At 49.5% G+C, this 64,144-nt stretch overlaps 24 protein-coding genes across 24 annotated transcripts; 11 read left to right on the top strand and 13 right to left on the bottom strand.

The window, feature by feature from the left end:
- Positions 1-181: 181 nt before the first annotated feature.
- Positions 182-823, top strand: EJ05DRAFT_513143 (uncharacterized protein; the record flags this gene model as incomplete). Its single annotated transcript, XM_033748405.1, has 4 exons — positions 182-210; positions 272-375; positions 562-615; positions 667-823. The coding sequence occupies exons 1-4, from the start codon at positions 199-201 to the stop codon at positions 821-823; spliced, it is 327 nt and encodes a 108-aa protein (XP_033598111.1). The 5' UTR covers positions 182-198.
- A 100-nt stretch (positions 824-923) lies between these two features.
- On the bottom strand, positions 924-2,229 carry EJ05DRAFT_455522 (proteasome subunit alpha type-5). The gene is made up of 6 exons (XM_033742476.1): positions 2,139-2,229; positions 2,063-2,084; positions 1,994-2,006; positions 1,867-1,945; positions 1,468-1,811; positions 924-1,396 (listed from the first exon to the last, which is right to left on the bottom strand). The coding sequence occupies exons 1-6, from the start codon at positions 2,139-2,141 to the stop codon at positions 1,120-1,122; spliced, it is 738 nt and encodes a 245-aa protein (XP_033598110.1). The 5' UTR covers positions 2,142-2,229; the 3' UTR covers positions 924-1,119.
- A 3,564-nt stretch (positions 2,230-5,793) lies between these two features.
- EJ05DRAFT_503116 (uncharacterized protein) lies at positions 5,794-6,315 on the bottom strand (the record flags this gene model as incomplete). Its single annotated transcript, XM_033747370.1, has 1 exon — positions 5,794-6,315. One exon carries the CDS (start codon positions 6,313-6,315, stop codon positions 5,794-5,796), a length of 522 nt encoding a protein of 173 aa, XP_033598109.1.
- Positions 6,316-7,521: 1,206 nt separating this feature from the next.
- Positions 7,522-8,555, bottom strand: EJ05DRAFT_513140 (uncharacterized protein; the record flags this gene model as incomplete). Its single annotated transcript, XM_033748404.1, has 3 exons — positions 8,426-8,555; positions 7,771-8,369; positions 7,522-7,718 (listed from the first exon to the last, which is right to left on the bottom strand). The coding sequence occupies exons 1-3, from the start codon at positions 8,464-8,466 to the stop codon at positions 7,522-7,524; spliced, it is 837 nt and encodes a 278-aa protein (XP_033598108.1). The 5' UTR covers positions 8,467-8,555.
- A 156-nt stretch (positions 8,556-8,711) lies between these two features.
- Positions 8,712-9,621, top strand: EJ05DRAFT_110215 (uncharacterized protein). Its single transcript, XM_033738996.1, has one exon. It carries the CDS (start codon positions 8,846-8,848, stop codon positions 9,308-9,310), a length of 465 nt encoding a protein of 154 aa, XP_033598107.1. The 5' UTR covers positions 8,712-8,845; the 3' UTR covers positions 9,311-9,621.
- Positions 9,622-9,766: 145 nt separating this feature from the next.
- On the top strand, positions 9,767-10,891 carry EJ05DRAFT_109893 (uncharacterized protein). The gene has a single exon (XM_033738995.1). It carries the CDS (start codon positions 9,878-9,880, stop codon positions 10,751-10,753), a length of 876 nt encoding a protein of 291 aa, XP_033598106.1. The 5' UTR covers positions 9,767-9,877; the 3' UTR covers positions 10,754-10,891.
- Positions 10,892-11,638: 747 nt separating this feature from the next.
- On the bottom strand, positions 11,639-12,179 carry EJ05DRAFT_109798 (uncharacterized protein). The gene has a single exon (XM_033738993.1). It carries the CDS (start codon positions 12,079-12,081, stop codon positions 11,695-11,697), a length of 387 nt encoding a protein of 128 aa, XP_033598105.1. The 5' UTR covers positions 12,082-12,179; the 3' UTR covers positions 11,639-11,694.
- A 1,778-nt stretch (positions 12,180-13,957) lies between these two features.
- EJ05DRAFT_109762 (uncharacterized protein) lies at positions 13,958-15,535 on the top strand. Its single transcript, XM_033738992.1, has 3 exons — positions 13,958-14,300; positions 14,359-14,708; positions 14,774-15,535. The coding sequence occupies exons 1-3, from the start codon at positions 14,137-14,139 to the stop codon at positions 15,460-15,462; spliced, it is 1,203 nt and encodes a 400-aa protein (XP_033598104.1). The 5' UTR covers positions 13,958-14,136; the 3' UTR covers positions 15,463-15,535.
- Positions 15,536-15,966: 431 nt separating this feature from the next.
- On the bottom strand, positions 15,967-20,128 carry EJ05DRAFT_540332 (phospholipid-translocating P-type ATPase-like protein; the record flags this gene model as incomplete). The annotated part of the gene is made up of 2 exons (XM_033749596.1): positions 15,967-16,046; positions 16,195-20,128. The coding sequence occupies 2 exons, from the start codon at positions 20,126-20,128 to the stop codon at positions 15,967-15,969; spliced, it is 4,014 nt and encodes a 1,337-aa protein (XP_033598103.1).
- Positions 20,129-20,472: 344 nt separating this feature from the next.
- Positions 20,473-25,949, top strand: EJ05DRAFT_540331 (uncharacterized protein; the record flags this gene model as incomplete). Its single annotated transcript, XM_033749595.1, has 4 exons — positions 20,473-20,639; positions 20,696-20,740; positions 20,793-25,346; positions 25,396-25,949. The coding sequence occupies exons 2-4, from the start codon at positions 20,737-20,739 to the stop codon at positions 25,947-25,949; spliced, it is 5,112 nt and encodes a 1,703-aa protein (XP_033598102.1). The 5' UTR covers positions 20,473-20,639; positions 20,696-20,736.
- Positions 25,950-25,980: 31 nt separating this feature from the next.
- On the bottom strand, positions 25,981-27,150 carry EJ05DRAFT_478619 (uncharacterized protein). The gene has a single exon (XM_033744498.1). It carries the CDS (start codon positions 27,100-27,102, stop codon positions 26,248-26,250), a length of 855 nt encoding a protein of 284 aa, XP_033598101.1. The 5' UTR covers positions 27,103-27,150; the 3' UTR covers positions 25,981-26,247.
- Positions 27,151-29,025: 1,875 nt separating this feature from the next.
- On the top strand, positions 29,026-30,076 carry EJ05DRAFT_519370 (uncharacterized protein; the record flags this gene model as incomplete). The annotated part of the gene is made up of 3 exons (XM_033748723.1): positions 29,026-29,798; positions 29,837-29,898; positions 29,935-30,076. Exons 1-3 carry the CDS (start codon positions 29,367-29,369, stop codon positions 30,074-30,076), a joined length of 636 nt encoding a protein of 211 aa, XP_033598100.1. The 5' UTR covers positions 29,026-29,366.
- Positions 30,077-32,048: 1,972 nt separating this feature from the next.
- EJ05DRAFT_478617 (aminotriazole resistance protein) lies at positions 32,049-34,049 on the bottom strand. Its single transcript, XM_033744497.1, has 6 exons — positions 33,924-34,049; positions 33,581-33,870; positions 33,026-33,535; positions 32,823-32,979; positions 32,439-32,771; positions 32,049-32,380 (listed from the first exon to the last, which is right to left on the bottom strand). The coding sequence occupies exons 2-6, from the start codon at positions 33,823-33,825 to the stop codon at positions 32,120-32,122; spliced, it is 1,506 nt and encodes a 501-aa protein (XP_033598099.1). The 5' UTR covers positions 33,826-33,870; positions 33,924-34,049; the 3' UTR covers positions 32,049-32,119.
- Positions 34,050-34,318: 269 nt separating this feature from the next.
- EJ05DRAFT_503106 (uncharacterized protein) lies at positions 34,319-35,311 on the bottom strand (the record flags this gene model as incomplete). Its single annotated transcript, XM_033747369.1, has 1 exon — positions 34,319-35,311. One exon carries the CDS (start codon positions 35,309-35,311, stop codon positions 34,319-34,321), a length of 993 nt encoding a protein of 330 aa, XP_033598098.1.
- A 238-nt stretch (positions 35,312-35,549) lies between these two features.
- On the bottom strand, positions 35,550-36,719 carry EJ05DRAFT_513131 (uncharacterized protein). Its single transcript, XM_033748403.1, has 2 exons — positions 36,324-36,719; positions 35,550-36,262 (listed from the first exon to the last, which is right to left on the bottom strand). Exons 1-2 carry the CDS (start codon positions 36,663-36,665, stop codon positions 35,597-35,599), a joined length of 1,008 nt encoding a protein of 335 aa, XP_033598097.1. The 5' UTR covers positions 36,666-36,719; the 3' UTR covers positions 35,550-35,596.
- A 135-nt stretch (positions 36,720-36,854) lies between these two features.
- Positions 36,855-39,795, top strand: EJ05DRAFT_503104 (leucyl-tRNA synthetase; the record flags this gene model as incomplete). Its single annotated transcript, XM_033747368.1, has 2 exons — positions 36,855-37,334; positions 37,387-39,795. The coding sequence occupies 2 exons, from the start codon at positions 36,855-36,857 to the stop codon at positions 39,793-39,795; spliced, it is 2,889 nt and encodes a 962-aa protein (XP_033598096.1).
- Positions 39,796-40,556: 761 nt separating this feature from the next.
- On the top strand, positions 40,557-41,912 carry EJ05DRAFT_442105 (DHH family protein-like protein; the record flags this gene model as incomplete). Its single annotated transcript, XM_033742018.1, has 1 exon — positions 40,557-41,912. One exon carries the CDS (start codon positions 40,557-40,559, stop codon positions 41,910-41,912), a length of 1,356 nt encoding a protein of 451 aa, XP_033598095.1.
- EJ05DRAFT_513128 (ARM repeat-containing protein) lies at positions 41,901-45,668 on the bottom strand. Its single transcript, XM_033748402.1, has 2 exons — positions 43,445-45,668; positions 41,901-43,392 (listed from the first exon to the last, which is right to left on the bottom strand). The coding sequence occupies exons 1-2, from the start codon at positions 45,374-45,376 to the stop codon at positions 42,211-42,213; spliced, it is 3,114 nt and encodes a 1,037-aa protein (XP_033598094.1). The 5' UTR covers positions 45,377-45,668; the 3' UTR covers positions 41,901-42,210.
- A 391-nt stretch (positions 45,669-46,059) lies between these two features.
- On the bottom strand, positions 46,060-48,537 carry EJ05DRAFT_488375 (uncharacterized protein; the record flags this gene model as incomplete). The annotated part of the gene is made up of 4 exons (XM_033745704.1): positions 46,060-46,466; positions 46,517-47,678; positions 47,730-48,374; positions 48,433-48,537. The coding sequence occupies 4 exons, from the start codon at positions 48,535-48,537 to the stop codon at positions 46,060-46,062; spliced, it is 2,319 nt and encodes a 772-aa protein (XP_033598093.1).
- A 1,124-nt stretch (positions 48,538-49,661) lies between these two features.
- Positions 49,662-50,312, bottom strand: EJ05DRAFT_442018 (cyclin-domain-containing protein; the record flags this gene model as incomplete). Its single annotated transcript, XM_033742012.1, has 2 exons — positions 49,662-50,130; positions 50,182-50,312. 2 exons carry the CDS (start codon positions 50,310-50,312, stop codon positions 49,662-49,664), a joined length of 600 nt encoding a protein of 199 aa, XP_033598092.1.
- Positions 50,313-53,869: 3,557 nt separating this feature from the next.
- On the top strand, positions 53,870-54,693 carry EJ05DRAFT_503100 (uncharacterized protein; the record flags this gene model as incomplete). The annotated part of the gene is made up of 2 exons (XM_033747367.1): positions 53,870-54,073; positions 54,484-54,693. 2 exons carry the CDS (start codon positions 53,870-53,872, stop codon positions 54,691-54,693), a joined length of 414 nt encoding a protein of 137 aa, XP_033598091.1.
- A 256-nt stretch (positions 54,694-54,949) lies between these two features.
- On the bottom strand, positions 54,950-55,914 carry EJ05DRAFT_503099 (uncharacterized protein; the record flags this gene model as incomplete). The annotated part of the gene is made up of 3 exons (XM_033747366.1): positions 54,950-55,498; positions 55,556-55,846; positions 55,894-55,914. 3 exons carry the CDS (start codon positions 55,912-55,914, stop codon positions 54,950-54,952), a joined length of 861 nt encoding a protein of 286 aa, XP_033598090.1.
- Positions 55,915-56,777: 863 nt separating this feature from the next.
- On the top strand, positions 56,778-58,300 carry EJ05DRAFT_494050 (uncharacterized protein; the record flags this gene model as incomplete). Its single annotated transcript, XM_033746161.1, has 2 exons — positions 56,778-57,429; positions 57,516-58,300. The coding sequence occupies 2 exons, from the start codon at positions 56,778-56,780 to the stop codon at positions 58,298-58,300; spliced, it is 1,437 nt and encodes a 478-aa protein (XP_033598089.1).
- A 2,298-nt stretch (positions 58,301-60,598) lies between these two features.
- On the top strand, positions 60,599-62,455 carry EJ05DRAFT_513122 (uncharacterized protein; the record flags this gene model as incomplete). Its single annotated transcript, XM_033748401.1, has 3 exons — positions 60,599-61,435; positions 61,536-62,248; positions 62,323-62,455. The coding sequence occupies exons 1-3, from the start codon at positions 61,076-61,078 to the stop codon at positions 62,453-62,455; spliced, it is 1,206 nt and encodes a 401-aa protein (XP_033598088.1). The 5' UTR covers positions 60,599-61,075.
- Between the last annotated feature and the right edge of the window lie 1,689 nt (positions 62,456-64,144).

Genomic DNA, 64,144 nt, shown 5'->3' with positions numbered 1-64,144 from the left:
GGTCAATTCGAACCTGTGTAAGATATTGTGAAGTTGTATTCTTGAAGCCATGGAGATGTAAGTGCATCCGCCAACCAATCACACCCCTCCTGAAAGCCGCGCTCAGCCACTAGTCCGCATCCGCCATCTTTCTTCAAATCTCATCATACCCAAGCACGCCCAATTCCCTCTCCCCAATCCACACCCACAACCGTCACAATGCCTGTCAGCGTACGCTAATCCCTCCCCGGCTATCTCTACATCCTCAATTACATACTTACGATGGCTATAGGAATCCTCCGCCCGCCTTAGCACCGGCTTCACCGGCAAAGGCGGCCTGCAACCCTGGTCGGTGCGCGAGCCGTACACGGCGTACAAGAGTCCCTATGGACCACAGTGAGTGCTCTCCTCCGACTGGATATAACCCAGAGAGCAAGAAGGAAGAATCAGAATATCAGGGAAAGAGTGGGCATGAAGGAAGGACGCAAGGACGGAATGTAGCGCAGAAGAGAACAGTTTGACGCACGACCGAAGATGACATCCATCTGGGCGAGCATGAAGGCTAACGGACATGCGATACAGATACAAGGCTGTGAAGCAATTCCACGGCATCAGCTTCGGCCGCGCGGCGCGATTGTATGTCCCCGACTCCTCCAACTGTAAATGAAGCTAACGGAGTGTACACAGTGGCATTACCGCAGCCGGCTTCGGTGGTGTAGCAGGCTTCGCCGCGCTCTTCATGTTCGCCGAGCTCCCACGCGTAGCAAAGGATATTATGCAGCCGATTCCCATTCTTGGCTCTTTCTTCACCAAGGAGATTGCGCCTGAGGACAACCCTTTCTAAATGGCTCGAGAAGCTTATGGAGTAGACGGGAAGTGCGTCGGGAGGAGAGCACCATGGACGAACTGTACATTACCGGCCAAAAAGTCCGTTGGTTGTAGATCCGGGTGGTAATGCTTATAGATTGGCTGGCTTGTGAGATAACATGATCGAGCGTAGCGAAACTTTCATTTGTCGTTTCAATAACGCATACGTGATGCTGTTCGTAAATCTGCGTCATGTTTTCCTTTGGCCAATGCTACTATGCTTGCTGTAATGACCTGTCTATGATACATTCAACCGTCGCATTACCTGGCCGTCTAATTCGTCGGTAACCTGCCCACCACCTCGGCCATCTCGTCGTCCGTGTAAATCCTGAATCCTTTGTCCTTCGTCACGCTGGCCAGCTGCACGTTCTTCGAATCCAGCTTCTCCTCCATCACCTGCTTCAGGGTCTTGAGTGTCAGGATTTCGGCCTCCGACAATGTAAGGGACTTGTGAAATTCGTTCTGGAGCTCAGCTTGGGCACCCTCACTACCGGAGCCAATAGCTTTGGCGTCATAACGATAGAATGTGCCCGAAGGCTCAGCGTGGTACCTTTCAGCCCGATGTTAGTGTGTCGACTCTTCGGACATGGCGCGGCCATGTCGGTGGTTTTCAAGACTCACAGCGACGGCCCATCTTCATCGAACCCCGCAATCAACAGGGCCACTCCGAATGGTCTACTCATAATGCTCTCCTCGCCATCCGCACCCTCACCAAACCGTAAAGCCAAATCACATATCGCCTGTGTACAACTCTCAACTCGCAATGGCTCCGCGTAATGGAAGGCGTGGTTCTGAGATTCAACGCGTGCATGTTCGACCATGCTGCGCGCATCAGCTTGTAGTCCTGACATGGCGCATCCGATGTGACGGTCGATCTCGACTATCTTCTCCACTGAAGAGGTTTCGAGGAGGGTGGATGTTACGCGTTTTTCAACGCCGAGTATTACGCCTTCGCCAGTAGCAACCTGATCGTATGAGCATCTAGACCATAAGTATATTAGCAAGCCGGGTATAACGTACACCTATGGCGGTGGATCCAAGCTTTATGGCTTCAAGGGAGTATTCGACTTGGAAGAGACGGCCTTCGGGAGAGAAGGTGCTGTTGACTGTTAGCCCACGAACGATGCGTACCCTGTGCTCGACTTACTTGATCCCACGATCTAGAGAGGTAGGATGTGAGCATTGATGTTACATCCAAGTCTACTCCGTAGCTTACCATATTCGCTTCGCGAGATGAACTATGATGATTAGCATGGCACTTGTCGTGAGCGAGTGCAAGGCATACGACGTACCATCTTCAATCTTTGTGTGAGGGACGAGTTAATGGGAGAAGTGAGTCAAGGGAACTGGGAAGATTTGGACAAAGTGGGAGGCAGAGAGGTGTAGTCGGGAGCCTTGGTGGTTGTCTGGAGCTGTTGGAGCTCCAGGCAGTGGACTCGGAACCTTGCTGATGCGGCGAAGAGGCTTAGTCATCGGCCAAAACACCGTGTGCCAGGACACTTATCACTGGCAGACTGCCAAATACATATTTCTCGACCATATTTCCTGGTTCCCGTGTACTTCCTAAGACTAGTTCTGGGTCTCTTCTTGATACATGTGACATGATATAGTGAGGTTGAGCATGAGCTCAAAGCAGCACTCACTTCCCGGAGCTGCAATCTGAGTTCTAAGATCGGTCTGGATCCAGTTTACTGTCTATTTGTATTGTCTACTTATGCTAATAACGATAGATATATACGATGAGAAATCATTAGATGCACTTGCTTCAAAGTCCATCAGGTCGTGAGAGGTTCGCTACCCTACCGGCGAAGCAGCCCAGGACCCATTATCCGTACCTACGGGGTATCAACGCCAAAAAGGGGTCATGCAAATTCGTTCAAACAAAAGAAACTTTGGTACCTTCAATTTAGCAGCGCCTTGAATGCTGCAGAAATCACACAGATCGCTATATTCGCGCTACGCAACTCAAATTAATGGGCTCTTGCTCGAGGCAGACTCTCACCTGCGTTGACCAGAGTAGTCGTTCCTTGTGCTGTTGCTGTGCTCTTTTCCTCATCAGGTATCTTTTCTGTTTCGATTGCAACGCGCCAATCCTCGCCGTAGCATGCTGTGAGCCAGACACCGACCGTCGCAACGACTAGAAAAATAGCGGAAATGGTGGAGAACCAACCTACGCCAATCTTGCGCACTGCTGGGAGGACGACTGCCGTTCCGACTGCACCGAAGAGGTATCTCGCGGCATAGTTCCCGGCTGAAAAACGTGGTTAGTTCCAGTGTTGTCCTTATATAGGGGACAAGACACTCACCAATGACTTCCGCGGACCTCTTCCGGTTCACATCCAAGCAATACGTATTTATGCTAGGGAAACAGATAAGCTGAGCGACACCCTGCAAGAACATCACCACAACCGGCAGTGCGATTCCTCCTTTCTTCTTCTCGATGCTCCAGCCATACACCAGCATACACGCCGGTATCGCTACGCCCATGGCGATGAACGAACTCTTCAACCGATCTTCAGGCACCCGACGTTCACGCTTCGCAATCCATTTGTGCACAACCCGGTCGGCGTATTTCCCACCGAACAGCGTGCCGAGCATGTATCCGCATCCGGGAGCAACATAGAACAGGCCCGATTGCAGTGGCGAAGTGAGTCCAAAGCGGGGGTTGAGAACGTATCGGATTGGGGTGAGGAGCGAGTACATATTCCATACCAACGCGCCTGTCGCGATGGAACAGAAGAGCAGATTGGGATACCACCACAGTTTGACGACTCGGAAGGGGTTAAGCCACTCGCGTAGCCGCACTGTGTATTCCTTCCTTCCGAGCCCCTTGAGCTCAGCGCTCCGCTTATGATGCACCGTCTCCGGTAGCCAGAAATACACCAGTGTAACTGCTAATCCTGCGAGGCCTGCTTGCAACCAGAAAATGTCGCGCCAGGGCTTGTACGTTACAATGGCACCGCCCAGAAGGGGTCCGAGAGTTGGACCTACGAGAGTGCCGGTGAGGAACCAGCCGACGTATGTGGCACGCTCAGTGGGTTTGTAGATGTCGCCGATAACGGCGGTGCCAATAATGATAAGTGATGTGCCTTCAAAGGCGGTGAGGATGCGGAAGACAAAGAATGAGGCAAGATCAGGGGCGGCGGCGGAGCCAGCGGAGAACGCGAAGAAGAGGACGATGGCAATGACGGAGGACTGTGGCCTATTAGTAAGATGATATAATACATGATGTCTGCGTCATTACTCGAGACGCGAGAAAATGATGGCGGCAGTACAAGGATTATATCATTGATCAAGGAGACATGATGACAAGATACCGTAAAAAAGGGGGGAAACATACCCATCTTCTACCGTAGATCTGCGCAATAGGACCCCAAAACAGTGGACTTACTCCCATCGCCAGTAAGTACGCTGCATTCGACAAATTGATGATAGTTCCATCGGTCCCATATGTAGTCGCAACCTCTGGCACCGCAGCCATGATCGTCGTCGATGACATTGGCGCCAACGAAGCACAGTAGGACATGATGGCCACGATTACGGTCTTCCGGCCCGGAGAAAGTCGGTCGTAAATCGGGTCTTCGTTCTCAATGTCTTCATATGCTCCAGTAGTCGAGGCATTGTGAGCTACGACGAAATCATGCGTGCTGACATGACTGATGATGTGCTCCAGGGGCTCAAGGTCAGGGTCCAGTTGTGAAGTGTGTCTCCGGGTTTGGTCTTTGATAGGGTCGGGACGAGCCGAGTCGTGGGTGGCTTGGGCCATGGAATGCAGATTGTTACTTTGCGGGGCCATGATGTGTTGTGCCATTGGGGTATGCCCTTTTGAAGGAAAAGACTGTCTCAAGGTTGGCGAAATCTGAAGTCTTGTAGAACGCAGACTTGACTGAAATGATCTGAAAGTCTAATGGTAATTTCACTATTCAAGCTGTGACTGAAAAGGGACGTAATATGGAACGAACGAAAGTGACTTCACGTTATACGCTCGACAATCGGGAGTCACCTTCCGACTGCTTGAGAAGCAAGATATAAGTCAAGGCAGGACAGCAGTGAATATGAGTCAGTGATTAGTGCATACTGCATTCTGTTCAATTTTTGTCTTTAGGTGCTCATACCCACATTTAAGACAAGGATGAGAAAAGGATTTCAGGTTGACTGCCGTTGATCTCCCTCATGTCCTACATCAGTTGGCCGTATACGGGTCCCCCTTCCTGTGCATGAACGACCGTCTTAGCAATGAATGTTATGTGCTGTTTCCGTCGTCCACGTTGTTGAACATTGGCTGATATGCTTGACGACGTGGCCATTGTTCATGTATCCTGAGGGGGTGAATGACAAGCTGCCAACGATGGACTGCTGCACCAATTTCGATAGCATCGCTTGCCGATCTAACCGAGTATCAAATTGATGCAGAGCAGGAACCACAATTTGGGAACGTTATAGTTCCAGGATGCCGATTTCGGCGAATACTTCCACCGAGATTCAGCTCGCCGGGCCGACGTCGGAAGATAACTTTGTATCATAACATGCTGACTCAGGCTCGGCATCTGACCGACAGGCTCGGAGAATTTCGCAGGGAACTTGGCAAGGATGAAGTCTCGTGGTGCCTGGAGACGAGGCGAGTTTCATGTGCCTCGATGCGCGACATATGTACAATCACGTGTGTGTGGAGGGGCAGAATCAACCCACCATGGTAGGTTCCAACGAGGATGAGACTTGTTGGGCGATATGTGCATAGATGCTTCGAGTGTTCATTGTGATCTGCGACCTTCTGTGTACACCCATTTCGACACATTCCATATACAAAGGGAGTTCCCTTTAGTGCGAATGACTTCTTCAAGTCATCAATCATGCGAATCTCTGCGGCTGCGCAGGTAATATAATCGTATACATTCGTCCTTATGGTCCTTTGAGCGCCTTGATGTGTCATGTCTAATCCCAAAAATGTCATATGCTCAGCCTGTCAATGCTTAGCCGGTCTATGCTCCTGTTTTTCTTGACCATCCCCAAACGATAGAATTTCTCTTCTCCGTTGGCCGTTCGTCCACCTATGTACCATTTGTCTGCCCCCATCGTCTCCCGGAAACCCTCAGAGGAGCTATCCGATCCTCGCCGTGGTTTGTTTGCTGAGCTCTTGAGTGGGAAACCCGTAGATGCTGGCGAATTTGATGTTGGTGAATATGGAGAAGGGCCGTGTTCTCTTGTTGGTCGGAACTGACCTGCCGCTTGTACGGCTGCGGTTGTGGCGCCCGAACTTTGGTTACCATTCTTGCCATGTATCGGTCGTGGGTTTGAGGATGCGTTTGGAGAGGGAGAGTTCGATGACGTGTGTAGTGAGGCTGCGTGAGTGTATGTGGATGCTGAGACATTTGCAGAAGCGTTGGTACTGGACGTTGCCGTCTTTTGTATGACTGATTGTGCCCTGAAGGCGGCGAAGAAGTTGGCCATGAATGGCCTGTTGCTCGTCATTGGAGCGACGATTCGGAAATTCGTAAGGTATGATGTTGTCAGAGGTAGGAAGATCGTCTTGTTCCTACTTGAGCCTCGTCGGACCGCGACTTGATTCTTTCTCTCCTGGCAGAACTATGGCCCGGGACCAGCAAGGTAGACCTTCGGCCAGATAGTGAAGCTGTGACGAACTGTGAGGTGTCGGTGACGATGATTGTGCCGGATGCGCAGTATGATGTTGTGGTAGGTAAGTCGCTGTGTGGGGATGATGCTGGCGATTAGGAGGTTCCCACAAGATGTCAGTGACACAAGGATATTTTGTAGGTCTAGGCTGATGTTATAAGGCGCCGGGGTGTGTGAAGGTTTTCGCTCGAGTAACATGCAGCATGAGATGCAGGATGACGGGCAGATTCGGACGTGCAATGATTGGTCAGTCTAGTAGATCCGAAGCCCCGGCTATCACGAGTTGAGCATTGTGTGACGATTGCGGGGAACGGTTATGGTTCACCGTTCAAGAGAATGCACCATCCTCTTGCTCATGTTCACATGGTAAAATATCCTATCAAACGAGGTTGCTGACATCTTGATATATTCTGTACTGGTCTGTTGCGAATCCCAATAGAGTCTACTTCCTGATGAGACCGGCGCACGGCACGTAGTACTGTCCAATATCCTTGTCTTCTGTCAGCCGATGACAAGGTTGGTAGCACCGGAAGTAATACTCAGTCCTCGTTACTGTCTCATTGTAACGAGATAAGTCTCCTTACATTGCGCAGCTCATGTTGGTCTTTCCCCGCCATGCCATTGCACCGTCCTTAGCGCAACATGGCGGGGCTCAAGATACGCCTTGGCAATCAGATCGAGATCTTGCACAAGCTCGTAATTCTGACAAGCAAATTTGATAAAGACTCTTAACGCGACAGTTTGAAGCAGAAATCTATATTTCACCCGATACATCTGTACGATAATTGCGGGTTGTGCAGCATGGCATATCTACAAGATAATGGCGTATATACATAGTGTTGACTTCCACTAGTGGTATGAAAGCGTATGTTACAGTCGAGAATGTCTCCACGTACCTGAGGCAACCAGAACAGTCTATAATTCGTATCTAAATGATGAGTCGTGAGTTGTCGCCAGAGCTAACGTTAATAGTAATAACAATGGGGTCATAAACGGTTTTGGAGCGATGTAGGAGAGTCGGTATTCGTATCGGGTAGTGATAATTTATTCTGACTTGCCGGTCTCGCCTCTTTTTTGACTCTTGTCGCCATTCACGTTGCTATTGTCTGTCTCCTTCTCCGCATCTGACTTTTCGTCTTTCTTTCCCTTTCTGTCTTTTGATTTGGTGTCTTTCTCTGATTGCTTGGCCTTCTTCTGCTCTTCTCTTTCTTTCAGCCTCGCTTCTTCAGCCTCGACCATTTCTGTTAAAAAAAATTTAGCATAGCGCAAGAAATGGTGTTCATAACTGCTTACCCATCCATTGATCCTCGCCTTCATATCGTTCGTGATGTACCTTCTTCTCGATCATTCTCTTGTGAGTGGGATCTTCAGGATCAATGATCTTGACTGTTTCCCAGCGACCCTTGCCCTTATTTGCATCATTGGCCTCGACTGCAAAAGAGGCAAAGAGGACGGCGAGTGTGAGACCTTGGGCATACACACGCGCTTGTACAAGCTTCTGGGCACCAGAAAGATACGGATTTCTGCTGACAAGACCGAATGCCACCCCCATTGAAGCGACCCATGAGCCGAAGACAATCTGGTATCTGTTTTCGCGGCCCCAGTCTTTGATCTTTTGTTGTAATGTGTGTGTACGTTCGTACTCGACTTCTTGCTCTTGCAGTTCTTCCTGATACCGTCGTCTATCCGGGTTGTGTGCAATATCGAACGCAGTGGACGCCCGATCGGCTTCAATGATGGCAGCGAACGTACTGCTCGACATGGCGAGGAATGCTTTCAGCGGTAGAGTGGCTTGACGAAACATGGGGAATCGTCGTGACGCGGCCCAGACACCTCCGGCTCCTACTGCCAGACCCCATGTTGCTCCTTTGAGGCCTCCCGACACAACAGAGCTATCGTTGGGTCAGCGCCTGCAGGATGCCGGGCGTGCATAACGTGCAATACATACCGATAATGAGCCTGCTCCTCTTCCTTTGTAAGGACCTTCATAATTATGACAAAGGATCGACCGAAGCAAGTATTGGGGACGACGAGATCAGTTGTAGTGCATAACCTACAGTGGCGCACGCGAGCTAATATAAACACAAGAACCTCTATCGTCGTCGTGACGCCATTTGAACTTTCATAGCTCGGCAAAGACGGCTAGATTGGAAATTAGACAGGTGACTAAGCGCAGAAAATCAGCCCATACCTAGGAATTACCTAAGGTATTCCCAGGGCATTGTTGCGTCTCTTAAAGAGAGCGAAGGAATCCCAAGCTCGGAGCCATAACATACCTGTTGACAGGGCCGTGGTTTACCATTGTTCATTCATTGGAAGGAAGAATCCTTTCACTCCTTGACTCATATGACGCTCTCACGGCGGTGACATGCCTGTGCTTCTCACTCTGCGCCTTTGTCTCTGCTGTTGTCTTACAGGGTACATTATCTGCAGCCTGCGGGCTGACTTCATAGTTCATAGTTCCTACAGAGCGGTATATTCCAACATGTCTAACCTAGAGAATGGTCACTGTGAATCGTGTCACTCCGCATTCCAATCGGCTGCCACTAGTCACTCCCAACGGTCATTAGGTACTAATCATGGCGCGCGCCTACGGTGGTTGCCTGAGGTGGCATCCTCCTTGTCGATAGATGGATGTCGGACTGCGGAACATTCAGTCTGTAGACTGCTCGTCCTGAAGTTGGTGGGACTAGGAAGCAATTGCAGCAATCTAGCAGTCCAGAAGACTATCATTTCAGCAGTCAACGCACCGCCGAATGCGGCAATAGACTCGGACAGCAGGTTCTTGATGCCTCGTGTTTCATGTTACACAGACATCCATCTCCTGCTTTAAGTTTAGCTAATCCGCGCTTGATTCTGACAGGCCGATTGCGTCTATTCCAGGTAGGAGTCTAGAAAACCCTAATTAGTCGTAGATAGCTGCACAGCCGCTCTCTGTGTTCCTTAGCGGGGCAATCAAAGTATACAATCTTCCGCACCCATCTTCATGTCACTGTTAACGGATTTACCCTGATGGCTTATAAGAGCGGCCTCTTGCCCTGATATTGTAACTCAGTATCAACATATCCATTACTTCTGTCGCACACAGCCCTGTAACCTTGAAGCGCGTGCCCCTCGCATAGCCGCCAGCGACCATCACGATCCACAAACTGCCCTTTCACGTCTCGCCTCAGCCTCATACTAGCTCGTCAGGCACATCCTGCAAGGCACCTACATTCACTTACCACGTGGAGCACTGTGGAAGAGTCCAATATCGGTCTACTTATAGCTGCTCACCCACGCGCGACTTTACTCGGATTCATCATACATACATTGATTGCTCTTCTACAGATTACACCTTTCAAGGTCAATAACATAAGCTCACTCATCAACATCTATATAAGCTACTACACGCTCAGACATGGCAGAAACCACGGACAACTATGGCGGCAACAAGCTCCACAAGGTGACTGCAGCCTTTGATAAGCCGCACTACGATGATCGTTCTTTCAAGATATTCCTTGCTGGTACCATCGATATGGGAAGCGCTCCAGATTGGCAAGGGTACCTCACAGATCAAATCTTCAAGAAACACCCGAATCGGATGATTCACATTCTCACCCCTCGTACCGAGTTCTGGGTGAACAAAGTGGACGAAAAGCAGAGGGCTGACGAGACTAAGGAGGAGTTTGACCTCAGGCAGAAGAAGAAAGCAGCTTTTGACCTCCAGAGCCAGGTTGACTGGGAGCTCGATGCGCTCGAGAAGGTCGATCTGATTGTCATGAATCTGCACGACAAGTCCAAATCGCCCATCTCCCTGCTCGAGCTTGGCATCTTCGCAGAGTCAAAGAAGATCTTGGTCCGCTGCTCCAAGGAATTCTACCGCTTCGACAATGTCCGCATCGTATGCAAGCGCAAGGGTGTTGCCCATGTCTCACACTGGACGCTGTTCGAGAACACCATTCTTGATATCCTGGAGAGACTTGCTCCTAAGCCTTCTGAAAGTTCTGCTGGTGCGGTATCTCAAACGCAAAGACAAGTGATCATTAAGGAGAAGCTGGAGTCTGCCTTCAACAAGGGATTAGACAAGGAGCCGGACCGCGATTTCCCCTTTGTACCGCTCATGGACGCGGCGATCGCGACACTGCCGGAGCCGTACAAGTCAGTCGTTCAGACACAGGCCAAAGCTATCGCCGAAGCCAGCGAGGAGGTAGAAAGGATGAACAAGAACATAACTGCCTCCAACATTGCTGTCATCAACACGATATCCAAGATCAACAATGGCACCCTGAAGTAGCCGTCCGAGCCTAGTCCGGCGCAAGTGGCAGGTGGAGCAGCTTCTCATTGACCTTGGGCAAGGTCTCGAGACAAGCATGGTCTTGGATTCCCATGTTGGTGGCAGGGCGTTACACTGTCTCTCGGAGATACCCATTATGGAGTCTCATGGTGCGTATTCTGGAGTTTGACTTTTGGGGGTTGGGGGATTTGCTGGCCAGGGTTTCCTGTAACTAGAAGGTGTTATATGAGATTTCATTAGCTGTTGATCGGCCTCGTCTCACATGCATGTTGCGCTCTATGTGAGCCAGCGTTCGTCCTGCCGACCAACACGAACGCTTAAATTCTTTGGATAGCCTACCGCTGATCCGGATCTCAGGCCTGTGCATCTGTATCCCATTCTTGCCTCATTCTTGAAACTGAAGGCCACAAATGACGACTTTCTATAGCATGATATCAACCACATCACATGACCGTGTCCATATGTCCATCTTCTCTTTCAGCTGGGTGGTAGTCATCAGCCGTAGGTGACCTACTAGTTGCTGTCCACTGATAAGAATCTCCTTCGAGATTCTCTTTCAGCAGAAATGGATGGTCTCAGTGTTGCTTCCAGCGTCATAGTTGCAATAACTACAGCGGAGCATGTGAGCAAAGATTCGCAGAATGATCGAATCGGGCCTGAATTTGCCTACTTGACTTACAACACTTCAAGAAGAGTGGACTCCAGCACAGCCATGTAGACCATTTGTGACACGATTTCTATTGTCTGAGGTTAAGCACAGAGATAGATATATGTTCCGAAGATCATTGTTGCACTTTCGGCTTGTGTCAAGATGTTGCAGCAGCATGTGATTCAGCTTGATGAACATTGACGTGCTGGTTGTTATCATAGCCAGTGGCTTCTTCTAACGGCTAGAGAGATGAAGAAAGAAGTAGAGCATTTGGGAATGGCTTGTGGCTACTTTACATCGAGCTGTGAGCGCGTTGGAAGATGGACGCTTGGACGTGCTTGATGAGCTCAGAGAAGAGTATGAGGACGTCAAGAAAGAGTACGGCGACTTTAAGGACGGATATCGTGACCTCAAGAAAGAGTAATCGCCAAGATCTCATGAGAAGGCACGACGATATGGGAAGGGTAGGCCAGCTCCTTGTAGTCGCATACAGTAACACAACGTGCATGGATAGACTACCACGGGAACTGATTTGTCGACAGCGGAACGAAATGCTCTGATCGGACCGTTGACAAGAAGCTGGAACGAGGAGGAGAAAAGTGCCTTGAAAGATGAACATGGCGATCAACCTACCATCGTGTGAATGCCATCCATTGAGGCGCCAATGTGCGAACGGCATTCGACACCTACAAACTCAGGGCGCAACAGCGCGAGCAATGCAGCGCTACCATCTCCTTAATATGTTCTAATCATACAGTCGCTTACTGAGAGATGCGATACAGTAGATATTATGGAAATAAAAACTTCTCATACATCCGAACAATGGGGAAAACAAAGTTCGGAAAGACTCCACGGCATGTGCACAGAGGAGAAGATTTAGGGGTCTAGACGCAGTGATATTACGCGCCACCACCTGCCCGAGGACCCAAGGTGACGGGTGGTACCACTGCCTAGCAAATAGTAGGCGCCATGTCGGACATGCCGTTGAGGAAGTCGTCGCGATGCTGTCGTCACGCTAATGCAGTCTTTGTAAGGCGATTGGGATGTTAGTAGGCAGATGTTGTGTGCGGTGCTGAAGGATGAGGCTGGGGGGTGGTAACACAGCAGAAGCGCGCGCGTGAGAACGGAATTCATATAGTAAATGTGACTGCTGTTTCGCAATGAGCATGAGCATGAGGTGGTGTGCTTGACGATTAGTGGATACGAGTTTCGCTGCAAGTGCAGAGAGATATGGGCCTTGAATAAAAAAGCCAATGACGATGATGGATGTGGATAGCGATTTATACGATGTAGGCGACCGGGAGATTGTGATGGTTCAGGAGAAGTGTGATATCATGCGCTGTGTCGTCTGGCCGGCCACGGTAGATTCCAGACGAGCATAATAGTTCCGCGAGCTCCCGCAGCCGACCGGGATTCTAGAATATGCTGTAGAAGAACAGTCGAGGCCAGCGGGCAAAAAGGCTTATCGTAAAGTTTCTGGGCAGCGCCTGGGCTCTCTCTACTTGATGTGTATGAAGGGCGAAGACGATACTGACAGTGTAACAACGAGACTTTGGACGAGCGACTGCGCCCTGCTGAGGAGGAGAGGAAGGAAAGTGGATACATCATGTGTTATGGTATGCTAGGATACTTGCGTTCGACCGGGGCTATAATTTTGAATGCTAGGTACAGGCATGTATGTATATATATATACGTATGGCTGTGCCTCTATTCTTAACCCTTCGCCGTGGGTCGTCGTCCGGTGTGGATGCCATGGTGTTGGATGCTTATTTTGCGGGCCACGACGGGCATAGAGTCGACTTACGGCTTACGGCGACCAAGGGAGTACAGTATGGCAAACCTTCACCAGGATTCTGGTCGAAGCCGCGAACGAAGGTTGAACTTACTTGACCAGCGCGACGATGAGTGAGCGTGACTGTACTGTACCATAATTACTTACTACTGTGCCTCCTTAGCCCGGGCAGGCCCTAGGTGGACCCAGCAGCAGGTAGCGCAGCCTAATAACAGGCCAGCCAGTAGTGGGTAGTGGGCGCCTACACAAGAACAAGGAGGTACAGTAGGACTAGAGGAGCAGCTAATTCCATAGTAGTAATCCGCGATCCACCATCCGCCGCAGCACCAAGCAAAACAAGCAACAAAGCCCCCCCGAAACTGCCCACATCGGCGCCCGGGCGCAGTTCATCTAGCCGCCATTCCGCTGCACACGCCCCGTTCTAGCTGCCCAGTGCCCACTACAATGGTACTTATTCAGCGAAACCAAGCATCCGTGTGTTTGATGGGCAGGGATATGTCTGGAATGGAGTGTGAACCAACACTCGAAACAAGATCTACATGTTGCCGCACTACTTGACGCCACTCCACCACTGACTTGTTAATAATAATATATGATTGTTCCGACTGTCCTGCGTCGCACAGCCCTGACGCCGCTCACGTACAACCCTTTTTCCCCCTTTGTCTTTCGTTGCCATTCAAGTCCGTCTTCAACCCTAACATCACTCTGCCGGTAACGACCATCCCACCCTTCCACTTCTAATTACCGCATCCTCGCCGATCACTTCCTGGACCATTCATACTACTATGCTTGAATAAGACAGCCTTGCTTCTGTTGCTTTCCTTGTGCGACCTCGTCCCGACCTGAGTCTGATCACAACTACTTTCACGTCGCATTGACAGCTAAGGGGTGGCCTTGCCATCTTTGCACCCGTTCACCCTTCACCCTTCACACTCCTTCACCATGTTCGCAGAGCACCGATATACCTTACTTGGAGGCCAATCCAGCATGGCCACCATCTTCAGCAGATGGCGTAAATCATGGACCTTCGGAATGGTTGCCACATTCTTAGTCGTCATATATCTCTTCTTTGGCTCCGTCTTCGTAGGCGGCATTATACCCGATAGGTGTGTTGATACATGGCTAACTGCCGCTTGTCGAATGCTTTGTCCTAATTCTTCATAGCCATTCTACGCAGTCTAATACGCCTATCCCAGCTGGTCAGGTACCAAGTCCGAACAACGGCGCTGTGGACACACCCCACCCGACCCTTCCATTCGACGAGCTCATTCGGCAGCTGTGGGAGCCGCAGAAGCTGGACATTACTGCGCCCGAATTTGTTGATCAGGATGGAGACTTACACAAACTGCCTGCGGAGCCGTTCATCAAGGAGAAGCTTGGAAAGCGTCTACTCATTTTGGATGTCGACACAAGGCCGTATGATGGAGAAGGCGAACTCTTCAACACAAAGAAGGAATGGGATTGGAATACGGTCAAGCATCTTTCAGCCGGAATCATTGGACACTACATGTATTGTGAGTGGCGTCTTTGACACAGCACCCTCCTGAATATGAACAATTTGCTGATACTCGAGCTTTAGCTGTCATCCACGGCTACGATTATTTGATGCTCCGAGCCCCCAGATATGAGGACCGACACGATGCCTGGGGCAAGGTCTTGATGATGGAATATGCACTCAAGAACCACGACTACGTCGTCTTCTACGACAGCGACGCCATCATGGCAAACCCAGAAGTTCCAATCGAGTGGCTGATGAACTACTGGCAAATAACCTCAAACTATTCCATCGCAATCGCCTCCGAGTCCCTCCTAGAACGCGACAAGGACGAGAAGGGCAACCCGGGTCAGAACTCGGGCTTCATGATCGTCAACAACATTCCCAAAACCCACGAGATTTACCGTGCATGGGCCGAGTGCCCCGAGGAATCCCACTACCCCGGCTGCGCAAAGTGGAAGCAGACAAGGCTGCGCGAACAGAGCGCCTTCTCAAACTACGTCGTGTACGAATACAAGGACGAAATCAAGATCCTCCCCTGTGCCGAGGCGAATGGGTATCCAGAGCAGGACCCGGACTCGCATTGCAAGGGCGTCTTCCTGCGTCACCACTGGATGCACAAGGAGCTGACGAAGGATATGTTTGCGCATAATGTCATGCGCATGTGGGCGCCGCGCATCCACAAGCACTACATGGACAACTACAACGATCTGGTCGAGGACTTGCAGGACAAGAAGTTTGTTGGAAGTAAGATGGTCGACAAGACGGCCTGATGGACGGAACTCTCATTCTCGACTACCAATCAATCAGCCTAGACGGCAACACAACCCATCCTATCTATAGACCAACAAAACCGCATTAGCACGGCGCACCAAATCCAAATTTTGGACAAACGCTTTTATGAAACCCCTCCATATTCTTATCTAGAGACGGGCTGGATATCATATCTTTTCTCATCCGGGAAACACCCCCTCCCACCCTTTGCTTTGGTTGTGGGCATCAAGGGCGACACGTCTTTTGTATAACGGTACATTGGAACAACGGACTTGTATATTAGTAGAAGAAACACAAACAAACAACAAGAGAGATTCCGAATTGAAATGTTCTCGACCATTACATTCAATGGAGATGGACAAATATTTATTGCGTGTAAGAGACTGGTGCTTCGAAGTTTTATGTGTGTATGATGAGTGGCCGTTCAGAGATATCTGAACGTTTAATGAATGCCATAGCACGGTGTCTTGTCATGTGCGGGTATGTCAGCCAGCGTACATCAATCAATATTCCAGCGGCCGAACATCGCGCTCTCTCTCTCTCTCCACATTGAAACGCATCCACGCAACCCAACATCTCAAGACTGCACATCTCATTCATTCAAAGATATATATACACACGCAACAAGCAGCGAAGCAAAACAAACTCGCTCCCAAACACACAACGCCACCCAAAATGCACCCATGAATTCCCCCCCCCCTCCAAAGTCCATCTTCCGCCCTCTCACACACCGCGAACCTTGCGATAATTCGGCGGCCGCAACGTCCTCCCCACAATCTTCGCCGCATACACCGGCACCAAGCTCACACACGCCACCAGCAGCGCCCTCCACAAGAAGCCGACGCTAACAAAAAACCTCAAATCGTAGTACTCGCCCAGAAAGGGGACGGAGCCAAAATACAGCGCGGCAGTGCCGAGAATACTGAAGATCATGGCCGGGTGCCAGGTCGTGATCTCAGCCGCAACCATGACGAGTTCGTTGACGATGAGGACGGTGAAGGAGAGGGAGACCATGCGGCGGAAGGTGAGGTCCTGTGCTTGCGTGACGGCGCCGCCGCCGCTGTTTCCGCCGTCGTCCGAGTCGACAACAGAGGAGATTTTGGAGGCGCCGACGCCGACGAGGATCTGGCTGAGGCCTTGGATCATGGCGCCCTGGTAGGTGCTGATGAGGACCCAGACGAAGAAGGTCTTGTAGGAGAGCGAACGGCCGGCGGTGAGTTCCTTGTAGAGTTCTGGGTAGAGGGTGGCGAGGGACTCGTCGACGTCGCGGTCGAGCGTGAGGCTGAAGACGGGCATCATCGTGTAGACGGTTGCGTAGCCGACGAGCAGCCAGTCGCGGTAGAGCGCGTTGGGCGCGAAGCGGGAGGCGATGCTGTAGAGCGTCTGGCACACGGAGACGACGAGGCCGCGGTGCATGACGAACTGGGAGAGCTTGGCGGAGCGTTTGTAGCTGTTTCTGCCGTGCCAGACGAGGAGCTTGGTGAGGTGTGCGAACTGGGTGATGCTGAAGTCGGCGGCGAGGGAGGCCTGGCGACCTTCTTTGCCGACGATACCGACGCCGACATCTGCTGCTTGGATCATGCTCACGTCGTTGCCGCCGTCGCCGATGCATGCGACGCGTTTGCGGGTGTGGGCGCGGATGAGGATGGCGACGTCTGCTTTCTGGGTTGGGGAGCAGCGGCATGCGACGACGGTGGGGAGGGCGACTGCAGCAGTGATGAACTGGGTGCGAAAGTGGGTGAGCATGAGGGCAAGGGATTCGCCATCGATGAGTAGACAGGCGTCGGGCTTGGACGCAAGGAATTCGAGAGCGTCCAGAGCGGCATCTTTGCGCTCAAGTTTGGCGATGGTATGAACATATTGGCCACGAGCGACCAGTTTGGACGATACAGCAACGCAGCGCGCCGTCTCAACCTTGTCCCCCGTGAGCATCCAAATCTTGATACCGGCATTGCGGAGAAGTTCCAGGGACGGCTTGACATCGCGCTGAAGTTTGTCTTCGACGCCTGTGACGCCGAGGAGTTCGAGGTTAGATTCGAGGAAGCGGCTTACAACACGGGACATGGCCATCTCGCGAGATTGGAGGGATATTGAGGCCTGAGTATATTGTGTGGCGAAGTCATTGAAGGTTTCTTGGGAGAGCTTTTTGCGGCCTACCACGAGCGTGCGGAGACCTTCGCGGGCCATATTCGCAGTCTCTTCGTCGAGCCAGTCGTTTGCGGCAACGATCGAGGTCATTACTGTATCCGCACCTTTCTGGTAGAACCAGATCTCGCCTCCATCACGGGCGTCTGATTCGGTTCCTTCGAGGAATTTGACGACAATGCCCATACGCTTGCCTTCAGACGTGAAGGGGAACACATTCAGAATTTTGACCCGTACGAGCACGTTGCCAGTATCGACAGACTGCAGGACCATAGACTGTCGATCGCGCTGCAGAAGACGCACACCGACGGCTTCCGTCCAGCGCACAATTGCAATCTCGTCAGGAGACGAGGCTTGATAGGTAGTCACCGTCTTTCCAGCTTCCTCTTCATTGGTGGGTGTAACGTTATGACAGAGAGCTAGAGCCAAGACCACATCACGAACTCGAGCGCTGATCTCTCTTCGCGCTCTTGTTGATGCTGTCGATGGGCCTGTGCTGACTGTAGCTGGAGTGACGAGAACCCCTTGCTCAGTGTTGGGTCCTACGAGACCTTGACGCACATATGAAGAGACCTCGTCCATGGCCTCGTTGGCATAAGACACCGTCCCGACATGGATCTTTTTCATTTCCATTTCGTTTTGCGTTAGTGTGCCGGTCTTGTCACTGAGAAGATACTCTATACGCCCAAGATCTTCTGGTATGGTGCTTGTCCTCACCACTGTTCCAGGAATTCCTTGATCTTTCTCAATCAGCCTTGCGTAAACAGACTTGCCAAGGTCAAGATTGACGCGCAAGCTCACGGGAACAATAGTGGAAAAGAGGATCAAAAATCGCATGACTGAGATGTACCAAACGTGCTTGTCCTTGGGCTCGAACTTTTGCAGTGCAACAAGCAGAAATGACAGAGTCAACGTCAAGAGGGCGAGTATCTTGGTGAGCGAATTCAATTCGTTCTCAAGCAGGCCAGTCTTGGAACGCGAAGGTGATGTTGATAAGGCCTGCCGTGTCTGTGCTCCAGTGTAGACTACTACCGCAAGTACTGTGCAATTGGATGCAAGCACGGTGTTGGCCCAAGCAGTGTTATCGATCGTCAAAGCAACGGCCTGTATTAGCGAGGACGTTCCCTCCACGGCGTCATATTCGCTACTGCTCTTTGGAGTGAGCTCTAAAGTTCCGACGAAATCATTCACACGCTTATCTGGCTTTCCGGCTGTGATGCGGAGTCTGGTATACTCTCGTATGTCTAGAGATTGAGAAATTGGCGTTGTAAGGCGAAGTTTCCAGTCGGTCTCGCCGTCCAACTGATCTGTTCGGATGAAGGCTTCACCATTGGGTTCGACAATGGCCCTAGGAACGTTTGGCGTAGTCGTTGCTCGATTGAGACCTTGCTCATCCATATCAATGAGCGGGACAGCCGCAGGCGATGGGGACACAGTAGATTCGACAGACTGATTTCCATCTCCGGAATAAGCCTTCAAAAGAACCATATCTGCTGGAACTCTCTGGTCCTTGCCCATCTTTACGATATCTCCAACTTTGAGATCTTTTGAAGCCTTTGTAATCTCGCGAACGCTGCACGTCGGGCGGCTATTTGCGTCTTCATTTTCTCCACTTAGCCTCGATAGGTTCGAAGCGTCTTCTCTTCCTCGAGTCTTGCGCATCTTCCTCTTCTTCTCCTTTGATGTGCCATCAGCCATTCCATAATCTTCGAATCTCAAGACTTCATATGGCTCCGAATTTGCCTCAGAGTCTCGCCGCCGTCGACAAATGTCATCATATGCCTCCTTCCCAATGGTGATCGAAACAACAAACGCCAGCGGTGCAATGTAAGTGCTCAGATATCCAATGCGGAGGGCGGGTATAATTTGTGAAAGTGCGACTAGAAGGAAATAGAGATTGAGAAAAAATGAGAACTCGTTGTAAAGGGTCCGTGGGAGAAAGCTCCAGGGCGTGTATTTAGCGTTCGAAATTGCATTTGGAGGAAATTTGGAAGTCTGAACCTGCCCTACCGCAACTGTTCGGTTTGAGGCAGGATCATGGTCGATAGCAGGCTCATCCTCTTCATCTTGACCGCCAATAGCTAGGGGGTCGTTGGACTTGAAACTCGGTAGACGAAGTCGTGTTCCAAGTTTCGCCAGTCCGCTCTCTGTAGGTCTGTCTCTTACGCGAGTATTGTGAGTTGGTAACAAAGGCGCATCGTCTTCACCAGTTGTGTCAATACTGGCATTGTCCGCATTATGTCCGGGTCTTGAAACATGGTCCGTCAGAAGCCCTCGAAGATCCTCTTCTTCCTGTGCTGTTCCAACAGGCTTATTCCGATTCCTCCGTCCCCACCCTGTCCGAAACTTCTGCAGGCGTATAGGTCTGTTGTGAAAGTCGGTAGACTGGCGAGGAGCTGGAGAAGACTCGGTGGCGGGCGCAGGATCGAGCTCATCTAAGTCGAGAGCGATATCTGAGTCACTGTCGTCACCGGGAGAATCTGGCGCATTTGGTTGGTGGTATGAAGGAGGCGGCGACATGCCTCATATTAAAAGGAAAGCCGCGTGTTCACTTGGGAAACCCGATTCTGCTTGGTGAAATGAGTATGTCTATTGCGTAGATGGTGATTCCGAGGGGAAAGTATGTAGAAGCCTAAGCAAGAGGTCTGCCTATAGTTAAAAGTGTGCGCAATATGCTGAAATGCGGATGAAAGATCGCTGCCTCTGTGCAGGTAGTTGTGGCTTTGGCTATCAACACAGCTAACCAGGAGCAGGGGTTACGTCGGCCCAAACACGCGCCTCGGGATCCACCGCGACGCCAAGACAGCAAGTCAGCACTTTCGTCAGGGATGGGATAGATGGATAGTTGTCAATTTCCCTTCCATCCAGTCTCTCTCTCAAGGTTCGCGCTCACCCCAAAGATACCCTCGCCGTCGTGCATTTACCCGGTCCTCCATTCCGCGCTCACACCTGTTTCATTTCATGGCGTGCGGAGCGACGGTTCATAACTGAATTGTTTCTTGCGATTGCGCGTCGGCCTTACATTGTATAGGTAAGTCCAGGAGCCGAACGCCAGACCCAACAATAAATGTCATTAACGCATAGCAGCTGCATTTGTTCCATCCCCGAACATAAAACAAACCATCGTAATGGGTGAGTCCTGTCGCCGTCCAGAGTCTATTGCAAATATAATAATGAGGCACAGCCAGTTGGAATCCGGCTTTAAGACCTAACTCGGGTTCAAGACCGGACACAACAGAAACAACATCGAATGCCCCGGCAGATGTGGACGCGTCAACCGGTACAGAAACGGTCGAAGAGGTAGCTGAATTAAGTTGGGATACGCAAGATGCAGAGACGGGTCAAGATGAACCAGAAGACGAGTTTTTTGTGCGCCACGGAGGTCATCTGTCATATGACGCAAAAGCGAATCCCAAAGCAAATCCCTTGATCTCTAGAGCAACAGGACTTGATATGGCTGTGGAGGAGGATACCGAGGAAGCGCCTGAAACACCCATAGATCCACCCGAAAACACGAGCACTTCTGGGCTGATAAACGCGCCACCAGTCACTGAAACGAGTGCAGGTGAGGATACCGCCATGGAAGAGCATCCTGCAGAACAAAATTACGAGCCACAAAGCGAGAGCACTTTCCTGGAGGACGCGAAGCAAGAAAACCCAGCGGATCCTCTGGTCCCCGAAACTGACGCGGCATTAAATTGGGGGTCTAGTGATGCTTCATTCGACATTGGTGCTGATATCGGACCTGTTTCTTCGTCACAGCCGGAGGAAATGGCGACCGAGAAGACCGTTGACTGGGGCGAAATAGAAGATGATTTCGATCTCGGCGTCAAAGACGCATCGGCCATGGCTACTAATAGCGCCAATGGACCAGCCCTACAATCAAAGCCTGCTGACCTTGATTGGGGCCCCGGAGATGATGGTGACTTGATCTTTGAAGCCACCGGTACACAGGCGGCAGAAATACCTCCAGCGTCCGCCCAGCAAGATGAGCTAGATGACCTATGGAAAGCGGCCTTGGATGACGATTTTGGGACAACTGCAGATTCGAGCGCATTTCTCTTCGACGACGATGAGGGCTTCCTTGAGGAAGAAGCTGCGCAACTGTCCGAACAAGTTGGCTCGAATGGAACGAATGGAGCCATTGGCGGCTCTCTATCAAACTCCAAATACGCACCAGTCGGCGCACAGGCTGTTCAGCCACCGAGCAATCAGTATACACCTCAGGCTGGCCGGTTCGCAGACGTTCCTCAATCGAACTCCAGTAATACTGCGCAGATCATGTCGACGCCAGCATATGGCGGAATAAATGGCAAAGCTTCTTATGGCAAGCCGGAACGTCCTGCTATCACGAACTCAGCACAGAGCTTCGCGGACAAGAACAAAGGAGGATACGCATCTCCTTACGACTTGCCCACGGATATCATTCAACCCAAGAAGAGAGTCGGATCGAATCGGATGGCTGTGCCTTCAGCGCAGCCGACTCCACCACCACCACCCAGAAGCAGTAGTATGAACTCCACCGCGAGCATGCCACCTCCTCGTTCCGTTCCCCAAACATACCAAAGCTCTACTACTTTCTCTCCTCCATCGTCGAGTAGCTCAATGAACCCGGAGATACGAGGTCAGCTGCGACCCAAGGCCAGCACAAGTAGCTTTTTTGAAGAATTGCCGTCGGTGGCTAAGCCAAAGTCATCGGGACGGTACACGCCACAGCCTTCTGCAGTACACCATGCCCCCTCAAGATCGCCAATTGCATCACAGCCTCTACAGCCCCCCTCAAATCCACAACCCAGTGTCTCAGAACCACCAACCGACCCGGTCGCTTTTGCATCTCATTTACAACAACCTGAGAGGCTCAGTCTTTTCTCCGAATCCCCTCCATCTTCAAATTTAGCACCAGCTCCCACAATTACCGCGAAGCGCTATTCTCCCGCACCACCTAGCACTGGACCTGCAGCATCTAGATACTCACCCGCTCCGCCCGCAGTCGCTCCATCACAGATCTCTGCAAGTGCTCCGCCTCCTAAATATTCTCCTCCTTCGACCGTAGCTGTCCCTACTGGGTTGAATCAAAATCGATACGCAGCGGAACCTACGGCACAACCTAGATCATCCTCGCAGTCGTTCTTGCCTCGGACTTCCAGTCCGCTTGCGCATCACACTATGTCCCAAGGTGGCGCTGGAAGGTCATCAAGTCAGGCTCCACCTACTTCTTACCAACCCAGTAGAGCTACAGCATCTCCTCCCGCTACTACGGATATGGCCTCATCTAACACTGGCTCTCCTCGTAAAACGTCAAATTATGCGCCTCAGCCACAAAATTCGCAAGCGCCATTGCAGCAATCTTTCGCTCCTCCTCGCAGGTCCCAGACATCGTCGCCTGGGACGGTAATGAAATCACCTCCTTACGCAGCCCATGCTGATCGTCCATCGTCACATCACGGTCCTGGATCCCCACCATCGACGATTTCTGGAGAGAGCATATTCCCCTCAATGCCTCCGCGTTTAGGATATTCACAAGATACAGTTTTCGCTGTGCCTACAGATGAACGAGCCCAAGATCCCCTAGAGCGGTGGAAAGGCTATCCAGTATTCAGATGGGGCCTTGGTGGCACTGTTGTAACTTCTTTTCCACAACAAACGCCTAGGTACGGTGCTGGTAATACTGCTCCAACGATGAAACGCTCTCCCGGAGAAATTAAGCTTCAGAGCATCAAGCAAACATCGCCTTTAGATGACAAAATCACGACCTTCCCTGGACCTTTGAAGGGAAAAGGTAAGAAGAAGGATGTGGTTGTGTGGATGAAGGCTCAAATTGAGACAATGGGGAAGGACTATCAGTCGACAGCTATTCATGGAACTACGACTGAGGATCTACGAAGACGTGATGAACGACTACTGCTCTGGAAGATTCTCCAGGTCTTTATTGAAAACGACGGGAAGCTAGAGGGCTCGAAGGTTGCTGAGGATTCCGTCAAACAGATCCTACAAGTCAATGTAGAGACTTCGACGCAGCTCCAGCCAGGGGAGAAGGTTCAATCCGAACCTGTAGATCCGCAAGCTGTCACAGTGTTACGCGATCACTTATCGACTGGAGATAGAGAAAAGGCTACCTGGCACGCAGTTGATAACAGGTTGTGGGGGCATGCCATGTTAATATCGTCAACACTGAGCAAAGATGTCTGGAAGCAGGTTATTCAGGAGTTCGTACGCCAGGAGGTCAGAAAGATAAGCGGTGACAACCAGGCCTTAGCAGCTCTTTACGAAGTATTCGCTGGTAATTGGGAAGACAGTGTCGACCAGCTTGTGCCTGTGTCCGCCCGCGCGGGGTTCCAAATGATCAATACTACAGGCCCCGCCATCAACAAGAACGCCTTGGAGGGATTAGACAAATGGCAAGAAACACTGTTGCTCATCCTAGGCAATCGTAGTGAGGGAGACGCACAGGCTCTTTTATCATTGGCAAGACTCCTCGCTGGCTATCGACGAACAGATGCGGCTCATATTTGCGCCCTATTTGCCAGGTCGATGGCGCATTTCGGAGGCACCGACGATCCACAAGCAGACATTGTCTTGTTCGGCGCCGACCATAGAAATGCAAACGACATTGCACAAGACTTGGATGCCATAATACTAACAGAAGTCTACGAATACGGGCTATCATTGTCATCAACGACAGCAAGTTTGCCACATCTACAACCATACAAGCTTGTGCACGCCTATGCGCTAGCAGAGTACGGCCAGCGGAGCAACTCCATATCCTACTGTGATCATATCGCGGCAGTGGTCAAGTCGTCGACTCGGGGCTCACCGTACTACAACGCAACTTTCCTCTCCCATCTGGATGATCTTACCAAACGTCTGTCCCAAGCGCCAAAGGACGGCTCGTCTTCGTGGATTTCCAAGCCAAGCATGGAGAAGGTGTCTGGTAGTTTCCTCGCCAAGTTTAATAGCTTTGTTGCTGGCGATGATAGCGATGCCGCCTCCAATCAATCAGGTGGAGCCGATGTAGGTCCCTTCGCGAGAATCGCTGGGAACACACCTACGATCAGTCCAACTCAATCGAGCGCAGACTTGTACGGTCAGTATCGCGGAAATGGCTCTGTCACTAGCCCTGCTCCCGGTTTCAGCCCTCAGGCTCCATCGTCTCGATATGCCCCTGGTGCTGTCTATACTCCCCAGCAATCCTTTGAACAGCCACATTCTCAGTACATGCCGCAGGAAGCAAGCTCTTACACTTCGTCGTCCGCTCCAAATCCTTATGCGCCCTCTTATAACCCCACTCCCAACACCTCACAAGCTCCTACTTCACAGCCGTCTAAGTCGCACACTGAGTACAATCCGCCAGTACAAGAGCCATCCAACGGCTATTCACCTTACGGTACCAGTTCATATCAGTCGAATGTCCCGCCTGACAGTCACAATGCTGCCACGGAGGAGACAGTGCCAGTTACGTTCGATCAGGCTATTACTTCGCATAGCCAGCCGACGAACAGCGTACCAAGCGCGTATGAGCCACCTAGTATGGGCTCTTATGAGCCTCCGTCATATCAGCCGTACGAACCAGAGCCCGAGCTAGAGCAGGAAACTTCCACTGAAAAAAAGAAAAAATCATTCATGGATGACGACGATGACGACCAAATGTTGAAGCAAGCAGAAGCCTTGAAGAAGCAACAGCGAGCACAAGCAGACAAAGAGGCTGAGGAAAATTTCAAGCGTGCTGCTGAAGCTGATGGTGAGTGCCTCTCGTCGATTATCTCAAGTGCTCACTGACACGTTAATAGCTGCCAAATCCAAGGGTCAAGACGGAGGCAAAGGGTGGTTTGGAGGATGGTTCAAGAAAGACCCGAATGCTGGGCCAGGTCCAATCAAAGCCAAACTCGGTGAAGAGAGCTCGTTCGTTTATGACACCGAGCTCAAGAAATGGGTCAACAAGAAGGGAGGGTCCGCTGCCGCAACGCCTTCTGCACCCACTCCTCCACCTCCACGAGGCCCTCCCTCACGCGCTCCAAGTGGTGCTGGTCCACCTATATCATCTGGCCCTCCAACTCGACCTCCTACATCGATGCCAATGGGTGGTCCTCCCTCAGGACCACCTTCACGTGTTGGTACACCTGCGTCCACCGCTTCTGTTGATGGCGGTGCATCTGCCCCGCCTCTATTGCCACCGCATTTGAGCAACGGACCACCATCGGGACCACCGTCTCGACCCAACACGTCTATGAGCAATGCAAGCTCGATCGACGACCTCCTTGGGGCACCGCAAGCTAGGAAAGGAGGTACGGTCAAGAAGGGTAAGCGTGGCGGTCGCTATGTCGACGTCATGGCCGCAAAATAATACTGTATTAGCATTTTATCTCAGGGCGTTTGATTTTGATGGGCGTACACGATTCGTCATAGGCTTTCAAGACTCTACTGGAAGTTATGTACTATATAGAGTGCAATATCGCATTCTCCGGAGGTTTCCCATCAGTCCTCCAAGCCTCTCGATTCCCACGTTCGGATGCTATCTTCATATCTGAATGCGTTGTTATTCTAATTAGATCTTTGCACGTCAGTACATTTGACCGAAAATCGTTCTATCGTAACATTATACCCCCCTTACTGTACTCGTTCTATTGAGACACCATTTCCCCTTATAGCAATCGTTTCCACACAAAGTATCCCCCAGTGGCAAGAATCCCCACCAACACTGGCCCACCAACCTTCCAAAGATCACTCATAACTTCCGCCAGCCTCTCGTTCGAGCCCTTCGCATGCTCTATCCGATCATTAATCCGTGGAAACGCCACTCCCTTTGGTACATCTTTCCCTAGAAACGCACACAGCGGCTCCCACCCATCTCCCATTTTATACTCTAGCCTATTTTCCTTCGGCACCCTCTCCCGCACGAATCTATAGTACTCATCGTACTTCGTCCTCGCGATGTCAATATCGACGTCCCGTGAATGCGCTACGCCGAAAAATCCAGGAATCAATTTCGACATACACTTGATCGCGCGGTCCCCCAATAACCACCACGTCGCCACGCCTACAATCCACGCCTCGGGCCGCCGGAAGTGGCTCAGGACTTCGCTCGCAAAGCTCTCCCACCACGAATCAAATTCCCTCTGTACAACCACAACTTTCGCCTCCGGATACGCCGCGATCATCTCGGGCACGAACACGCTGGCCAGGTCCGTGACGACGTCGTATGCGCCAAACAGCTTGTCCCAGTCCGCACGGGTATATTTGGGTCGCGGCGATGTGGCGATGTGTGGGAAAGTGGCTTCAGCGGCGTGTTCGATGCCGAGCCAGTTGTTGCCGGGCACGTCGTCGAGGCCGTGATGAGCATGAAGTCCAAGGATGCGGTATGCGGCGGCCATGGAAGCGGTGCCGGTGCGATAGAGACCGGCATGGATGATTATTAGGCCAGGCTTCGGTGTCGAGCGAGGATTCGGTTGGGTGATTGAGGGAATGGTGAGGGTCGGGTCGGCATCGGGGGCACCCATTGTTATCCTAGATAGTATCAATGAGTTCGCGAAAGAGGAAATGTGGGAGCCATGCTTGGTATATATGTGGCTGTAATCCTGCGATCCACTTTCCACTACTAGGGGCTGATCAGTTGTTCACAGCCTGGTAGGTGCGCTGACGATGGATCGTATGATGTGGGGGCCAAAACGCTTCCGTGCTTCTATCTAGACGCAGATAGGCAAGAGAGAGACGAACAAGTAAAGTATTGTCAAACGTACTCGAACACTTACTTCATTCAGTAATTATTAGAAACTGATATATCAAACGTCAAGATCGAAGTTTTAACTCATTGCTGTCGCTCACCTACAACAATCGCCTTGTTGCACAGAGGACTTGACTTTGTAACACCATACCAAAGGTCCAAATTCTCTTCAACCGAACAAAGAAAGTATATGGTTAAGTTTTGGAAGCAGAGTCAACACAATATGCCTGTTCCACGTCTTTGTCCTCGTAGCGTTCAGGCATCATGAATCCAGCGCCATGTATTAGTATGGTATGAATCGATACATGTTCTTTTCTCACCTCTAGACTTACACTGCTGATTTTATTCATATCTCACAATTATAACCTTTCATTTCCGTGATGCACGACCGAATGTTTAGTTTTTCAACAGTTTACATACTCACCAGTTAGCTGAAGCATGGGTAGTACCGCCCGAATGTGGAGCGATTTCCTTGAGCGATTCCGAAGCACGTCCACGATTTCATGACCTCCGATGCTTGTATCAACTTCAAATTCTAGATCCTCCGAGTAGCGTGCAGCCATGCTCGCTATTTTAGACTTCATTCCAGATTTGAACTACTGTACAATTTGTGGGTTTGTATGGTGATAGAGTTATAATAAAAGACTTGTGGGTGAAAGACGATGGACAAGTCCAATAGTGACTCATCGAGGCAAGGTCTGTCCTTTGCCTCACTCTGGTAACACAAGACCCGAGTAAAGCCACCATGCCTAAGCAAGGGCGGTATATGCGAGGAAGCTGAGCCTCCATATTGTTACCTTCATCTTAGGATAGAGCCCTAAAGTGCTTCACATGAATATTGGAGTCCCTGTATCCGATCTCTTGAGTTTTGACAGACGAGGCACTTCATGTTGGCAGGATACGGGTTCACAGATGACTTCAAGAGTGCTAACAAGGTGAATTATTCGTGGCGGTGCTGAAAATACATGTTTGGGACTTACGTTACATCTAGAACAAACTTTACATGACGCAAGTTTAATATCCAAAAGGTCGTTGATGCATGATGTCTAGCCAGTAAGAACGAACCAGATCCTAGAACAAAGAAAGAACAAGCTCGGTGGCAGATAAGTAGGTAACATTCTTTGTGAGGTTGGAATGCATTAAATTTGCACCCAAATCTATTGACATGGCTTAGAAGGGATCCAAGTCAACGCTTGAGTTCTATTGAGGTTTGATATACACTTGCTTAACAAGACTCATATTATGCGGGATGTCAACTGACTGTCTGGTATGGATACAGGTCTCAAAACAAGCACAAAGGCGGTGATACAGAGTATATGATGGGCAGGCTCTTCATAGCGTTCAAGCAAGTTTGGCATTGGAACCTTACTTGTGTTATGTTCTATGGTTCTGGTTTCGAATCATCTACACAATATGAACCTAACTAAGAGCTCATGCAACCCATCAAGAGTTGTTCTGTGATCGCTTTGGAATATTATGAAGAAATCTAACTGCACTGTTAATGGAGTTCCTCTTAGTTTTGGCTTTTTAATGGTAATCGATGGGTGTGAATGAGGGAAATCTCTATGTCTCATTGGTTTGTTAGTGGACATATGATCCACATTGAATATATTGAGAGAACTGAAATGCACTTGGAGAGAAAGGTGAATGAGTCTCATGACTGAAATACACGACTTTTTAGCCATAACTCCGTGCTAGAAAGTTCTTTCAAAGAATATCACAGGGACCCTTTGAGCTAGGCAGTCAAAGCAGATAAAGCGGAGGTCAAAGAACAGAAACCAAGTAGACTAAGCATGAACAACCCAGAACAGTGAAGGTGGAATATAAGCGAGGTTAAAAGGTACGGCCATATAATCGTTTTGCTAGGGTTCAGTGAAGATTCGGACACAGCTCAGTGAGCTCCATATATATAAAGGAGTCTTGCTTCCAAATTATTCGCATTCTACTTCTAACCTCCATCGACACAGGCTAACACTGACTTGAAATTTCACCAAAAGCTACTTTACGAAGGCTCCTTTTATCTCAAGCTCCGTTTCAATTATGGCTCCTTCTGGATCCTCAAGAAAAACCGTTGTTCCCGACGTGAAGCTCAATACGACTGATCTCGAAAGCCTGAGTGGTGATGATCTCTTCAACTATGTATTCTTCGAAATAGATATTCTTCGCACGACGCTGTTCGCTGAACTGAGTGCCGAGGCCGCGATCAAAGAGTGGAAAAAACGGGCGCCTGATCCGAGTGAAGAAAGACAGGCCACTCTCCCCCAAGAGGCCAAGGATGCCCAAGATTTTATACTAGAGGCAGAGCACTTTCTAGTAGCTTCCAGGGTGATAACTCAGGCCTTTCAGGATAAGAAGTATCGGCTGAAGCTGGCCGAGAATCCCCAGGCGCTGCCTGTGAACCTGAAAGAATTGTGGAATGCAATGCGATCGATGGGGTTGTCATACTATGGAGGCAAGAGACTCTCTGTACCGGTATAGATCTGACGAGGACTTCACGCTGACTCTTCTAGTATTTGGGACCAAAACTCGAGAGTACTCACGAGAATTCGAGAAGTTTGCCATTTATGTTGACGTAAGTAACCGTAATATAAAAGATTGCGTGGATCAGTATCAAGAACACCTGGACCGAAAAGAAGGAGATACAACCGAAGACAGTTTTCGCGAATCTATTGTGTTCGAATCCAGCTACCTGGCACATGTCTTGCGCACGCTTGGACTGGGGAAACGTGTTGAAGAGAAATGGAAACTAAGAAAATCGGCATTAGACTCTGTGTCGTTGGTGCCAAAATAGTGCGACAACATAACCCCTTGCTATACGCAGTAGGGATATGTCTAATTTTGAGACCAAAACACTGCCCGGTGATGCTATAATCTCTGATAAGATGGAGAAATGGTATACGTAGTATGTACTAACTAGCGTCATACTGCCACGGTTGATCGTCAATGAAAGATTATATAGGGGTGCGTTTAGGCCGCCAAAGTCATTACACCAAGTCTATCCACTGATATATTACCGCGCCGGCCAAGTGGGAAGACCTACGTACATGTCACCTACTTCCTGAGCGAGACTGATTTGAGATGCTAGAAAGTAAGCATGCAATTCGAGTGATACGCTAATGTGGCAACGATATTGTGAAAGAAGCAGCGAACATGTCTCTCTTGAGAGGACGCTCTCTGAACAGAAAAGTATCATATCGGATATGACTCTAAGACCTCATTAGCCAGATCTAATAAAGTCTATCATATATGTGCCTCGTGTCGGGTGATAGACAGACAAGGGTATATTTATGGGGGAATGAATCAGTGTTCCTAGATTGATAATTCACACAGAAATCATCCCACCCTATATAAAGCATGACAGATATGTCATAAAGCTTGGTGCGTGTTAGTTATAAACCTTTTTTCTTTTAAAAAAAACTGGGTCTCGGTGCTATGAGGTGTCAGTCTATGAATATACTCTCTAGACACATATAGATGGTTTCCCATATTATTATTCACTTTATCGCAATCTATCTCTCAGATTTTGGACCATGAATGAATGCTACGCGAGTGTTTATAAATCTTCTCTAGGGTCTTTCATCCTGGTAGATGTGTGCGGGAGGTAGTAAGGAGGTAGTATTCTAGTCTACTGTGGATGTATACCTGGTGGAATTACGCTTGACTGCTCGGCCTGGGAAGGCAATACACGAGGAATAATCTCAGCGAGGACATTTTGTGAGCTGATCTTGAGCTTCGCGCATCGAGCGCTAACCTTACTGTCCATCACCTCAATACATCAACTCTTCATCCAGAGCCCTTCGTCAGACTCCTCTTCAAAATCCTCTTCAAAATTCTCTTCAAAATCCTCTTCAAAATCCTCCTCAGAATCCTCTTTGAAATTCTCTTCAAAACGCTCTCCAGATCCACTAAAGGTTACGTCGTCTCTCCCAGACAGCCCCTTGAACATAGAGACGATCTTTTTGTAACTATCTGTAACTGAGTGACTCCACTCGGAATTATCTTTGTAGACGTGCGTTTCTAACAATTTCTGAAGGGTAGCACTGAAGTCCCGGATTATCCCGGCGTTCTTGAGCATGTCACTGATCTTATCGCCTCCGTAATCCCGCTCGAATTCTTCAGACCGGTGGACTTGGATGACTGTAGAGTAATTCATCAGCTTCAAGGGAGAGTACATCCGTGGAGTCTTACCGGAAAAACGTGTCATGAGAGACTTTACCATGCCATGAACTGCAATCCCTACTTTGGTTCGCTGCAAGTGACACTTGTTGTTATCAATATCCTCAAGACTTGAGAATAGATCTTTTAGACGTCCATCGTAGATATCCATGAGATGATAGTTTTGCTCATGTTGCTCAGAACATTCGGCATTCTTGTCTTTCATTAGAACCGAAAGAGTCATTTTGGCTTTCAATGAGATCTCTGTGTGCAACTTGTACACCTCATAGAGATGTGATTCATCTATCATAGCTTTGATGTTTATTGGATCTGTTTCGCTGTACGAGTATGTGTCTTGATCACGGTTCTGCTCCATGTTGAGTGTTCTGTGTTTGTTTTTATGTCTGTGGAGGATAAGAACGTATCTTGATGGACTGAGCCTGAGCATCGAAAAGCGTCGCTCCTTTATAGATACTAATAACGGACAAGGCCAATATATTCCTGTGCACACACAGCGAGACACGCTGGTCAGTTAGCAGGATGTCACGGCACACGAAATCATAGCAAACCATTGAATTTGTTTCTAGGTGAAGTATGCCCTGCTTTAACGAACGGTCTTCCTGCTCTATATTACACGACTATCCCTGAGTCTTGATTCTCAAGAATGGCACAAGCAGCACACTGATGACAGCACAGCCCATACAGTACCAGGCAACAGCAGCATACGGCTCATACGGATTGTTAGCATAGTACCCACTCTTAGATGGCGATTCCGAGACTGCATTGAAGATGGCAGTCGAAATGCCTACACCGACAGTCACGCAGAGCTTGGCTGTGGTCTGAAAGATCGATCCACCGATAGACTGTTGCGACTTGTCGAGCGATGATATGACATACATCTGTATCACAAGATTAGCATGGTATTGAAGTCTCTCTCCTTTGTGCATGATGGCTAACATTTGCCACATTGAACTCGAAGTCTGCGCCCCACACAACCAGTATCAAAGCAGGGAATATGAATGCCCAATACGAATTCCCATGGCGGTGCACAGCGAGTAGCAGGAATGCCACTGTGTACGACGCAGCACCAAGCCCCATGAGGAACTTGTTTGACACTTTGTGTAAGATAAGACCTGCTACAATATTGACTAAAGTCCCACTGATAGCCATAGGTAGAAAGTGGACAGCAGTCTGCAGAGCGGAGTATCCTTCTACGCGCTGCATGTACAGTGCGAGCCAGAAGTCCATGGGTGGAAAGGCGAGGAAGCCGAGCAGGAGGATACCCATCAACTATTATGGAAGTCAGCGGCCTTTTAATTCTAGAATTCCTTGTATTCTTACCAGTGAGAACTCTCTGTCCTTCCATATTCCCATCGGAACAAGTGGATATTCGTAGTATAGTTCCCAAAAGACGAAGCCAACAAGGAGGAGAGCACCGATGAACAGGAATGCCAGTACGTATGGTGTGGTCCACCCGTTTACAGCATCACCACCCAGGCTGTCAGACAGTCAGAGTGTTCGGAGTATAGAAATAAGCTACTCACCTAAGTGCGGTTGAGAACAAGCCGATGCCACCAACGGTCAATGCAGTCCCGACAACATCGAACTTCTTCAGGGACTCAACAGTGAACGGTAGCTTTGAGGTGTTATCGGTTGGGACCGTAAAGACGGCAATTACGCTGAACACCAAGTAGATTATTGCAAGTAGGAAGAACGAAGCCCGCCAGTCGAACAATTGCGTAGCAATACCAGAGAAGATCGAGCCAAATACAAAACCAAGGGGGTTACCAGCGCTGAAACAGGCGAAGGCATAGTTCTTGCGTTTCGACGGCTTCTCGTATACATTTCCGAGGATACCTTGCGCCGGAGGTACGGCAGCGGCAGATATAAGCCCAAGTACACCGTTCAAGACATCTAGTGCCATAGCGCTCTTCGAGAACCCAGTAACGAGTGCGAAGATGGCGAACAGGAATAGACTGCCGATAAACATTGCCCGGCGTCCAAACATATCTGCGACCTTGCCGAAAAAAAGCAGAAATGCTCCTGAGGTAAGCCTGCAATATATTAAAACCGAGGGCAGAAAGATCTGGGAATCTCACGATGAGGATGCTGTGATCCAGGTAATTTGAGCTGTTGACATGTCAAGATCGGCTCCGGCGAACGATGATATTACTATGACCAAGCCTTGTAGGAAACTTGTCATGCTAACGGCCATGGTGGCAGTCAAGACAAACAACGTCTCCTCAACGGTAGATCTAAAGCAGTCCGGTCGCTGATTTGGGTCTGGCATCTCGTCCGCCGATGTGACTGGTGCCTCAGGCATTGATTTTTCAGCATCTTCCATTGTTGTCGTGTTTCACGAAGATATGAACTGCCAAGATGGAGTATACTGGGACGATATAAGACACCAGAAGAAGAGGGTGGCACAGGTATATCCCATACATTATCAAGCGTGCATTTCATAAGATAAAGTCCAGTCGGGATAGTTCCGCTTTTGCTTAATCATGATACCCACTGGACATGGATGCCGAGGCCGACGTGACCGCCGAAAATCAGTGTGCGGTAATTGCGGCCGGCAAGAAGCATATGAACTTATGACGGTGTCGGAGGCTTCGACAACACAACTTAAATACCGGGCTGGAAGTCGACAGTAGTTGCGCAGCGCGTTCCCTTGTTTTGTTAGTGGTCTTTGCGCCTCTCGCTTAGGCTCCAGATTTGGCATACTGGGCGACGCTTATGCAATGCACCATACGGCCCGACTATTATCGTTGAGTCAAATCGAGATAAGGTGAGCATGTAACAAAAAAACCCTGTGACGCATTTCATCACTGTCTGTTTCATAATTTCCAGACGCTCCATCCTTGAAGATCCAATCGAGAGAGTACTCCTCCAAGTGGTCCTTGTGTTTCTTGCCCATCAATCCATAGTTTGTTCCCAGCCCAGTAGTTCACAAATCCATCAGGCCCAGAGACGAAGATGATCTTCGCCCCTGTATTGACGCCAATAGACTGTGAATCTTGTAGCTGCTGCACAATGTCTGCAGGCTTTATGAACTTTTGCTTTTCGTCAACGTAATATTTAATGGTGCAAGTAGACGCCTCCGACTGAGGCATTTCTGAACGAAAACCTTCCAGCAGTTTCACAATGGGACCCTGCCGCGTAATGGGCGTTGATGCCTCAAATGTGCGCACTGTTGAGTTCAAGCCTAGCCAGTTTGTCCAGCTTGAAGATTTTGATTCATCTTCAATAGACGCACCCGCACATTCCTCCATAGTTCTATTTGCCCACAGAATGCAGACATGTGAACCTGGCCTTTGCCGAAGTACCCGAGCAACCTGCAGTGCAGGAGCAATGCCAGTTCCTCCGGCAAGAAAAATAACTTCTTTCGTATTCTCAGGTATCACACATTCGACATGTGGTCCACGTATCTCAATTGTAGCGCATTCTGGAAGTTTATGTAGGTACGTTGACATCTCCCCGCCCTTCTCTTGCTTTATGAGCAGACGAATCTGCTTCTCCGGATTGGATACATCATCTGAGGGGGGTAGTGGTGTATAAGACCGAGCGATCTGAAGCTGGGGTTGCTTGACTTCTATGCTCCAAATAGCCCTCCCCCAGATATCGGATAATACGTTGGTGTTCGATAGGGCATCTTGTCCGATAGTAAAGACTTTGCTAGCTGTAGACACTCGTTCGCGAGACTCTATTGAGAAAGGTGTGAATGTGGCCGGATTCAGAGATGCGTGATTGTCTTTGCAGTACAATTGATACCCGGAAATACCGGCAATGGACGTCCCGATGGCAACAAGATATCGCGGTCGTATTCGCATAAAAAGAGAGTTTTGGACCATTCGGACCGTCATTCGTGAGTCGCGACGGTAAGTCTCGCAGTAGTACGATGCTTTCTTTGTTGCTGCCCAGCGAAGTCGAGCGTCAAATAGGTACCTAGTCTGGAGGCCCAAGCTCCATCGCCAAGACTTTTACCTCAGGTTGCCCAATGATATCATGATCTGAGAAACGTCTGATCAGTAGACACATGAGTAGACACCTCACTAAGTCTCACTAAGTCTCACTACACTCGACTGATATATGTGCAAGTAATTAGTCTAACATTGTTATAGTCTCAAAATTGCTCTTTGCTCGGTGATACCACCCCTGAAAAGTTCCTTGATAATCTTACCTTCCATGATAGACGCCTTGATGATTCCCTCAACATGATACGGCGTCACACGCCCGTACCATAAGCCCTTGCCTCGGAGACCATTTGCCTGCCAGCTTGGCGGTATGTATATGACGACATTTCCGGCATACTTATGCCCACCGATGTGACTGATCATGCCGACACGTACAGGTGGGAGAGCTGACTTTGTTCTCGCGACTGGGTCCTGGTGTGCTACCGTTTCAAGCACATCAAACCCACTCGCACGCATTTGATCTTTGAACTCATTTTGTAGTAGTGGTCCAAGGATTCCGCAGCGTTGGTCACGCTTGCCGTGCCCGCAGATTAAAATCAGAATCTCATCCACATCTCTTACAAAGAATGTTTCCTGCAACGAACTATCTCTCCTAAGCGCGGCTTTTTGTTCTATAGTAAGGGCTTTATGCATTTCGTGTAGTTGCTCCGGTAAAACGAACCCTTTCAAGAACGTCTCAACTGAAGTTCTATTCACGGGAATGCGCGAGACGTACTTGAAGCTGGGCAAAAGATACGCTGATGCGGACGATGACTCAACTGAATCAGCTGGTAGAGAGGAGTTCGTGACCATAACGTTATGGAAGGGCTACAATTTGATCAGTATCGGTGCTTACTATTAATTGTACTGTATACTATAGGTTACGTACATCCATATACTTTCCACCTCTGGTGAGGAAGCTCTTAAGGTCCCTGATGAACGAGGCGTTCTCATCTTCTTCTATGCGGCTTCCCCATTCGTTTGTACCGGTTGAGATAAGAATTTGCTCGGAGTAGCCGGGCATAGTCCCACCTAAAGGCTTTTCCTGATCGATGTCTAGCCCACTGGGCATTGCTCTGCATTCGCATGTGTTCACAGGACAGTTCTCAACTACCGGATACGCTGAGGGAACATTGATCCGCACGCGCCCACTGGTGACTCTCCGATACGCTGATGCCGAAAGACATGATTTCGGTACCCTCTGGAAGGAACATCGACTCCGTGCGATCATTGCCTCGAGGGGTGGGGATTGAAGGGGAAATATGCGATGGTGAACGGGTGGTAGAGGTGCGGAGCGGGTTTTATTCGGCATCCATTAAGATCTTGAGAACTGCGGACTTCCGAAAGCTTCGGACGCGACGAATCGCTACCTACGCGTCACTCCTTCGACTAAGCTGTTTTACCATGCGCTTGTCTGCTGATGCAGCTCGTTCAATCCATTGCCAGATACCGCGGCTGGTCTTCACAGCGAACTCGGATCAATAGCATCGCAAGGTCTCACAGTTCCCAAGCTGCAAGCCTTCCTCGCCTCGACTTCGCCGCCATCGATTCGAAATGGCAGAAACGATGGGCGCAGCAAGGCCAGACGTCTTCGCTTCGAGTTGGCGCCACCCGCGATAGCCGGAAGAAAACGGCATACATTCTTCCTATGTTCCCATATCCCTCGGGCACACTCCACCTCGGCCATTTGCGAGTCTACACTATATCGGATGTTATTGCGCGGTACAAGCGCATGAGGGGTTACGATGTGATACATCCTATGGGATGGGATGCTTTTGGCTTACCGGCAGAAAATGCTGCGATAGAAAGAGGGGTTGACCCAGCTGAATGGACTCGCTCGAACATTGCGAAGATGAAGGAGCAGCTCAAGGCGATGGGAACTTCATTCAACTGGGAAAGAGTATGAATCAGGATCTGCGATGAGACTATGGCGTTACTGATTAGAGGCACAGGAGATCACGACATGCGATCCGTCATTCTACAAACATACACAAAAGCTATTTTTGATGCTTTACGAGAGCGGATTAGCATACCGAGCGAAATCATGGGTTAATTTCGACCCTGTCGATGGTACAGTCCTTGCAAATGAGCAGGTGGACGCCAACGGCTTATCGTGGCGGTCCGGCGCCAAAGTGGAGAAGCGCTGTCTTTCACAGTGGTTTCTGCGTATTAAGGCCTTCCAGGAGTCCTTGGTCGATAATCTAACATCAATGCAGGAAACAGGTAATTGGCCGGCTCGAGTACTCTCTCAACAACGAGCTTGGATCGGACGGTCTCAGGGAGCAAGGCTCAACTTCAGAATTCATTCTAAACACGAACATGCAGTACACCAGGCCGAGGTCTTTACGACCAGGCTAGACACTGTCTTCGGGGTTCAGTATCTAGCTCTCTCTTTAAATCATCCTCTTGTCAAACGAGAGAAAGAGAAGAACCGGGAGCTCCGGTGTTTCGTCGAAGCTGCACATAACCTCACTCCCGATTCTAAATCTGGATTTCGGCTGCCGAACTTATACGCAGAGAATCCCGTATCTGTACTTGAGCCTGCTTTGAAAGATCAGGCCATACCGATATTCGTAGCACCCTATGTGATTGACGATTATGGATCTGGGGCAGTCATGGGAGTTCCCGGACATGACAAGCGCGATTTCGACTTCTGGCGGGAGAACACTGACCAACCGATAAAACTTGTGATATATCCTGCAAGCTCTGACGCAGATTGTCTTACCGAAGAAGCACATTCCGGACTAGCCGATGGATCTCCCGAGCCCTTCACAAAGAAAGGCATCCTCGGTGACTCGTGCGGTTCATTCGCCGGAATGCAGTCGAATCAAGCGATCGATGCGCTCTGTACAATTCTGGGATCTCTCAGCGCTGATGCAAAATCGTTCAAAACAGAGAACTGGCGTCTGAGAGACTGGCTCATCAGTCGGCAAAGGTACTGGGGCTGCCCCATACCAATGGTACATTGTGATACTTGCGGTGTCGTTCCTGTCCCCGACTCGGATCTGCCTGTTGAGCTGCCCAAGCTCAGGCCTGGTCAGCTCACAGGTAAAGGAGGCAATCCACTGGATCACATACCGGATTGGCTCGAGACCTCTTGCCCGAAATGTCTCGGGCCTGCAAAGCGCGAGACTGACACGATGGACACCTTCATGGACTCGTCTTGGTACATGTTCCGCTATCTCACACCAAGATCTGCAGATGTCCCCATGATTCCTGAGATCGCCGATGCAATCATGCCGGTCGATATATACATCGGTGGTGTTGAGCACGCAATCTTACATCTACTGTATGCCCGTTTCATCGCGAAGTTCCTTGCCACTACGACTCTATGGCCTCGTGGAAACCGGAATGACAATAACGGGGAGCCATTCAAGCGACTTATAAGTCAAGGTATGGTTCATGGAAAAACATTCTCAGATCCGTCAACTGGTAAGTTTTTGCACCCCTCAGAGGTAGATACGTGCAATGGCGAAAGTCCGAAGATTCGAAGTAGCGGGATTACGCCCAACATATCTTTTGAAAAGATGTCGAAAAGTAAACATAATGGTGTCGATCCAGCAGGATGCATTGCAGAGTTTGGCGCGGACGCAACACGTGCTCACATGTTGTTTGCGGCTCCAGTGAGCGAAGTGCTTGAGTGGGAACCTCAACGTATTGTGGGCATTCAGCGCTGGTTCCGCAAGCTCTGGCGACTCTGTCAACCGAGCGATAGCGTCATCTCACTCAATGAGTTTACCCTACAAGCATTGCATGGCAGCGACGCTGCTCTATGGCTGCTCACACAGGAAACGATCGCTTCAGTCACACAATCGCTGGAAACAGACTACAGCTTGAATACAGTTGTTTCAGATCTGATCAAACTGACCAATGAAATCGCCCAGCACGCTCAACGCTGTTCCAAGTACACACAATACGCCTCAACAGCTGTACTTGTTCATCTGATGGCGCCCATTACACCAGCATTTGCAGAGGAATGCTGGGAAAACCTGCATTCGGGGATGACAAACCCTCCATCTTCTGTCCTCGAACAACCATTTCCGGTAGTTGACCCGCATGCTTTGAGGACTCTCAGACCTCAGACCTCGACGCTCGTTGTTTCAGTCAATGGCAAGAAACGTTTGACCATTGAAGTTCCAGAACTGCCTGAATCGCTGCAATTGCACACAAATGACGATACAAATCTAGAGTTACACGGCAAGCAAGCTGTACGCGAATGGATCATAGAACAGCTTATGGGCAACGAGCAGAGCGCGAAGGATCTCGGCCCTGGCGGGAGATGGGAGTCAGACCTCGGGGAAGGCGACTTGTATTGGTCCATCAGAAAAGGCAGAGTTCGAAATGTGAACATCAAGCGTTGATGATCTGTGAAGCAAGGTCAACAACGCTGGCATGCGACATTCTTTCGAGCCAAGGTTGCAATGACTGCAGAATCTCTCAACCCAATCCTCCAATGCTATGTATATTAGAGCGATTTGCCTACAAGTAAGATGTTTGCCGTGACACTGCTGTTGCAGCAATACAGGTAATCAGCCCTTCCAACCCGATTGGTGCACTACTTCGCTATAGTCTGTTTTCGGACTAAGCACAATCACATGATGTCATTGATGTCTCCTGTTCAACTTCCCTTACTTCTTACCTGGAGCCGTAGCATCACTTTGTCGATCATTTACTACTCATTACATAGAACTTCATCTTCTGAACCCGGTTGAGACTTATGCCAGTTTACCTAGAACTCTCGCATGCTTCTGAGCTGTTATACCACTGTGGTAATGCAACGCGATATCAAGCAACGCTTAGATTGCCCTCAAAAGCTAGGATTAGCTGTAAATCGGCTTACTTAGCGCAATCGAGACGATACAAATCGACTGTGTCGAAGCCACTCACAAAAGCAGAAAAGCCAAAAGCTCAGTCTGTCACACCAACCAAATCGTTCAAGTCACCTAAGTCATTCACATCATCGAGGTCGGCCCAGCTTCAGCCTGTTCAGAGGAGAGCAGAGAAGTCCATCATCAAAAAAACTGCAACGACCAAATTAGCCAAGTCGCGGATACCAGTCGAGAAGTCTCAGCCGGAAAACAAAGTGAAAACAGTCAAACAAGCTGAACAAGTAAAAGCGATTATGGCCGGCACAAAACGCAAAGCACCATCCTCTGCAGACAAAGCTTCTCCCAAGAAATCGAAAACTGACGTCAAATCCTACGAATCGACACCCTCGGTCACTGCCCCCGATGGCGGAATAATATGGCCCGCTCCGGCTTCAGACATTGAATCCGCTCGTACATTCATCATGGCGTGTGTTTCCGCCCAACTCCCAACTCTCATCGTTCCTGATAAGGATGCTGACGGCCTCTCATCTGGATGCATTCTCCACCATACCCTTACAACTCTTGGCCTCCCATCCTCCTTGATCAACATCCACCTCCTCAACAAAGGCACATCCATCCACGACGCATCCGAGCGAGAGGCAATGTCCGCTATCTCTCCTACCCCAAAATACATATTCGTCCTCGACCACGGCTCCCGTGAATCGCCCGCACTCCTCCCAACCCCCCACCACGCCCTCGTCATCGACCACCACCACAGCACACTCACCTCTTTTCCCTCCGGCGCAGAACACATAAACTGCTCCGCCTATCCACCCGTGGCCACATCCTCGCTGCTAACATACCACATCTGCGCCCCGCTGCATCCATCCCTCCCCCGCAAAACAGCCTGGCTCTGCATCGTCGGCACCCACGGCGACCTAGGCTCCCTGAAATGGCAACCCCCCTTCCCCGACCTCTCTCCGCACCTCGACCCCAAAACACACACCAAATCCGCGCTGAACGCATGTATCCCGCTCCTCAACGCCCCGCGCCGCACCGCAACCTACGACGTGCTCTCCGCATGGTCCGCCCTGCTCGCAGCCACAGGTCCGGCGCCCATCCTCTCGAGCGCCCGCCTCCTCGACGCCCGCGCCGAAGTCTCCCTCGAAACGCAGCGCTGGGCCCGCTCGCCGCCGTCGTTCTCGCATGACGCCAAGATCGCCGTCTTCCGCATCCACAGCCCATGCCAGATTCACCCTGTCATCGCCACACGCTGGGCTGGCACTCTCAAAAGTTCCAAGCTCGAGATTATCCTTGCTGCGAATACGGGCTACCTGCCCGGAAGAGTGAATTTCAGCTGTCGTGTTGCGCGGTGCGCGGCGGGGCGGGAGGGGTGGGACAAAGTGGATATCATCGAGACATTGCAGAGGGTCGCAAGCGAGGGTGGTGAGAGCCTTGTGGAGCGATTGGGGGAGAGTTTTGCACGTGGGCATAAGGAGGCGAGTGGAGGCATTGTGGGGATCCAGGAGTTCGAGGAGTTGATGGCAGTTTTAAGGGTGGGCATGAAGGAGAAGAAGGTGGATGAGGATCGTAGGAGTGCGAAGAAGGGTCCAAAGGATACAGGGCCGGGTCAGAAGAATACGCTGGCTAACTATTTTCAAAAGGGCTGACAGTCGTTGTGGGAGCTAGATGCACAACTCGTCCGTCAGGGAGCTTCCGAATAAAAGACTGGTTATGAGCCTTTGGTATATATATTTTAGGTCGTTTGACGAAATAATGGTAGTCTGCTGAGGCTATTCGAGTATGGGAGGCTCCTTGAGCCTAATCTACCTGCTCAATCTCGTGTTCGCGTGTAAAAAATAGTGTATATAGTGATCCTCCAGTACTCGGGCGGTGTGTATGCCACATGCGTCTGGTGCGCCTGACGCCTCTGATGCAAATAACAAACAACAATATGATACCCATGGCTCAGGCACCCGAAGATCCCTCCTGTCCCCACCGCGGTCTAGAATGCTCCAATCCTCTATGCCCTCTCTCCATAGGCCCTTGTCCCATGACACTCTCGGTCCCTCGATTCTCATTCAAAAGTACATGATACTGCTGCATGCATGTCTTAGCTCTCTCTTTGCAGTCGAGATTGCCCATACCATCTGCAACGAGCCCCTTGACCGCATTCTCCCAACCTGCATTCCTCAGATCCAGTGCGCGTTGGCGCGCCGAGGATGCCTCACCAGAGTCGTCTAACCACGTGAGGTTATTATTCAGCCAAAGCATCGCAACCCGAATTTCAGGATTTGGGTGTCTGAAGTATGGGAGTAACAGCGTGAGTAAGGTGCTGTGAGAAATGAGGAGGGATCTTTGGGAGGGGCGACCGTTGGCGATGTGGACGAGTACTTGGATAGTTGAGAGAAGAATCTCAGGAGTTTGTTCGTTCGGAGGGGCTAGGTTCTCTCGTTGTGAAGTCGACTTGCTGACTTCAAGCGATAAGGCATTAGATGATGGCGGACGCAGTTTGGCAGTCAGTATGTCGAAAAATCGACCTGGAGTAATGGTTTGAAGGATGTGGTCGATCAATTCATAATTGCCTTTGGCGTCACCGATAATATTTCGAATGAAGTCGAGTGCCTGTGCCTGGATTTGTAATTCAATTTTCCTAGCACGAACAGCCGGGTCCATTTCATAGGTTTTAATGAGTCTCTGCCTCCTCTTAAGCTCCGCTTCGGTCTCAAACTGAATTTGTCGAGGAGGTGGCAGAAGACGAGAGCTAGGATCTAATCTGGCAGGATCACCAAAGTGACGACCGGACTCTCCATCTGAGCTAACTTCGTCGTCGTCGTCGATATCCATCGAAGACTCGTCAGGAGTGTTCAAAATGTCTACTTGCTCGCCAGCGGCATTGGAAGTACCCATGCCTAGCTGTGTGTTCAGCCTCGAGTGACCCGAAACACTGTTTGCGGAGTCGCTCGAATCACCAGTCAGAGCCTGAGTTAACCAGCCAGTCCCAAGCTCATCGAGACAACGGATTTTGGTTCCATCGTCTGATTGCATAACAGCATGCTTTAGAGCCCATAGCGAGAGAAGTCGCATTTTCTTGTTCGCTGAATGAGCGTTTCGGCAGAGTGTTTTCAATGCCCCTGACTGAAGAAGGCCCTGCCGCATCTCGTTAGTGGATCGTTACACGCAAGGAGGGCCTGCAACATACATCTCGCATCGGACTGAAAAAAAGCATGAGATTGCAGAGTACCTCCGTGCCAGCAATCTGCACATTGATGTCCGAATGCTGTAGAAGATTCATGATTGGCATTGCGATACCGCAGTCGATCAGGCTTGTCCTAAGAATTCCCACTGATCTCGACATCGCTGTCGCCGTTTTGCAGGCGCTGATCAGCACTGCCGTAGGGTTCCCGTCTTTTGGACCTACTTTCAATGTCGATGGTGGAAGACCATCCTGGAATGGGACCAAAGCATTCGTGACACAAGGCATTACTCCAGCTTCGATGATGGCTTTCCTGTAATCATCTTCTTTGTTTGCAATGGAAGCCAAGGCCTCTAGAGCTGCCAACCGTACCATCAGGGCATGGCTAAACTCGAGAGAAAGACCAGTATCGCCCAATGTCGACGATGTAGGATCTACTGAAAGATCATCTGAGGCTCCCTCCGAGGGGTCCGATCTCCACATCGGCTTGGTAACTGTCTGCATCGAATCAAATGTATTCTTGAGAATCTCGCATATCATTGGAATCGACTTCGCATCCACCGCTGCTCTTTGCAGACTTGGGCTGTGACAGATCATTCTGCCTAGTACAAGCAGTGCGTCCGGCAAAATTTTTCTGGCTTCGACCAAATCCTGTTGCCCCTTATGCTTACGAACTGTATTATCGGCATCCTCTATCATTCTGACCACCAATGGTATTAGGAGGAGAGAAAAGGTCTTTTCTCGTGCTTTGTGATCCACTGTAACTAAAGCAGGATAGTCTTCGAGCAGCAGGCTTAATGATGCCACCACCTTTATGGCTGCAAGCCTGGTCAAACCCTGGCCTTGTCTTGCAATGTGCAACAGCCAAGTGAAAATGGGTCTATCAAAGTCATCCTTGCTGTGTGGTTTCGCTATGCTTGCAAACACCGGATCCGAAAGAAGTTCTGGGTGAACAGGGGGCTTAGAGTGAGTACTGGGGATATTTGGTATACCTAGCTGATCCTGGTTTATGGGTTTGGGCGTGACAGCTGTGTGAGAAGCGTGTTCCGGGGCTGAGTTGCCATTTGTACTGCATCCAGAAAAGGGGGATTTGAGGATTGGTGTGAGGCCACTGATAGCGTTTGAGTAAAGAAATCTAGCTCTGCGGTAGTTTGAGTGCCCCATGACCGTACTAATAGCATCCAGCAAATGTACGAGTACAGTATCCTGGGCTGCATTGACATTTGAAAGCCTTGTAGCAAGTTGGAATGCTAATGAGTCCATAACCGAGCTCTTGACTACTGCAAGCTGGGTAACATCCTTCGAGCATGTCTTGTGAATCAGCTGTGCTGTGAGCGAAACTTCGGTCCTGGTCACCAGAGTGTTGTACTGTCTTGACAACAGCTCATGTAAGCTGTCAATGACGCTCTTCGACGAGTACAGGCAAGATAGGAATCGCGCTCTGCTACTAGTATCAGACGTGTCAACTAGTCGATCCAGGGACAGAACGTCCGCGATGACGTTGAGAGTCCGCAATGCCGCAGCAACCAGCTTCGACGGATTTTTCGAGGGTGACAGCAACTCCATGACAAGTTCCACAACGCCCCCATTGAGCAGCGGCGGGACATATGCCGGTCCTGCTAGAGCTAGACTTCCTATAATTAAAGTGATTTGTAGCCTGATCTCATCATTTTCGCTCCAATCTGGTTCTGTCCCTCTCGATCCTGCCGCCAGTGACTTGCTGCCATCTGCAATCCTTAATGTACCTGTCCCTTTGGTCATTGACCTTGAAAGTATCACTGCCAATACAGCAACACCTCCATGCCGTATCACACGTTCCTTGCGCTGATCATGGCCTACTATTTCATTCTTGAGCTGTTTGAGAGCATTGATTTGTGTTTCCGGGCTGGTGGAATTGCGAAGTTCGTGAAGAGCGGAAGGTGCCGCGGCGCGGACCATGCTGTGAAGGCGAGATTTATTCTTGATATATGACACTCGGTTTATGGTAGTTCTGGGAGGGTATACGCAGGATCGCTAGCATATACGTGAGATCAAGACGCAAGGACACCCGTTTGTGCTCTGGTCCAGTCGGCCGAGGCACACGGAGATTGTGTGACAGCTCTTGAATACCTGCTTGTGAGTTCGGAGATGCGATACGATGTGTTTGTGGGGCGTGCAAACGCGATTGGAGTGTGCTTGTGGACAAGATCAAGAATTTGTCGGTCATTGCCATACAGTAAGAAGGTTAGAGATCTAGCAGTAGTAGTAACAAGTAGGTCCGTCGTTCCTACCAATGACGGAAGTCGACCGGGATCAAACAATCGGCCTGTCTTCGGCCAACCATGAACATTAACGATATTTAATGGAGGTAAATTATTTCAACATCTTTACGTAGCAGTCATAAAATCACACCTCTCTATTTTAGGATCTCTTATGTAATGAAACTGTCGCGGAGTCAATAAAACTTGGACTACACTTCTGTAACGATTGAACTGCCGTCCCGTCGTACAGGCCCATGAGTCTCCCATGTATGATTGTAAAACTGCAAGCGCCGCGCTTTTGGACTAACTCCTGTCCATGGCTCTCAAATTCGTATACATGTACGTGCTCAACGTTTCCATACAATTACGGGAGAGCTCAAGTCATACATGAACACCTTGATCCCTCTCATGGTCTCGACCACCCTCAGTAAGAATGACAACGCTTATGCACGCAGCATAAGCCTCCCGAATCGCGCACGCTAGACAAGTCTCCTTGATATTTGCAATGATTGCGCTGTGACCCCATTGCGCACACCAAGACCGAGCGAAAACCTCATTGTCGCTGACGCCGAATGCTTCGATTGCCATGACTTCGTTGATCTGACGATGAGCTGGCTCTTGGGTGGGAGATCGTGATCTGTCTCTTTGCAGGGAGCTGAATGGTGGGCCGTTGGTAGGCGATTGGTGGTCAGGTTGATACGAACCTCGGGCCTGGTCTGCCCAGTCATGGATGTCAACAAGTCCGTGGTCTACTTTCAATGCATGGTACTTATAGTCATTGAATAGCGCTAGAAAATTGAAATCAGCGTGTCGCTGCATCCGAGGGCGGTTGCCTTACCGTGTGGTCCATTGTGGCACGGAAAAGCTGTGACGAAGTCGACATTATACTTCAATCTCATCTTCCAACTTTCCGAGCCACACGCAAATTGTAGCGCAGCGTCCCATGTATAGGGGGTATGCTTAGACACCTTAGTAGACCGAGACTGGTCTTCCACAATATTGAAAACAAGCTTCTCGATTCGGATGGCATCCGTCACGTCCTCTAGATCCGGAGTCGCAATGTCATAGTCGGCAACTGGGTATTGGTCATACTCTGGACCAAGCGCATCAGTACGTTCCGCTATGGTCTCCACATCTCTAGGGGTCATTATGGGCTCTGGTGAAGAGTATTGTCGGACTCTAGCACACTCAGTTCTGCGCAAGTCAGGTGCATATGCACAAGGTCCGACCCATCCAGCTACGTGGCCGACACCCCTGGCAGCTCCGAGAACTTTACCTACAATGCACTGATATGACCAATAAGTGCTCGCTCGGTATTGGAACCCAGAGAAGGGAGACATGTGTGTGAGAACTTTAAGGGCATCGCCGGCTACCGTGTCGCAGTCTATTAGTGTGTTCATAAGAATCCAGGGCATGGTTGGCCCTGGAAGAATGACTCCAGAGAACCAAGACATTGCATCAGCCGAGCGGTCTTCTAGAGGCTTCTCCTTACTGTCTTTCTCTTCCAGGATATAATCGACTTCGTCCATGTTGGGCCATTTTAGTAATGAAGCAAACCTTCTCAGTGCTTCCTTTTGCCTTGTCTTGCTTGGGTAGTCGTAGCTAAAAGTGCTCCTATGCGAGGAACTCGCCTCTCGAGTGATGACCATGTTTTCCATCCACCGCTGTGCGACAGCCATGTCCCAAGCTACTTTGGGTGGAAGCTGACGAAGAACCCTGCGTTTTGGACCCATGTCATGTTGTTTTGACTCAATCCGTAAATATAATTCAACCGATAACAGCAGTTGATGAAAGAACTTTTGTCTCTTGTTTGCGTCCCGCGAATCGAAAAATTTAGCAACGACCTGGTTTTTTGATAAAGAGAAATTTATCCAGTCTGGGTTCGTGAGAACATTGATTAGATCGGCAATCTGTAGCTCCATCCCGTAGTGTGGATTTGTATGTCGATCTGGATCCTCAATAAGCACGTCGTATAAGGTTTTGTACAACTCTTCTGGGTCCTATCAAACTGTTAAAAGGTAAATACACAACTGGCCTAGTACCGAACGCACTTCATCTTCGAGGCCTTTCTCGAGCTCCCGCAGACGGTCTAGGATATGCAGAAGTCTGATCTTTTTCGGATAAGTGTTTGACCTAAAGGTCAAAGGAGGCTGAAGAGTGCCCATGCTGCTCACTCGATAATTGAGGGTCGTAGTGCCAGGAAATCTCCCGAAGCAATGTGCCATACATGGCTGTTCTAACGATGCCGTGGGTGGCGCTGTATCTGCAGACCCTGCTAAAGTCATGGATATGTTCTTGAACGACGCATGAGCAAACTCGGATCGATCTGATCGACTCTGGCACTCATTATCAATAGTCGCGAAGAACTTGTAATGGTATGGTGCATTCGGTACATCTTCTAACGTTCCATTAAAGGTATTGGCTCCATCGCATATGAACCGCTGTGCTTCCCGGGCGCTCATGACAGCGTCCTCTTCCCATCCAGGCGGAGGCCATTCCGGTTCACCCACCACTGGGTCGATTTGATCTCGCTCTCTCGGCGAGGGAACCTCGTAGAAGTTGTCATATCTCCGTGGTCGATAGGTAAGTGGGGCATGATTTCCGGGACTTGACGATGGACATTCGCTTGTGTAATCGTGATCGAGGTATCTTGGGCTGGAGATGGGCGAGGTGACAGAGCGCGAGGCCTGTCTTATCTGGAGTACCCGTTCATCAGTACATGACATGCCCAGTGCATACGATAGCGGGGCTAACCTGAAGTTGTTGTGATGATTCCCATCGGCCATAGTCGCTCATGTCGTCAATAGCATAGCGGTCGCCAAACTCATGATAGTCGTCTTCGGAACTGGTGGGAGACATCATCAGTGAGGCTATCGGAACATGAGAGTGCACGAACGCGTCGTCCCGCGAGCTTCTGGCGTGTCACAGAGACGGACAACAAGGCAACCTCGAGGCGCGCACAGTAGCAGTGAATGCTATCTTGCGGGAGCATCAGTGTGTTTACTTACGCTTATACGCAAGTACGCCAGTCTGAGCGCTTCACATATAGTTGCGATGGTCGTGCGAGCAAAACATTGCGGTTTCGCGCGGATAGAGTCCGTTGTGGTAAGGTGGAGAATGGTACAAAGGGATGGTGGCGTACCACACGACCGCGAGGAATGGACGATGAGCGTTAATATATGGTGTACATGAATGGCAGATTGACACGGATCAGGTCAAGATAGTTGAAGGACTGCCGTATCGAAACCCAGTAGTGATTCGTGAAGGAGCAGCGCCTTGAGTTGTTGGCGTGCATGATTGTTCTCCACCTTCTGCAGGTCCTGAATGGCCGACGTGCGAACTCTAGTCGTGTCAAGAGGAACGCTATACCCCTGCAAAAGCCTTATATGTATTGGGTTGATTCATTGTCTTTGACATCCTCACATGCTGCAAGATCCTGAAAGCAACGTATTTGGATGCGACGCGAACAGTCGAGATGTAGTGTGAGGGGCGACTTGCCGATTGGACCAACGCAGCAGACTTAGCAACGGCTTCGCGGTATCTCGTATCTCGGCACGCTACAAAACTCCACGATGGATTCTACCATCAGACTCTGCATTCTTTATTGGCAAATCACGGCAAGCAAATGAAGAACTTCATACACTAACAAACATCACTTATCTCTCGGGTATTATCAGGTTACGCTCCAGCCTTGTGCCATAGTCCTCATTCCACATCATCGACACTCGATGTCAACCGAACGCTTCATCGCGACATATGAGCCTGTGACGCGCTGTATACAGTCTTGATTGTCCAGGCCTAGACCTTCACTGCTCTCTGTTCCTATATTTCGACAAGGCATGTCTCGTATCATTATGGCATTCTATCTCCCTACTACTTGTGTAGCAAACTGAGGAATGAGACACATGGGACTGGCCGTTTTTCAATCCCGCATCGTATAATGTGTCCGTAATTCAAGTTTCATTAACTTGGTCTCGTAGAACTCACGACTCGGTGGCATGTCTCTCTTCGTCTTGCGTCGATAGTGGAGTTGACGATATCGATGCCTCAGAGCTGTCAGGATCCTTGTCTGGGTCTTCTTCTAGCCCATATCCTCTACCCCTTTCCACAAGTCCCTTGTAGTAATCGACCAAAACTTCGGGCTTAGGCACTATCCGCCATTCTACTCTTCTTAAAAACTCCACCTCAAGAAGGGCTAATTCTTTCGTGCTAACACCTCCGACTCTTGCATACACGTTATTTGTCCAAAAGCTGTCGCTGAGGCCTTTCGAGGCCACGGTCGCTGCGGTTATCAGAAATCGATGGACGGTAAGACTGCTGATGGTGAAAGCGGGGTATAGAGCGCACAGACGGTCGACATAGAACACCATGGAGAGAAGTATGGGTGGCGATAGTGTTGCATGAACAATTAGGCGATTTAAATAATCGCGGACCGATATGCCTGGTGGCGCTCTGATATATATTAGACCTGTTCCATTGTGCATGCTGCGGTGGTTGTATTACCTGGAGTGGAACCGTGTGAGCTGCCCATCCTTGAGCGGTATGAGGTCGTTGAGTCGTACGAGTTCTAGCAGCATATCTGAAATGAGTACACCAAGGTCCTTTACATCACAGCGCTCGTAACTGAGCGGCATGGTTTTACTTTGGGGTTCTTCGGGCCTGGCTCTTTTTGAAGGAGATTCTTCGGTGACACCCTCCCCTGTGCTGTCCTTGGTGGTAGTGGCGCTGGGTATGGATAATTGCTCTGCATCCCTCGTTGCAGATGGACGCGGATTAACGCGTAGCTCTTGTTCTTGGGAATTCACCGTTACGACAGGCTCCTGCGCAGAGCTTTCGTTCGGACGCGTCCCCGGTGAAAGTTCCGAACTCTTTCTCGTCAGCTTCGGGCTGCGGGGTTGAGTTGCGTGCTCCAGCTTGGGCGCTGTTTCAGCCTGTCGGCGGTATGTTGGAGGAAGTCCTGGAGGAGTGTACTGAGTGCCAGCATCGACCGTCTCTCTTTTTGGGGAACGAGCGTCTGTAACAGCGAGTCCAGGAGTATGCGAAACAATAGGAGCGGGTGCGGCGGTGGCGGCCTGTCGTCGTGATACGCTTAGGGGCGTGTAACGCGGGGAGTTTGCGCGTGGGGAAGATGGCGACGAAGTGGACGGTTTGCGATAGGAGGCATGGTAATAACGGTTGTGGAATGCGGCTTGTGGTGATGAAGCACCAGGAGAAAGAGTCGGCGAAGGGGACGACGAGGTCAGCATTATGGTCTCAATGAAGTACTGTAGGAGTTTCTTTTTCCTCCTCACCGCTTTGACCAATGACGCATGGTTCGGCGCAGCGTCGGACACGGAGCAGCGATTATCGATGTGTGAAAAGGTCAAAGTCGACAGCAGCTACCGGGGTTCTGTAAGTGCTCCAGGCGACGATCAAAGGCAATGTTTCATGAGAAGCGCGAGGCGAGGCCAAAGTTTGGAGGGTTGGGCAGAGTCTTCTCCGCACCAGCGAGACTCGTGATAGAATCCCACCACGCAATTGGCTTGCTGTTGTTAGAAAACCCTGACAGACTCTCGCGCGACTGCTCACGCAAGGGCCGCACGATGCTCCTCTTTAATCCCTCTCATCTGTTTCTCGAGAGCAATAAATTAATAGCATTGGTATTGGCATTGGTGCTGGCATTGGCGTCCAGATCAGCATTAGCATTGGCAATCCTGCGAGGGGTATCGCGAAAGACCAGACCGACCATGACTGTGCATCGCGATTCCGATTCGAGCCTGGCGTTGATGGAATCTGATCCATCCGGATGGATAATGGCTAAAGTAACTAGGCCAATCAACCCGGGCCCAGACGACTAGGTAGGTAGTTTGGTCCATCCGACCCCACAAGGCGGCCATTCCACTATCTTAAAGACAGTAACTGCTCAACGTTCTAAAGTGTGCACATCACCGGCCTGCTACACTTTACGGCATCCGTGGTCGCTCTCACGATACCAAAAGTTAGAAGCAAGAAGAGGAAGAAGAAAGAACTCACAAGATTCGCGGCAAATAAAGCAAACGACACGTCATTCTACCGCACAATCCTGTGATCAAGATATATCTTTGAGCAGGGGCGGGTAAACCCATGTCTCCATCCACTCGGACGTGTGAGCTGTTTTGGCATCCAAGATACCCTCCTATAATTTGAATGATGAACCACGGGAGGGAAACGATGCGATTGGGCAAAGAATTGCCATAGTATATTGTTCATTGTTCTTGTTGCGTTCACTTCCCGCCGCCTCTCATCCAAGGCTCCATGCTTATCTGGTTTCTTATTCGAAAAAAGCGATTCTCATCACTAGCTGATCATGTGGCAAGTATCCGGGTCTGAGATCGCAGTTCTGTCCTCTATTTCACGGCGAATGTCACATTCATGACTAGAGTTCATCACTTTTGTTCGAGGAACTCTCGAACATAAAGATCACTTTAGGGGTCTCAAATAGTGCTCCGGATCGATACATCCTTTTGGGATTTGGCTCTACATTCATGAGCGTGTGTCTCTGACTAACAGATGTTCGCCCTTAAAGTTGAGAATTGTCCATGCACTATAGATAATGGTATCAATTTTCGTTCGGTCCAACGGCGAAAAAAATTCATCTTTGCCGGACACCAATTATAGCACAGTCGTGTGCTGTGCTGTGCTGTGCTGTGCTATCTCTATCTGTGCATCCTATATCACAGTGCACAATAATTATGTTCTTTGGCAGGCATTCTTGAGAGAGAATAATTAGTGCGAGAGTAAGTTATCACCTCTACGTTTCTGCTTGTCCATGTGTCACTTACCAATACAACATTTCGCCTCTCAATTGCCTCTCATTTATTACGGTGGTTACTCTGATCGGTTGGAAGGTGGCCGTGAGGCCGCGCAGAGATATGTGTCTGCACCAAGGTGTGCGATATTACTAGTGTTAGAAATGGTAGTAATAGATATGAAAGCATATTTTCGTCAGATAATGTAGCAGTGCTTCGCATGAGCAGTCGTTCATGTGGTTCGGTGAGACTCCGAAGCGCAAGCAGCTGGCGATTAATGGAGCCGTATGGCTACACAGAAAAGTAGAAACTCACACTATACACATTCAGACATGGATTGGGGCGTCTTGATGAATCTAAGGCTCTGATTAGCGTATTTCGTTCTATGTCTTTGATGCGCGCAGCACTATAAACAAATCAAAACGATCACTCCAAGGGGCGAGAGTCACGGTATGGCAGATTATACATAAAATGCAAAAAGCCAGAAGGAATGAGTACCGACACAGTATTGCCCGCGTTAATAAAGCAATCCAATCATCCACGGCACGACAAAGTGGCGGACCGGGTCCAGGTTCGCAACGCCCTCATCAGATCAATGCGGCGTCCACGCTTGCAGGGCGCACTAGCATCCGTCGTGGCTATTACCGGGGACAAAGTGCCCGCACCCACGTCCCAATCCGGGTTATTAATACAGCTACGTTAACTTAGTAAACTCTTACTTAGCTTAACTTTAGCTTAATATACTTATAACTATCTTAAACTTAATTATCATTGGTATAGATACTATAATAGACCTAGATAGATTACTCTAGTCTATCTAGGATCCCTATAATATAATAACATAGGATACTCTTCTTTCTATATCTATATAGATTAAATTAGCTATACTAAGTAAATCTACTATATAAGTAAACTATATAATCTAATTTCTACTTATTAGGGATTAACCTTAATATAAGAGTAGACTACTCTTTAAATATATTTCCTCTAACCCTTCTAATCTTACATCCTACATGAAAAGCCTTCTTTATCGATACTGACGAAGGCCTCACAATACACTACCCACCAGAGACTATTGTTGAGCTTGAACTCAAGCTACAAGCCCTCTGGTTAACCTATAAAACTCTACCACCCCACCTCCAGTCCTAGCGAAGCCGAAACCCTTAGATCCTCCGACACTCGCACTCCAGCGATCGAAATACAATGAATACATGGATGAGGTGATGGCGCGGTCACTCAAGAAGCAAGAGGAGGATGAGCTGGCTCTCTATCGTCGCATAGACTGTGAAAAAGTTGATAACCCCATCATGTGGTGGATTGCGCACAAGGCGAAGTCCCCAAAACTACACAAGTTTGCGATAGATATCCTGGGGATTCCAGCTTCAACTTGCGACGACGAGAGAGTCTTTAGTTAAGCTGGCGATATGGTGACACCACGAAGAAGTGGGATGAGCCCACATTTGATTGGCTGCTTACAGGATCTTAAGAGCTGGGAGCGCGCAGGTTACGTGGACGACTGGGCAAACGTTACAGAACCACTAGAACCTCATTCGCCGATTGCGATAGAGGACTTGGAGCTCGATATCACGATTCTAGCCCTCTCCGGCCTTTTTCGACAGAGTGCTGAGGTCTATGGGCTTAGCGAGCTTACGATAAAGTATACTTTTGGCTTTCTACTCGGATTCTGTCGACTTGAAGCTCAAAAACGTATATATCACGTCCGCAATCGCAATTCTGGACGATTTTGGCTATAAAACCTCCGCCAAGGCCAAAAGTTTCAATTAAATTTTAATCCAATTCAATGCGAGCTCCAATTTGGTCAATCAATCAAATAATCAAGGAAGCGTGATTGAATCCCTTCAATCAAGTTACGGAAGAGGTCCAGTTTTGAGTTGATTGATTGTTGCTAAGTCTGGTCTCATATCTCTCGCCTTTCTCAAAGTCAACCTAAAGAGTCGTACTCCGAAACTTCAACGTACAACACGCTACAAGCGAATGACCCTCTCTGTCGACCACTCAAGTATTTGACACGTTACAGTATTTCATGACGATGTTACAAACAAATCAGCTCAATTTACTGCCAGGTACAGCTTTGCAAGTGGTACAATGGCTAGCATTTGCGTTTTCAGCAATTTCCACCTTGGCAGTCTCGAACATGCTGAGTAGTCAGGGCATAGGAGGAAGTGCGGCCAAAAGCGTATCAACATCAGCGGCTGGCGGTGCACCTCCACCGCCACCTCCCATGTAAGGTTTCGGGATATTTCGCAAGACCACCAAACAGTCGCATGGCAGCTTCTAAATTATACATTGAAGGCGTTTCGGAATAAAAGTTTCACTCGATCGGTAAAGGTCATTTGACTTAGACAGCTGTTGCAATCGGATTGATTTAGGATCGAAAATTTTTGACAATAATGGTCTACCTCCAGAGTTCACAAGTAACCTCCCTTTGCCACCCGCCATCTTGACGCTGTTGTCTGATAAATGTTCCTACATTGAATTGGTCGTCATGCTGCCGAGAGATCCACCTCGCTATCCTTTTCCATCTCTGGTGGGAGCGAAAAGGGGACTCGGTGGATGCCATAGCTACAGGCCTCAAGCTGCGCTAGCTCCTCAGGATGGTTATAGATATGGGGTAAAAGTAATTGCGAGAATGATTGAAATTGTAGTTGATGTTTAATAGTGGCGGCTTCGAATATTGGAGGATAAAATCCAGCATAACCCCAATCGATCATCCAGATCTGGTTATTATTGCCTAGGACTAGATTGCGAGGGCTAATATCTCCATGCACGAGGACAAAGGTAGAACACTCTAGGGCTAGAGTTTCCGGTAAGGCATGCTGGTAGCGCTTGCTCATCTTAAGTTTCCAGGCGATCCAATCCTGGAAAACTTCTTTCGATCGGAATGGCCCTGCGCCATAGTCACTAAACCACATACCACGGGATTTCTCACCGCTAATACCGCCGGGACGATCGCAGCGTATAGATTGTAATTGATTAATCATTACCGCAACCTGTTTGATCACGCTTTCGCGAGTACCCGGACTTAATTCATCCTAACATGTGTCGAGAGAAGGCCCATCTATATAGTCCATGACTATATAGCCTTGGACACCGAAATATGAGATGGTTTCCTGGATGTTGAAACATCGGTGAACTCGTGGTAACATGAATTTGGGAAATTTCATTGCGACATATTTCATCGTCTCGCCTTCTGAGGCTAGAACAGTGTTCCCAAACTTCATGACTAGAGATTTGGACAGTCGCACGACTTTCATGCTCGCAAGCGAATAAAGAACAGGAGCGACGTTTCCGTATGCTACAAGGTCCTCCTCCGGCATCGAAGAGATATCAAAGGTAAGACCATCCAGCGGGAACGCAGTCGAGGATTCTCGAGCAGCCGGCTACGATTCTCAGTAATTCCCGTGGTCAGCAGAGATGAAGCACTTACGTCAACATGCGGTTCCAGCATAGTTCACAAATGAGGATCAAGATCTCTCGCAGGCACAGAGTTGATGAAGTTGACAGGGAAGTAGGACCTGTGTGAAACGCCCTAGGGTGCTGTCAAGGTGCAGCGCTTAGGAACTTCGTCGGGCTTTGACAAGGCTGTCTTACGGTACTATGGGTTTTTCTGGAAATACTGGTTCCACCTGCATCCGTTGGTTTGGAGTTACTTGGCCCTCGGCGATGCTTCGGCATGTCGCTCACATAGTAAATTAGTATGAGAAGGACATTTTTGTGCATTATCGACCACATACCTTCTTTCTGCCCTCTGTACCACTTGAAGCCTCCTTCATAGCTCTTTCTGCCTATCGTCAATATTACCCTGGTGTTTCACCTCGCTTAGCATGCCTCAGAAACGCACGCAGTCGTCCAAAAAGCCTAGAAATGCGACTTTCGGTAACGACCATACGACAGAGCCGCCGCCTCCTCCACCAGGGCCTCGTCAGCGTCGCTCTACGGCTTAGAAAGGCGGCAGACGACGCAAATAAAACCCTTGAAGCCGCTGCGAAGAAGCCCAGGCGCCGTAAGCAGGATGCAAGAGTTCACGAGAAATCTATCTAATTATAATGAAATCTCGAGCGTGCGACCCAGATGGGCCGCGGTAACGTCGTGATAGCGTACTACGATTGACAGTATACTCATATTTGGCCGTAGCAAAGTGATTCGGAGCATGTGTTAGATGTTTTAGAGTCGAATGAGCAGGCTAGGGCATTTGGGAGCCTAAGGCCACAGTGCACATCATTTGTTTTCCGGACGACGTCCGCTTTTACGACAATACACAAAGAACACCGCAGCACACTTAGCTCAGATACAAGCCCTTTCTCCACCACTATGGACTATGACAAGCGCATCGAGCTAATCCACAAACTGGAGGAGAATGCTTGGGTGGACATGGTAAATGCAGCTCGCGTCGACGGCCGCATGTGCCAATGGGTCTCGTCCCTTCATCCCGACCGATTGCCATGCCAACTCGATGGCGGCTTTCTGCACGGCGCATACAACGTATGCCAGAGGTTCACCTTCATTGGAAATACCACCTGGCTACTGCGTTTTCCCCGCGTCGGGGCAATCTGTGAAGGATACGCTGATGAAAAGATTGCTATGGAGGTGGAAGTGTTAACTCTTATTCGCGAACGGACCAGTATACCTGTCCCAGAAATCCACGCTTGGGGTCTCGCTGCCAACAACCCCCTTGGCCTAGGAGCATTCATCCTCATGGATTTTATTAATGGCAAAGGCGTCAACCACCTTCTCAAAGATCCCAGTTCCACCATTGACACAAGACTGATGCGAGAGGACATCAGCGATGACGACGTTGAGTTCTTGTTCAGGCAATTAGCCAATTTCCAGCTTCAACTCTTCGAGCTGGACTTTGACCGGATCGGCAGCCTTCCGACGCCGAAGACAGGCTTCTCTACCTCGACACGCCCCTTAACATGGAAGGTGCACGACATCATTCAAACTGGAGGCGTTAATACCTTTGGTACGGTGCAAAACGTCCCAATTCCTAGTCTCACCCTACCACCAATTTTGTGTCTATGAATTGAGGACTAAGTAGGAAATCTCTAGGCGATCGAGACCAAGGATTCTCGACGACAGCGGAGTACTTTGAATACATTACTAGGCAAGACTGGGAGCAGCTTATGCAACAGCCTAATTCTATTGCTGGGCCATACGACGCCAAAAGACAGTACGCCTCGTTCAAAATCATGAGAACCTTGGTAGCTGATTACGTACATGAGAAGTACGATCGTGGTCCATTCAAACTCATTTGCGATGATCTTGGCCCAGCTAACTTGATCGTCAAAAACGATGACGATCTTACGGTCGTTGGCGTCATTGATCTTGAATGGTCGTATATTGGCTCAGCCCAGCTATTTGCATCGGCGCCGTGGTGGCTTCTTCAGGATCGACCTATCAATCCAGAATGGGATCACGATAGTGACCAGGCACCCGACATAGCCGCTCGATACTTCAGATACCTGGACATCTACAAACGTGTCCTGCAAGAAGAAGAGGCAAAGCGGTCGGGCCACGAAAGCAATGAAGTCTCTAAGCTTGTCAAGTGGTCAGAGGACTCAGGGGCCATGTGGTTCCACATGCTCCTTTCGTGCGGTTTCAACGATACTAACAGTTTCCCTTTTACCAAGCTAAAAGAGCATGTGGGTACCGACAAGTGGAAGCAACTCGAGTCGGCATTAGACCCGAACGAGATACGGGCGTTCGTGGAGAGAAAGACATTGCAGTTAGAGCAGTACGACGCAGAACTAGCCAAGACAAATTCGCGCATAGCATGCGTAGACCGCGGGGAGATGACACGGGAGGAGCTCATCGCAGAGCATTATCATCCTTGATCGACGGCCACGCTTTCCTGCACGATCTAATTCCTCTGCATCAGAAATCTGATCTAGCACGCGAGGGTAGTCTTCAAATAGGCCAGAAGGTTGTTTAAGTGCTGGTTTGTTGATCCATGCTGAAGCAGAAAATCTATTTTTCTGATCAGCGAGTAGCTAACAAGGGCGGACTGATGCCGAACTCGACAGAAAGCAGGTCCAGGGACGAGATTCCACCTATACATGTGGACATTTCCGAACATGCCTTCGTACTCGTAATCAGGTACGAAATCTTTATAAGACTGTCTTGCGTGTTCCACTAGTTCGATATTCAGCTTCGGGAACCGGAACTGGATCACCTTGAGTACCTGCTCAGAGTCGGCTGCTACGGTATAGCTTGTGGCGCCTTGGATTGAAGTAGGAGAGACGGGACTCTGCAAAATATCGGCGGCCACGCGATTACAAATCCGTCCTTTGTGGTAGGGTCATGCTGTTTGAAAAATTCGGATATTTGGAATGCGGATAATCTGTCATAATTGTCGGGCTTTGCCACGAGTCTGAAGCTAATGTGAGCTTCGGGCGATGTGGCTTCAAGGACCGTTGGGTGCGCCTGAGAGAAGGATCGTAGTCGACGGGAGTTTCGTATTCGATGAGGAGGGTCATGTCGAAATGAGGGATGAGAGGATATGCGCGTGCGGGCAAGAGAGTGTGTACAGAGAAGAGGATGTGAGGGTATACGGGAAAGTGTGAAGAGCTTTTGGGCGATACAGGAGAGATGAGATGCGTTGGAGAAGCGTCGTTGATCGAGAAGCGGGTCGCGAAGACCATCCCATGCATATATGGTTATCAACACTTATGATCTCCTTATCTGGCATTCCCGGGGTTGTCAATGTGCTACGATTGGGTGCCAGACTTCCGTTCTTCAGACTACTCCGCCCTCCCTGATTATCTTGTTCTCCCTCATCATCTTACTCTCGCATCGGCGACAGAACCTCCTAGGATATCGCCTGTGCTCCAACAAAGAGAATTGCCCCTCAACCAGGCTAATCAAACTCCAGCACCTGACCATCCGACCAGTTAAAGGCGATACGAAAGAGGTGGCCGCCGACATCACAGCGTGCTCGCATGATCCAGGTAGTGACTATGCCACGCGAATGCAGTCTTCAGTCTCATCGAGCGCCTGGACGTGCTGGTACGGATGAGTAACCCTGTTTTAGTGCCAAACAATGAGCCATCATCACAGTGGTACCAGGAGTCTTGTATCCATTCAGCTTACGCAGAAGACGCAGTCGTTCCACCATCAGATCAAGCTCTAAAGGCCCTCTGCCACTAGCTGTCTATACCGTGCTCGTTGAGCATCATGCGCCGCTCACGTCGCAGTTCAGGCAGCAGAGAGGCGCTTGACGGAACCACACCCCGGTGTTTCTTCTTCCGCTGAGCATGATTAGACCATTAGACCCTGCACCACAGTACAATGCGACCCGCTAGTAGTAGTGATTTCTCACACAGCCACAGCTCAGGTTGCTTACTAACAGCTCACGTTACTGGACCTCGGCGTAACTCACGTCTCAAAGCAGAAATGGCCATTGTGTGAGGACATTTTGTCCCCGTCACGTGTATCCTGAGCAATTCTTACTTTCGGCAACGAAAAGCACGGATGACTTCTCGCATATTCATGCTCAGACGTGAGCATATACAATTGGATACCATCCAAGGTCCCAGGTTAGGATGGATTGTATGATTAGTCACCCTAAAAGTACAGATTGAGGTTAAAATCTATGCCAAGGGATCAAGATTGATTATGGTAGAATATATATAGTGGGGTATACACCTAAGCATAGCTGGCGCCTTACTTTAGGGTATGTTCAGGTATCATTTCTGCCTAAGGCTAAAAGTCTAGCCTTAGGCTTCAATATAAAGGGCTGAGGCCGAAATGATACCTGAATATACAGTAAGGCCCCCGGCTATACTTAGGTGTATACTCCACTTTATTCAATCTAACATAATCAATCTGACCAATCGGATTATGATTGTACCGTCTTGGCAATCATTTTGAGGCGTGGATTGAGATTGCACTTCTTTGATCCTGGCTCAGCCATCTCTCTTATACAGTCTGTCTAGCTTAAGAGAGCATACTGGCGAATGGGTAGAGAAGTCAACATCCCAGGGCAGACAACGTTTGCAGCTATTATCGTGCAATAGCGGAATGGAACTATCTCGTTCCAGCATCGTCACACGACATCACCACTCCACCCACATCTCAAGTGTATCATTCTTGCTGTCAGTCAGCATTACGAGATCACATCTACGCTAGAAAACCTATTCTTTGCTCTGACCTCAGCCGTGCACCCAGCATCGCTGTCTGTGCGCCCAGTACTAATCATTCATCAAATCACAATGTTGCTAAACACGCACTTCGCCCCCCAGATACAGCTGGACGCAAGGGTCGACTTCCCAAGGTAGGGATCATAATAGCCGGCGATTAGACGAACTGGACTCGACAACAGGCCCTGGGTCAGATGCCGGTGTGAAATACGGCGAGGTGGGATGTTGGAATGGGCTGTGGGCGTGGAAATTGGTTGGGGCCCTTGTTCTCCCGCATTGATTATTCCAAGTCTGTTGTTTTTGGGGCTTAGTAGGGGGCGTCGCTGGTATTTGATGCACCCTTATCCCGCATTAATGATTCCAATTCTTTTGCTTCTAGGGGGACTGGCTCAGTACCTTCACTTGTTTCATTCGATAACGTGGTGCATGAAACATCTTCGGCACCAGTATTGATATACAGATCGGTGCAACATGGTCCGCTTCATACGCTCAACGTTCATCGCCCTGACCACACTTCTCCTCACTCACCCAACCTACTCCCAGAGATCTACGCCGTCGATAACATCTGCTCCCTCTCTCACCAGATCCGGAGCAAGCTCATCGCGGACTCCAATCACCTCAACTGTTAGCGTCGGAAACGGCGACCACTCGTTCAAACCAGATGTCGTTCAAGTCTCCGCCGGCGATACCGTCGAATTCCGCTTCGGGCCCACAAATCACTCCGTCGTTCGCGCCGAGTACGAGTATCCATGTATTCCATACGAAATGACCGGACGCAGCAAAGTCGGATTCTTCTCCGGATTCAAAGAGGTGGATGTTATCTTAGAAGACGTATGTTCCCATTCCTCAACACCCACCCCCTTTCTCCCTCCAGGAACAACTGATTCACAATCTCGACCACTATACCAAAAACACTAACGAAAGCATCCAGCCTCCAAAATGGTCCATCCTCATAAACGACACCCAACCAATCTTCTTCTACTGCTCCGCCCCCGACTCCTGCGACAAATGGACCATGGTCGGCGTCATAAACCCAAACTCCTCCGTATCCCTCCAGCGCCAGAAGCAACTCGCCGGCGAAGCCCAGTTCGTCATGCAGCCCGGCGAGCCCTTCCCCGCCGAGGCCTCGTCCACCCTCGCCTCCCTGACCGACGCGCCCACGAACGCACCCACAGGTAGCACCAACGGCGGCACTACCAACCACTCACACGGCCTCAGCGGCGGTGCCATCGCCGGCATCGTCATCGGCGCCGTCGCAGTTCTGCTTCTCGCCGCCGCCCTCTTCTTCTACATGGGCCGCTCCAAGGGCTACAGGTTCGCGCATAAGCGCGGCGACACAGCTGCAGCACCCCCGATGTCTCATTATGGCGGTGGTGGTGCTGGTGGTGCCGCGCCAGCACCGTACGACGGGATGCCGTCGCCGGGTTTCGCGACAACGGATATGTATCAGCATGGTGGGGGTCCGATGTATGCGCCGCTGGACGCACAGAGAAGTATGCATACGATGTCGCCACCGCTGCCGCAGTATCCGAAGACTCCGCAACAGGCGGTGTTTGGTGGCGAGATGGAGAGTCCGCAGCCGGTGTATCGGGATACGTTCCAGAGCGGGATGTTTGTGGAGAACGTGGGGAATGGCGGGGATAGGTACGTGCGATATGCCTGATATGTGATGCGTTTGCGAATTGTGGTTTGTGGCGTGGCTAACTCTTGGGGTTTAGGTATTCGGTGCAGGTGGAAGATCACAAGGAGGCTCCGACGAGGGTGCATGAAATGGATGGTAGCGTAGATGTGCCGACGAGTCCGCCGTTGCCGTCGAATGTGGATAAGGGGCAGGGGCCGGAGAGGTCGTGAAGTCTTGTCATGGTAGGAGATGCGGTCAGAGTTTTTGAGAATCTTGCGGGAAGGATTGTTCTTGATTGTTCTCTAGTTGATAGATAACGAATATTATAATGATAATATATCGTGGTGCAGTGTTGACGCGCAGAGCTAAGTGCTAGGCCTTTTTGGCTGTTTCATGTCATTGCACATTGGACATTACAATGGCGCCTAAGAATTGCAGTAGCAATGTGGAACGAAGGGGGAAAACATGGAATAATGTTCGAATCGGGAACGAAATTAGACATTACTATAAGAGTGAGGAAAACCTGATAGTAGACTTAAGGCGATATAGATAGCATTCTAGTAAGACAATCAAAAGCAATATAGTAAATCAAGGGCCAACGAATACACCTTATGATTATAGGTGATGTCGACACTCTTCGTTATCTTAAGCATTATTTCCATGTACGGTATCTATGATTGCTCTAACACGTATGCTATCCCTTATACTGCGCATTAATTGACCTGATGGATGTGAGGAGCGTGCTCCGATAACGAGCAGAAACCTCAACGTGTCATCTAGCTCATTTGCGTCTTCCATACTCAACTTCGACGACTTGGATATCATGGAAACGCTCCAGAACATCCTTGAGTACTTTGCTCTCTTCTCCTGGCCATCTCCGAATTCTGTCTTCTAACGCAATGAATAAGGCGTACAACTTCCAGTGAAAATCTTCTTTAGAATGGACTGAGGGGAGATGTTCTTTATATCGCTGACCTGTTTCTAACACGTACTAGAAACACCTACTATAACGAGCCTCTTGGGTGCAAAATTTCCCTGCTTAGTTCATAATCCAAACCTCTAGTACATAAATTCGTCTATTTCCTTGAGAATGTTCAGTGTAGATACGTATGATAATCTGTTGTAGATAGAACCACTTTAAAGGGCACATTTCACTACCCGCACACTATCGACAGTCCTTCTTTCATGATGCTGACCTTAAATTCTTAGTGGCCAGATATACAAACTTGAGCGTATGTTATATGACTCGGTTCCAGTAAATTAGTATGAATGTGCGTGATTGTAGAAGTCCGGTCGAGTTACCAATCTCCTTGTGAGAGTTTTAAACGTAAACACATATGGATTCAAGTTGCTACATACACGCAGAGGAATTCAATTACTTCTATGAAATTGCCATGGGCTTAGTGTTCTGAAATGGAATAACACGGTATATACTTCTATGCAATTACCATAGACTTGATATTCTTAGATAGAATGACACGGTATATACTTTTATATAGCTAAGCTCTATCAAGAGCTAAATCTCGCATTTCTATCTTATAGCTTAAAGAAGTAGTGTTCCTCTAACATAAGATATAAATAGTCTCTTCTAGCTTTACATAATTAAGTATCTTAAATACTAGAGAGTTAGCTATAAGACTCTTAGCTTTTAATTAGCCTAAGGCTTTCTCTATAGTTCCAACGAGCTCATAGAGAGAGACTACTTTATCAATGCTAAGTAGCTATAGAATCTTATGAACGACCCCTTTCTAGACGGCTGAAAATCCTACCCGTTTCGCGTAGACACACCGAGAGTATATAGCATAGACCTATCCAAAGCCCCTAGCGTTGAGTATAGGCATCTAATTACTTAGATATAATAGATGTCGTACCTATGCTCTCAAGGCCTATCATAGTAGTTCTTTACTACTTACGTAAAG

The sequence above is a fragment of the Pseudovirgaria hyperparasitica genome (assembly GCF_010093815.1).
Source record: "Pseudovirgaria hyperparasitica strain CBS 121739 unplaced genomic scaffold EJ05scaffold_13, whole genome shotgun sequence".
Lineage (NCBI taxonomy): Eukaryota > Fungi > Ascomycota > Dothideomycetes > Acrospermales > Acrospermaceae > Pseudovirgaria > Pseudovirgaria hyperparasitica.
The sequence above is the reverse complement of the archived record's forward strand: the minus strand, read 5'-3'. Positions and strand labels throughout refer to the sequence as shown.

Coding starts and splice junctions, on each gene's coding strand:
- EJ05DRAFT_513131 (XM_033748403.1), bottom strand. CDS start 36,665: ATGATCGCACGGAGTCGATGTTCCTTCCAGAGGGTACCGAAATCATGT. Junction 36,263..36,323: donor GAGGTGGAAAGTATATGGAT/GTACGTAACCTA, acceptor ATCAAATTGTAG/CCCTTCCATAACGTTATGGT.
- EJ05DRAFT_478619 (XM_033744498.1), bottom strand. CDS start 27,102: ATGGGTGCCCCCGATGCCGACCCGACCCTCACCATTCCCTCAATCACC.
- EJ05DRAFT_109893 (XM_033738995.1), top strand. CDS start 9,878: ATGGCAGAAACCACGGACAACTATGGCGGCAACAAGCTCCACAAGGTG.
- EJ05DRAFT_478617 (XM_033744497.1), bottom strand. CDS start 33,825: ATGGAAGATGCTGAAAAATCAATGCCTGAGGCACCAGTCACATCGGCG. Junction 33,536..33,580: donor TGGATCACAGCATCCTCATC/GTGAGATTCCCA, acceptor AATATATTGCAG/GCTTACCTCAGGAGCATTTC. Junction 32,980..33,025: donor TTGTTCTCAACCGCACTTAG/GTGAGTAGCTTA, acceptor ACTGTCTGACAG/CCTGGGTGGTGATGCTGTAA.
- EJ05DRAFT_455522 (XM_033742476.1), bottom strand. Junction 1,812..1,866: donor TTGGATCCACCGCCATAGGT/GTACGTTATACC, acceptor TCATACGATCAG/GTTGCTACTGGCGAAGGCGT. Junction 1,397..1,467: donor GATGAAGATGGGCCGTCGCT/GTGAGTCTTGAA, acceptor TCGGGCTGAAAG/GTACCACGCTGAGCCTTCGG.
- EJ05DRAFT_513128 (XM_033748402.1), bottom strand. CDS start 45,376: ATGGTCCGCGCCGCGGCACCTTCCGCTCTTCACGAACTTCGCAATTCC. Junction 43,393..43,444: donor TTTTCAGTCCGATGCGAGAT/GTATGTTGCAGG, acceptor GAGATGCGGCAG/GGCCTTCTTCAGTCAGGGGC.
- EJ05DRAFT_110215 (XM_033738996.1), top strand. CDS start 8,846: ATGCCTGTGCTTCTCACTCTGCGCCTTTGTCTCTGCTGTTGTCTTACA.
- EJ05DRAFT_109798 (XM_033738993.1), bottom strand. CDS start 12,081: ATGCCGTTCGCACATTGGCGCCTCAATGGATGGCATTCACACGATGGT.
- EJ05DRAFT_109762 (XM_033738992.1), top strand. CDS start 14,137: ATGTTCGCAGAGCACCGATATACCTTACTTGGAGGCCAATCCAGCATG. Junction 14,301..14,358: donor GGCGGCATTATACCCGATAG/GTGTGTTGATAC, acceptor AATTCTTCATAG/CCATTCTACGCAGTCTAATA. Junction 14,709..14,773: donor CATTGGACACTACATGTATT/GTGAGTGGCGTC, acceptor CTCGAGCTTTAG/CTGTCATCCACGGCTACGAT.